Source organism: Populus trichocarpa, chromosome 1 (genome assembly GCF_000002775.5).
Source record: "Populus trichocarpa isolate Nisqually-1 chromosome 1, P.trichocarpa_v4.1, whole genome shotgun sequence".
NCBI classification, from domain to species: Eukaryota; Viridiplantae; Streptophyta; class Magnoliopsida; order Malpighiales; family Salicaceae; genus Populus; species Populus trichocarpa.
In genome coordinates, this window is record NC_037285.2 from 19,310,846 (window position 1) to 19,382,934 (window position 72,089).

Consider the following 72,089-nt stretch of genomic DNA (forward strand, 5'->3'; position numbering starts at 1 on the left):
ATATTTAGTATAATTAATTACAATTAATGTATATAATTCCTTATATGATCCTAACATAGCATAATATATAATTTTATTTAATTAAAAAATACTTGGCTAATCCCTAATTAATTAAAATTATATAGATCACTAGACACTATGTTAAGGCATAATTTTATATAACTTAAAATAACATGCTCTCTTTTTATTCAAAAAAGAAGCGTCAAATAAAACAAAATAAAGGTATAAAAATAAACCACGCAAAAAATCAAAGTGACAACCACGTGAATCAAAATTACATAGCTCGAAGAAAAATAAAATGGATAGCTCAAACATTGAATGATTAGAAATTAGTTTTTCTAATAATTTATAATCATAAGTAACATCAAAACAACTCATAAAACAAAACCCGACACAAATGGTTTTGAATTTATTCTAATAGTGTGTTTGTATTTGAGGCAGCGTTTGTGTTTTCTCTAAACACAATGTATTTGGTGTTTGGTCACAGGTATCAAAAGTGTATACAAATGGTAGGCCTCACCACTTGCCCGAGGTTCCACCTCGGTTATCGAAAAGCTATTTTTTCCTGCTTTTGCATGTTGGACCACATGTTGAACTTTCTGGATCTACAAAAAAACATTCAAAAATTACCAAAGCATCCTCTTCTCTTTCTCCTCTCATTCATTTCTCATTCAATTCACCCTAAGAATGACCATTGCAACGTCTCTTTCTTCTCATTCATTTGTCATTGATTTCTCCATAACTACAGAAAAAGAAGAACAAGAACAACCCTCATTACTACAATCAACAACCCCAAAACAAAAATCTAAATCCTGCTTCATTCAGACACCAAAGCTACAATTTCCAATTGGTTAGTTGGATTAATTGACTGGTCTGCTCGTATAGTTCAATTAAGTTAATTTTCATTCCTTGCTTGCAAACCTAGATCTGTTTATTTATTTTTATAAATTACTGGTTTTCTGCCCTTGTCTGAAATTATTTTTTTAAAATCTCTGTCTTATGCCTGCATGTAACTTGAGTTATTGATGTTTTGACTAATAGGATGTTAAAATTAATTGAGGCCAAAGGAATAGTACTCGTTGCACTATCAACGAATAAGAGTTTTCAAGCCACCAAAAACCATGTCTTGTAGTCTTCTGCTGATGAATGCTAACAAATAAAACAAACGTAAATTAAACTAATAATTTGCTCTGCTAATTATAAAACCCCCTGATAATTGATGAAACATAACTAATTATAATTAGTATGGATGATACTCAATATGTAGGATTTTGAGACTTTATATTATTGGGTTAACTTGAAATTTATATTATTTTAAAATGACATTCAATTAGATAATGGTGGACATTAGTGTGCATTTCCATGAATGACAGTTTAATTATCTTTGTTCTGGGTTTGTTAATGAGAAAACACGTTCTAGGTTTGAGTTGTCTGTGTGTAGTTTTTTAGATGTTGTTGAGAATCAGTACCCTTTTATACAATTTATGTAGGATACAATACAATCGTCCATATTGTTTGTTGTTTCCTCCGTGAAGAAATATTAGAGTAATCATAGAGTACTTATTCGACAAATATAATTGCATGTTATTTTTGTAATGGAATTTCATTAAATTGTTGTCTACAATTATGTTATTTGATAATTGCTATAAAAGTCGTGGACCTTTTACTTTTTAGTTTCTTATTTCATCCCTTGTCAGCATTCAATCTTTTGTTTATATAGTTAATTGTTTCTTTCATTTTTATTGCATTGTCAACCATTAAGTAATGGATGGGTCTGACAGACATGATAAAGCTTTTTGAACCAAGACAATGTTGCACACGTTTTGTGACATTGCATTAAAGCTATTGAGAGAGGCAAGGGACCTAACACCTATTTTGATAAAGCTGGTTGGAAATGTTTCATTTAGTCATTCAAAAATAATAATATTTAAAATAAAAATAATTATATTTAGAAACCCAAGACCCAAAAACCTTAGGTTTTGATGAAGAACCCAATAAAATTGGGTCCTAACGCAAGACCCGTTAAGTTTGGGTCATAATACTGGACCCAAGACAATCAAGTCCTGACATAGGACCCAAGAGATTGGGCCTGGCACACGACCCATTGCCCTTGGGTCCGCACACAGGACCCATTCGACTTGGGTCGTGAGGCAGGATCCAAAAGCACGCAGGACCCATTACCATTGGGTCCTAACGCAGGACCCATTACCATTGGGTCCTGGCGGAGGATCCAGGTGAATTGGGTCTTGACGCAGGACCCATTTAGAGAGTAAAAATATAAATTATTGTTCTTATTATCATTATTATCATTAATAAATTTGAAATAAAATATTATTACCACAAAAAAAACCATATAGTTGATTTAAAGGATAAAATTAAAAATTATTATTATTATTATTATTATTATTATTATTATTATTATTATTATTATTATTTGTGCTCTATATATTATTGTTTTTATTATAATTGAAGGTATTAATATTAAAAATAGTATAATTTGTGTTATAAATATTAATATTTCTATTATAGTTCAAAGTATTATTAATTGTGATATAAATATTATTATTTTTATTATCATTGAAGGTATTAATATTAAAAACAATATTATTTGTGATATAAATATTATTCTTTAACTTGTCTGTCCAAATTTTTATATTTTTTAATCTTTAAAAAACAATTATGGTTTTTCTTCGATAGTAATAATAGTTTTTTTAAAATTTATTAATGATAATGATAATAATAATAATAATAATAATAATAATAATAATAATAGTAATAGTAATAGTAATAGTAATAGTAATTTTTAAATTTATCTTTCAAATCAAATATATGGTTGTTTTTCAATATTAATAATAATTTGTTTCAAATTTATTAATAATATTAATTATAATTAAAATAAAAATATTTATAAGACAAATAAAAATATTTTTATTATAATATTATTAATTATAATAAAAATAATAATATTTATAAGACAAATGATAATATTTTTATTATAATATTATTACTTATAATAATAATATTTATAACACAAATAAAACTATTTTTCATATTAATACTTTTAATTATAATAAAATAATAATATTTAAAATATAAATAATTATATTTAGAAACCCAAGACCCAAGAACCTTGAGTCCCGATGAAGGACCCAGTAGAATGGGGTCCTAACGCAAGACTCGTTAAGCTTGGCTCCTGATACTGGAATCAACACAATCGGATCCTGACGCAGGACCCATTAGCATTGGATCCTAATGCAGGACCCATTATCATTGGGTCCTGGCGAAGGACCCAAGCGAATTGGGTCCTGACACAGGATCCATTACAATTGGGTCCTCCACAAGACCTATTTGAGGGGTAAAAATATAAATTATTGTTCTTATTGTTATTATTATCATTAATAAAGTTGAAATAAAATATTATTACCACCAAAGAAAAACAATATAGTTAATTTGAAGGATAAAATAAAAATTATTATTATTTTTATCATTATTATTATTATTATTATTATTTGTGCTATAAATAATATTATTTTTATTATCATTGAAGGTACTAATATTAAAAAAAATATTATTTGTGGTATAAATATTATTATTTAACTTGTCTGCCCAAATTTTTATATTTTTTAATCTTTAAAAAACAGTTATGGTTTTTCTTCGATAATAATAATAGTTTTTTCATAAAATTTATTAATGATGATGATGATGATGATGATGATAAGAGTAATAGTAATAATAATAATAGTGAATTTTACCTTTCATATCAAATTTATGGTTGTTTTTTAATATCAATAATAATGTTTTTCAAATTTATTAATTATTTTATTAATAATATTAATTATAATTAAAATAATAATATTTATAAGACAAATAATAATATTTTTATTATAATATTATTAATTATAATAAAAATAATAATATTTATAACACAAATGATAACATTTTTAATATTAATACTTTCAATAATAATAATAATAATAATAATAATAATAATAATAATAGTAATAATTTTTAATTTTACCTTTCAAATCAAATTTATGGTTGTTTTTTAATATCAATAATAATGTTTTTTAAATTTATTAATTATTTTATTAATAATATTAATTATAATTAAAATAATAATATTTATAAGACAAATAATAATATTTTGATTATAATATTATTAATTACAATAAAAATAATGATATTTATAACACAAATGATAATATTTTTAATATTAATAATTTCAATTATAATAAAAATAATAATATTTATAACACAAATAATACTATTTTTCATATTAATACTTTCAATTATAATAAAGATAATAATATTTATAATACAAATAATACTATTTTTAGAATAAAAATAAAAATATTTAAAATACAAATTATTATATTTAGAAACATAAGACTCAAGAACCTTGGGTCTTGATGAAGGACGCAATAGAATTGAGTCCTGACGAAGACCCATTAAGCTTGGGTCCTGACGTCGAACCTAAGACAATCGGGTCTTGGCGCAAGACCCATTCCACTTAGGTCCTGATGCAGGACGCATTACCCTTGGGTCCTACGCAGGACCCCCGCGAATTAGGTCCTGAGACAGGACCTATTAGACTTGGGTCTTGAGGCAGGATCCAAGAGCATTGGGTCCTGACGCAGGACCCATTACTATTGAGTCCTAGCGCAGGACCCAAGCGATTTAGGTCATGATGTAGGGTCCATTACCATTGGATCTTGATGCAGGACCCATTTGAAGGGTAAAAGTATAAATTAGTGTTCTTATTATCATTATTGTCATTAATAAATTTGAAATAAAATATTATTACCACCAAAGAAAAACCATATAGTTGATTTGAAGGATAAAATTAAAAATTATTATTATTATTATTATTAGTATTAGTATTAGTATTTGTGCTATAAATATTATTATTTTTATTATAAATGAAGGTATGAATATTAAAAATAGTATTATTTGTGTTATAAATATTAATATTTTTATTATAATTCAAAGTATTAATATCAAAAATATTATTATTTGTGGTACAAAGATTATTATTTTTATTATCATTGAAAGTATGAATATTAAAAATAGTATTATTTGTGGTATAAATATTATTATTTGCAGTACAAATATTTTTATTTTTATTATAATTGAAAGTATTAATATTAAAAATAATATTATTTGTGTTCTAAATATTTTTATTTTTATTATAATTGAAAGTATTAATATTAAAAATATTATTATTTGTGTTCTAAATATTATTATTTTTATTATAATTTAAAGTATTAATATAAAAAATACTATTATTTATAGTATAAATATTATTATTTTTATTATAATTGAACTAATAATATTTAGAACACAAATTATAATATGTTCGATATTAATACTTTCAACTATAATAAAAATAATTATATTTATAAGGGAAATAATTATATTTAGAAACCTAAGACCCAATAGCCTTGGTCTTGACAAAGGACCCAAGAAAATTAGATCCTAATATAGGACCCAAGATCACTGGGTTCTGTTGCAAGACCCAAGAGTACTGGGTTCAAACGCAGGACCCAAGAGTCTTGGGTCTTGACGGGGACCCAAGAAAACTAGGTTTTGACGCCGGACCCATGAGCCTTGAGTCTTGCTAGAGTCTGCAGCCATGCGCGCTGGTTTGACCCAGCGCCCAGGCAAGGCAACTCTAGTGCCAAGTGTCCCCACGTGGCATGGGGTCTGGCTTAGCGTCTAGGGCTTGCCAACCCCAGCGCCAGGTGTCCGCATCTCAGGGACTGTAGCCCTACCAAAAGTGGAACTGACCATTTTCTCCTCAACCATTTCTTCAATGCCAAATGCATCACAGTGAAAAGACAATCTCACTGCTTCCATGTTGTCCTTGCAACTCTATGTGGCAAGGACAGCTCTGCCATTACACTGCTCTAATTCACAGTGATTTGTGTTTAGGTAAATAATAACATAAACACTGAGCCCTTTTAGTATATTGTATAATATATGTGTAAAGTATACGCAATGTGTTTAATCATTGCCAATCTTGCAATGTATTTCACATCAACTTTATCCACAACTGCATTAGTGACATCATTGTTAGGATTTCATAGTTTTTGTGTTAAATAGAATGTTGTAATTTTTATCTTTTAACATGTATAACATGTAGTAGAATTTGATATATATATATATATATATATATGGTAAGTGTTATGATTATGAAATTTGTAAAAAGGTAAAATGTATGATTATTAATGATTAATGATGTATTAAATGTGATGAAACTGAAAAGAGTAATTATTACCGAGCACTAATTTGCCTCTGTTTACATTGCCTATAACTAAAAAACCATGATAAAATTATAAAGAAGCCTTTAAGCGTTTGTTTTAATTTTGTTTTTTTTTCTTTTAAGGGTATTATAGTCATTTTACTATGGTAGCAAAAATATAAAATGACCAAAACACCCCTAAATCCTAGCTTTAAATATTTTATTTTTAAAAGTAATTAAGTTTTTTCACTATATTCAAAAAGATGTCAAGATTAAAATTAAATTTTTTTGGATGTTTTTGGATCATTTTAATATGCTAATATAAAAAAATATTATTTTAATATATTTTCAAATAAAAACCACTTTGAAAAAACTATTTACCACTATCTCAAGCAACCCTTGAAATCAAAAAAATGAATTTTTTTTTATTTTTTAAATCATTTTTATATATTAATATTAAAAATAAGTTTTAATAAATAAATAACAAATATTTTAATATAATTTTAAATAAAAAAATATTTTAAAAAACATTCACTTCCATATTAAAGCAATACTCTAAAAGGCGTGAGAAAACTATTGTAGCTTTCCCACGCCTTTCACTTTCCCATCTTTAATATATTATATTATATAACTATTATTATATTATATTATAATATATAGTAAAAATTAAATGAAACGCTAAATTACTTTTTTTTATTGTTTTTTATTTTTTTAATGATTTTTTTTGTTTGATCTCGGGTTTGATGAGTTAGTCTGGTTTGACGAGTTAACCCGAATTTTTTTTTTCTTTTTAATTAATTTTTTTCATTTAGTTTAGTTTGTTAATGTTAAATTTCTTTATATTTAATTATCAGACTTTCATGACACGTATCCCGGACTTGACGGGTTAACTTGGTTTGACGGGTTAACCCAGTTAATTTTGGGTAAACCCGTCAATTGTTTTTTTCTATTTAGTTATCAAACTTTCATGACGCGAATCTCAGGTTTGACGGGTTAACTTGGTTTGAAGGGTTAACCCAGTTAATTCAGATTGTTTTCTTTGTCTTTATTAGTTTTTTTCTTCCTATTAGTTTTTTTTCCTTTGTTTTTTTCTTTTTAATTAATCTATTTAATTATCACACTTTTATGACACGACCTTATAGTCAAACTCACATCCCATTCTAGGGTCCGGTGTTGTAGTCAACCTCACTTAAACTTAAGTCATGTAAGTTTAATGTTATTATTAATATTATAAATATTATTTTTGGGTCAAGCGTTTCAGCTAGACCCAAGGCTTTTGGGTATATTTTTGCAGAAAGACCTAACACTCTTAGATCTTAGCATTTTTTGATATTTTTTATACAAGAAAAATAAAATAACCTGTGGCGTATGCCTTTGTTTTTTTTTTCTTTTTTTTTTCCAAGCCTTTTACTTTGAATAGCACGGTGCAATCCACAGTGAAAAAGCTTATGCCTTTAGTTTATTTTTTTTGTCTATAGTTTCTTAATAATAAATTTTTTCTGTTTAATTATCAGGCTTTCATGACACGGATCCCAGGTTTGATGGTTTAACCCAATTGATTCAGATTTTTTTTTCTTTTTTTTATTAGTTTTTTCCTTCCTGTAGGTATTTTTCTCTTTGCTTTTTTCTTTTTAATTAATCTTTTTTTAAAAAAATTTAGTTCATTAATATTAAATCTTTTTTCTATTTAGTTATCACACTTTCATGACACGAATCCCAGGTTTGACGGGTTAACCTGATTTGGCGAGTTAACCCAATTGATTCAGATTTTTTTTTTCTCATTAGTTTTTTTTTCTTTCTATTGGTTTTTTTTCTTTGTTTTTTTTTAATTAATCTATTTAATTATCACACTTTTATGACACGACCTTGCAGCCAGACCTACATCCAATGCTATTGGGTCTGGTATTGCAGCCAAACCCACTTAAACTTGGGTCATGTAAGTTTAATGTTATTATTAATATTATTAATATTACTCTTAGATCAGACATTACAGTCAAACTTAAGACTCTTAGGTATAACTTTGCAAAAAAATCTAAAACTTTTAAATCTTAATTTTTTTAATATTTTTTATGTAAAATAAATTAACTCGCATCGCGCGGCATGTAACTAATTATTAGTTATAACCGGTGGAGATGAAACATCAATTTTGAAAGATCAATCATAAAACGAAGTACATACTATCCCATTAAGGAGCCCCTCCATAAGTAGTGGCTCTTTCGGTCCCCCCCTGCCCTTAGAGTCACCTGAATCTCCACCTCTCCCGATCTGCAAATATGGTACGTTCACGATCTATTGTGGTTTTAGCTATTCACTTCCAATTTGTACTGTCGTTTTATACCATCCTCGTCGAATTTGTTCCAATCTGCTTTGATTTCTTACTATTATCATTTTAATTACATATCTCATTATATGAATCGTTAGCCTTGAATCACACAATTGAATCAAATGCGTGACTACGGAATCAGTTACTCTCTGTTTGGTTGCTAGGAACCGGAGGCTTTAAATGTTAGCTTTGATTTGTTAGTAACCAAACGGAGTGTCAAGGTTATGAATTTTGCTGAGATCTGGTGTAGTTTCGTGTGGAATTTGATTTTAGATATTTTTTTATTTAAATTATTTGTGAAATGTGTGTTTTCGAGGTCTGTTTGGTTGCTGAGAATGTGAAGGAAAATCTGGAATCTGGAAATACAGGCGCGCGCTCGTGATGATGAATGATGCCTTCTTTTTTTTTTTGGATAGGATTCCTGCCCCGTGGTGAAAAACATTCTTCTGCTAGACTCTGAAGGGAAGCGAGTTGCGGTCAAATACTATTCAGATGACTGGCCGACCAATAATGCAAAGTTAGCTTTTGAAAAATTGCTTTTTGCAAAGACTATGAAATCAAATGCCCGCACAGAAGGTTTGACAATGCTGCATAAATTTGTTAAGCTATTTGAACCTTTTTAAGAGTAAAGTTGTGCATCTTTGAGGAATTATTCAGTTTGATTGCTAACTGAATATGAATTACCTCTTTAATGGCATGCATTCACAATAATTAAGTAGTATTCATTCACTTCAAAATTTTATTTAAGAAGCGAACCATAAAGCTTGTTTATCAAGTCAATGAAAAAGATATTTTTGCATTGTGCAAGAAAAGCAAATACAAGTTTGCATATATACTTCCCTTCTTCTTTTTTTGCAAGCACGGTACAATGTTCATAAATTTATAGGTATTGTCTTTCAGTATTTGTGCTTGCTATGTCATTCCTTACTCTTTAGAAACAAGATCTTGCGGAATTTGGTGCAACTCAAAATCCTCTTCTGTTGAATCCAAAATTAGTTGCCTTCTGTACATCGCTCCAAATGCATGAGCAAATGCATATTTTTTTCACACCATAAAAATCATTATCTTTTTCTCCAAAGTTATTTTCTATAATCATTTGCAGATGAAGGATCTTAATTAATTGGGCAGAATTTTCTGAATTTGGAAAACTTGTTCAAGTCTTAATTGGGAGTGCTGCTTTGAATGAGATAAAATTTCTTTATCTTGCTTGTTCTCAGTCAGCAACGCTCTTGCTTTTTTGTTGATAATCCTACTTGATAGTTCATACTTTTACAACTTACTTTTAAGTTAGTTAATGGAGGTTCTTGACATTTGAAAAAATTGCCAGATTATGTTTTAGGAGGACTGCTAGGGTTCTTAAATGTTTGCATTGTCATCTAATCTTCACAGTCCTGGCTTCTGGCATGTTGTCTTGAAATGTGTTCCCTTGAAACTAAAAGTAGCAAGGTTAATTATGAGACTTTAAATTCTGCTCAATCAAGTGTGGAAGTTATGAGATACCATGTGACTTGTGTTCCTGATATGTTGTTGTATGCAGCGGAGATTACAATGTTTGACAGTAACATTGTCATCTACAAATGTGTCCAGGACCTCCATTTTTATGTGACTGGAGGTGAGGATGAAAATGAACTCATTTTAGCTGCTGTTCTTCAGGGTTTCTTTGATTCAGTCTCTCTTCTCTTGAGGTATTTCTGGTCAAACTTCTAACTGTTTCTTAATTTGATTTAATGATTGTGTGATTCTGTTTCTGTATGATTTACTTTTCCATGTCATTGTTTTAGGAGCAATGTCGACAAAAGGGAGGCACTTGAAAACTTAGATCTCATTTTCTTATGCCTTGATGAGATTGTTGAAAGAGGGTACGCAACTAATATTTTTTGCCCCCAATTTTTTATGTTTACTTTGATAGTGGTAGAATAATTATGTGTTTTTATTTTTTTCAGGAATTGGAATTATCCAATTCATGATATAGGAAAATTTAATCAACTAAAAAGACTGTTAGTTGAAATGCAGTTTTTTACATGTAGCCTTGACGGATAAACTCCTGCAAATTGAAAGTTTCATATGCTACAGAACACTAGATGAGTCAACTGGAAGTTATAGTCCTTCTGTACTCATGCTGTCTTCTAGGGTATCTGAATTGTTACTGGCAGTTTGTAGCGTAGGTGAGTTAGTAGTTTTTGCATATCTGTTTTGGTGTGCCTGTTTATGGCAGCTGTAGGGGAATGGTTCTGTTACCTTTTTTTGACCTTTGCAGGACAGTATGTATTCAAATATATGATGATTATTACAGAATGAGAAAATAATCGAGGAACTGGAAACATCTTTCCTATCCAAACAATCCCATTCTCTGTTTCTCATCCAAACCTGCTGAGAGACATTTGGTTAAATCATACAAACATGAATTGATTATGATTTCCTAACCCTTCACTTTCCCTCTCCATGAGGACTGTTGTTCAGTACAACATAAGAATCTTGGTCTTGTGCGACAAAGAGGTTGCTAGTTCAAGCCCTAAGAACAACCACTTCATGCAACTTTATGGAAGGGTGGGAATCTCTAAATATCCCTTCCTAGGACCCACTTGATTATTTACAATGTGGTTGGGAGATGAGAAAGTGAGGGGGAAAATGAGCAGAATGAAAATTTGAGGTGAGTGAACTTTTCCATTGTTTGGAAAGGAAAGAGAAAGTGGAGAGAATGGGAAGCAGGATGAAAATTTCCCATATTGGCCCACTATTTTCGCTCGGTGCACAAGTGGGGAAAATGGAGAGAATCTGCTGGAAATTTCTAGGTTTTCTAGTTTTAGTTTTACCAATTTTTCCCTAATCCTTTACATTAATGTGTGAGGGCTTATACTTTTATTATTAGAATCACTTCCTCCATTTTATATTGTTAAGATCATTTTCTTCTCGTTTTCAACCCATCTAAACAAGGAAGAAAATTATACTCATTTTTTTTTTCCATTCTCTTTCGATTCCATTTCACTCCTTTTCTTTCCCTTTTCATTTTTTCCTCTCGAAGTAAGAGTGTTATCTTTTCCTTGAATAGTGTTTTTTCCTGGCAGATCATCCTTGCAAAGTATGATGTAACTAGTAGCTTTTTTATCTACAGAAAACAAATTGACCCGTAGCTTCAATTCACCATCTTTTGTTTGTAATTATGGATGTATATTTTGACAGAAAGGAAGCCAACGTAGTTCAATTTTTGAAGAGAAGTATATTCTTTTTCACCATAAGGGGAAAAATAAAAGTAAAAGTAAAAGTAAATTGGAAAATAAACCAAATGAATGGAAACTTGAATGACTGTTGAAATTTTAGCCAGTGGTGGTGGCATGTCAGAATTAGTATTTTCTTTGTAAACAAGTTCTATAATCTATCCTCATGTGGGGCTTGGATGATCAAATCTTAGCATCCTAACTTGATTGTTAAAGTCTGTCCTCCTAGTTGAACGTGATTTTTTCCCCATTTCATTAGCTGTCATTTCACTGGTGAAAGTAATTTAATTTCGTTTTACTTGCACCAACTCAAGATTATGAAAAACAAGTTTCTGATCCTGCTTCTGACATTTGATAGTCTGATCAAATATAGAACTGGTGCAATCTTTATGTCACCATGTTGACACATTAAACTATATGCTGTATATTACAGCAACAAAAGATGGAAGGAGTGCAAGTCCCTTCCATGCTTCCTTCTCTATGGAGGATCTCTATTCCTGCAATCTGCATATTTTTTGCTCGTGATGCTGTCTGGTTAATATGATGGTCAAGCTCATATACATGTATTTCCTGCATTTGTTCTTGCTTGGCAGCATGATCCTCGAAACAGATGCCAATGTTATTGCTGGAAAGGTGGCTGTAAATAGCATGGATCCTAGTGCACCTCTATCCGAGCAGGTTTGATTCCCTCCCTGCCTATAATGTTCTTCGTTGTATTTGAATATTTAAATGTTACTATGGAATCGAAGTATTGAATTACTAATAAAATTATCAATCTTTAAAAACTGCTAGAGAGAACCCTTGCTTTAACATTCTCTAGGTCTTAATATATTTGTACAGCCCATACTTTTCTCCTTTAGTTTCCTAACGTTACCCCATAAATTCCCTTTCTAATATTGCAGACAATAGGTCAAGCATTGGCCACAGCTCGTGAACACTTGACGAGAACCCTTTTTCAGTAGGTTTTTCATGCACACTCAGAGGTGCCTTGGCTTTATTCTCTTGGTTAAGTATTTTTCCATTTATTGGCCTTTAAGCAGTTTGTTCCATGTATTTTTGTCTGAGTTTATTGAACAACGAGGATTGTTTTAGGCTTGTAATGGAGCAACTCCTATCCAGCCAATAATGTCTCTTTAGCTTTCATTGTGATCCTTGGTGTTTATGGGCCGTGGCATGACTGTGACCTAATTAATACAGTTGATGCTTGCAGCTATATCTATGCACAACTTATTAGATTTGGGTCTCTTAGGCATAATGTAAACATGCAGTGTCTTGTACTTCATTTGAAAAAATTACACCGTATGTGCACTGGGAACAAATGCGTGAAATTGGTATTTTTCGTAATTGGATTGTGTTTTTATCTCTATGATAAAAAAAGAAAAAAGAAAAAAAGAAAAGATAGGTGTTGCTGAAATCATTATGCCATGGATTCATGATTGAAGTTTGAGTGAGCCGCCCTCAAGTTGTAACTTAAGAAAGTGAAACTGTCTTCTCTAAAAAGACCTTGCCTGTTGGTCCTTTGTTTTTCTCGGGCCACCAGTTATAGGTGCGTGGCTGGGGGTGATACCATGAGACTGTTCCTTTGCTGGTATTTTTGTGAATGGTGACCTTGATAGTTTTTGTGATTATGGTTTAAAAAAAGTAAGTTTAAAAAAGTGTGGTTAGGTGTGATTAGTTAGATTTAGATACGTGTTTGGTAAAAATTATGGTTGAAGTTTATGTGGTAAAAAATATGTAAATGTTTGGTAGTTGTGTTTGGAAGTGTGATTGTGGTTGTTTTTCAAAGTGTTTTTTACTTGTAAATGCATCAAAATTATTTTTTTTATTTTTTAAAAATTATTTTTTATATCAGCGCATCAAAATGATCTGAAACACAAAAAATATTAATTTGAAGTAAAGAAAAAAATATAAAAATTTTAATTTTTTTCAAAAGCGCTTTTGAAACGCAAAAATAAACAAGGTTTTACGAAACTCAGTTAAAAAAGCATGTAAAAGCTGCTTTACAAAAATTTCGTTTCAAATTCAATTTTTTAGTGGGTCCTGTAGTACAAAACATAATTTGGTTTGTTACCAAACACCTTGCTGCGTTTGTTGCACCGCAAACACAAAAGCAGCTGTAAAACAAACATAGCCCTTGTTTATTGTTTGTGGTGGTGGTCTGGCAAGTGGGTCTAGGGTGGTGGTTAGTTGGAGCTTCCTTGTCGAAACTCCTACTTGGGAGAGGCGCTTTGATTATGTGGATTTAGTTCCCCTCCCGTTGTCTCCTTTACATGTGCATGGTAGCTTGGCTGGGGTGATGGAGGTTTTCCAGGCAGTTGGGAGGTGGTAGGAAGGGATTGTGATCAATCGGTGGTGGTAAAGTTACCTCACCCTCCCTCCGCCAGTGGGTGGATTTGGTTTAATGGCCTTGCCCCTCGCTAGGGACTCGGAGGGGGGAGTATCTAACTGAAAGAGGCAACTGGTGGTCAAATCTAGAGAGGAGTTTTGGCTGCAATTTGGTGGTGTATGAATGTTCCGGGCGCTTTTGGGGCTGGGTCCCAAGTACTTGGGTTGCTAAGTTTGTAAATTTGTTTGCTTTGTGCGTAAAAGGATATATATAGCTATGTTGTAATTTTATTCGACTTGGTTCCTCGCTTAACCTCCTCCTCTAACACAACCAGTAACATAATGAATTATTTGTAATTATTCCTTCTTTATTTTATCTTATTTAGTTGAGGTCCTTTTATCATAAGAAAAAAGACAAAATAGTTTGTTAGATAAGTTGTGTATAAATGATATTGAACATCATTATTCATTTTAAGAAGAAAACCAATAGGTTCCTAATCCTTCGTGCAAAAGCTCTCTTTTCATCATTTTATTTTCCTTTAATTTGTCACACGGTATCAGAGCTTTATCCATGAAGGATTCATTGGAAGATCAATCTTCCCCAAACATACCACATAACTCAAACACCAACCATGCACCATAAGAAAAAAGACAAAATAGTTTGTTAGATAAGTTGTGTATAAATGATATTTAACATCATTATTCATTTTAAGAAGAAAACCAATAGGTTCCCTAATCCTTCGTGCAAAAGCTCTCTCTTCATCATTTTATTTTCCTTCAATTTGTCACACGGTATCAGAGCTTTATCCATGAAGGATTCATTGGAAGATCAATCTTCCCCAAACATACCACATAACTCAAACACCAACCATGCACCAAACGCTAATCAATATTTAAACCTTAACAATCCTAGCAACCCCTTTCGGTTAGATACTGGCGACAACCCAGGCATAATTTTGGTTACAAACTTACTCACTGGCGATAAATACGCAACCTGGTCTTGTGTAATGTGAAGAGCTCTTCGTGCCAAGAACAAACTGGCATTCATCACAAGGACTATCAACCAACCAACTAACCAAGAAGATCATCTCTTTGATTTATTTGAACGATGTAATGACATGGTGGTTTTATGGCTCTAGAACTCTATTAGCAACTCTATCAGATCTAGCATAGCATTTTTCGACAGTGCTCGAGATATTTGGCTTGACTTGCGGGACAGATTCTCTCATCAAAACGGTCCACGCATTTACCAACTAAAGAAAAATTTAGCTAATCTCTCACAAGAGCATGATCCTGTGAGTGTTTACTATGGCAAGCTCAAAACGCTTTGGGATGAAACATTGATCTATGATCCCATTCCATCTTGTAGTTGCGGTATCATGAAAATCATAGTTGTTAAACCCGGCCCGGGGGTTGACCCGACCAAAGGGTTGGGTCCCGGGTTTTATGGGTTGACCCGAGTACAGTTTTATGGGTCAACCCGGGTACTCGGGTCAACCCATAAAACCCGGGTTATTTAGAGGTTAGGTTAGGTTAAAGATAAAAAATGGAAAAGGGAGGCAATAATGAAGGGGTGAAGTGTGCAGAGAAAGGGCTCTTAATCTCATCATCATCTCCTCACAAAGTTCATCTACCCTCTCTGGCTTCATCACACAAACCCTCTCTCTTTTACATCTTTCCCCTGCAAATTCCTATGGTTTTTACATGCTTGAAAACATTAGCTAGAGAGAGAGAGAGAGAGAGAGAGAGAAAGAGAGAGATGTTACAGACTTAATGATGGTAATAAAGTTTGCTTGTTCGATCGGGGAAAGAGTACCAAACAATCCATACCGGGGAATACTTGAAGAAGGAAAAGCTTCCTTAGCGAAGCGAGAAGAAAAGTCTCGAGAATATGGCTCCTAAACTTTTGATTCCCACTTTAGCTGACAGCTATGCGGTGTGGAACAGCCAATTCCCTGCACAGTAAAGACTATCCTTTCTCTAATTTTTCGATGCACCACATCTACCTCTTCTCTCTCTCTCTCTCTCTCTCTCTCTCTGTCTCTCTCCCCTGAAACTATGAGTTTGGTCTCATTTAACCTTCAATTTCCTTTAAGTTACAGTCATCAATCGTTAGGGCTAGAAGGAAGAAATGAGCACCCAACGCCAACCCTCAAGATCTCCAAACCCAGATCAACTTGCAATCATCTTAAGCAGACCCAACTCCAAAACGTCGGGTCTCGTCCGGGTTCACCCGGGTCATTGCACTGGCCGGTTTTTTGACAAACCCGGACCGGTCTAGCCACCGGGTCGGCCGGTTCCCAGGTCGACCCGCCAGGCCGGTCCGGGTTTAATAACTATGATTAAAACCATATCTGAACGTTATCAGCGTGACTGTGTGTTCCAATTTTTGATGGGTTTGAACGACTCTTATTCTCCCATACAGGATCAAATCATGTTGTTTGGCCCAATCCCCATCATTACTCGAGTTTTCTCTATCATTCAACAAGAATGCCAACATCAGCTTACCTCTAACTCCACATAACATAATGTTATGGCCTTTGCCATTAGAAAACCTTCCTCATTCCCTGCCAAGTTTCCATCACACTCTAGATTCAACCTTGCTACATTTGTCCCTTAGCAAAATTTCACCGACTACCCTTTTCCTATAGCAAGCAACATGCCTCACAACCTTTTGAAATTGTGCATTGTGATCTCTGAGGACCATGTTCCATACCTTCCTATGATGGTTTCAAATATTTTCTGACTTTAGTCGATTGTTTCACTCGCAGTACATGGCTTTACCTCCTCCCTACTACAGCTGACACGAAGCGTAATATAGAATCCTTTGCCAATTTAGTTGAAAACCAATTTAATTGCAAGATTAAAATTCTGCGAAGTGATAAAAAGGGGGAATTACACATGAAAGATTTCTTTCATACCTAAGGAATCATTCACCAAACTAGCTGTGTTGAAACACCCCGATAAAATGGGATTGTAGAACGCAAACACCAACACCTACTTAATGTTGCCCGAGCTTTAAGATTTCAGGCCAATCTTCCCCTTCAATATTAGAGTGATTGTGTCTTAACTGCCACATACCTCATTAATCGAACCCCTAGCCCCTTGCTTAAAAACAAAACACCCATTGAACTCTTATTCAATAAATCACCCATTTATACACATTTGAGGGTGTTTGGTTCTCTTTGTTTTGCTTCCACTCTCTCCCGCCAAAGAAAGAACTTGGACTCCTATGGTTGCATATCTATTTTTATTGGATACCCTTTTGGCATAAAATGCTACAAATTGCTTGATCTCCAATCCAATACCATTTTTATATCTAGAGATGTCACCTTTCATGAATCAACTTTTCCATTTCACTCCTTACCTCACCTCTCCACTAATCCATCTAACAACACAACCTGTGTTTTCACTAAACCATTACCTGACACTCTTGATTTTCCTATCATCTCTTCTCCATTCACACTCGATGATTTATCTCCTTCCAACATACCTCACATCACTTCACCAGTCGTAAATGACTCTGTCATCTCCACAACAGACCCCTCATTTGATTCTTCATCTTATACTCCTGATATCCTACCCTGTCCCTCTCCTGATTAAGCTCCTCGCAGAACCACCAGGGTTAGAAGAGCACCACAATATCTACACGACTTCCATTGCAACCAGTCCTCACTTGATGCGCCTTCTCAATCATTGTCCAAGTTTGAGACTTCAAACACCGGTAATCTCTACTCATTGGCAAACTTTTTTACTTATAAAAAATGTTCCCCATCATTTACTGCTTTTTCTAGCCCTATCTCCATTCATACTAACCCCATCACATACAACCAAGCCGTGAAGCATCCTGGCTGGTGCAAAGCCATGAGTGAAGAATTGCTTGCCTTGGAACAAAACAACACCTAGATTGTCACTGACTTACCTCCTGGCAAATCAGCCATTAACTGCAAATACGTTTACAAGACTAAATTTCATGTTTATGGTACTATTGAGAGATTGAAAGCCAGACTTGTTGCCAAGGGTTTTACGCAGAAGGCATGTATTGATTATACAGAGACTTTTTCTCCTGTCGCAAAGCTTGTTACTGTCAGGGTCTTACTCTCTATTGTAGCAATCAAAGGATGGTGTCTCTTACAATTTGATGTCAATAACGCATTTCTTAATGGTGACTTGAATGAAGAAATATACATGCGCAAGCCGTCTAGCTATTATGTAGGAGGCCCCAATCAAGTCTACAAGCTTCTCAAAAGTTTATATGGACTCAAGCAAGCCTCATGCCAATGGTATTCCAAATTCTCTTTTTCTCTCATTGCTTTTGGTTTTACATAATCCAAAGTTGATTATAGCCTATTTACTAAGGTGGATAACAGTTCTTTTACTACCTTACTAGTTTATGTTGACGATATAATTGTTGCTGGAAATTGTTCATCTTCCATCGAATCCCTTAAATCCTTCCTACACAACCAATTTAAAATCAAAGATTTTGGCTGCTTACGCTGCTCTATTGGCCTAGAAGTTGCTAGTCCTCAAACGGTATTCATTTATGTCACAGAAAATATGCTTTAGACATTATAGCCGATTCAGGTACCTTGGCTAGCAAACCCCTTAAGCTGCCTCTTGAGCAGAATTTTAAGCTCAACAAGACTTCTGGAGATCCTTTACTAGACCCCAGGTCATATCGTCGTCTTATTGGACGCCTTTTGTATCTCACAATCACTAGGCCGGATATTTGTTATCCTATCCAGATCCTCAGTCAATCTATGGATACATCTACTAGCATACATTTGTCCACAGCTTATCGTGTTCTTCGTTACTGTCATAACCCATTTTTGGGTTATTCCCCAATTCACATTTTTTCTCTCTTAAAAAAAAATCAAAAAATATTATCAAAAAATATAAAAGTGAAAAAAGGATGCCAAAACGCTCAGAAAATGGTCAAAAATTGGTTGAGGAGGTTTAAAAAATATAAAAATTAAAATTTGACAATATTTTATTGATTGATGAGAGCCCTGTTGACAAAGAAAATTCAATTTGAGGAAGAAAAGTCCAAAATCAGATATTTATGGACTCAATTAAATTTTATTAAAGGTTTAATTGACTTTTTGGAGGGTTTGATTGCAAGAAAAATTGATTTTGGAGTTAATTTGGGCTTTAATTGAAAGAAATTAAAGTTTTGGTGTCAAATTATAATTTTTTTAGAGTTAATTTGGTCAAATCAGGGGCTTGATTGCATAAATATTGAAGTTTGATGGCCAATTAGGGACTTAATTGAAGAAATCTGAAACCAAGGACCAAACTAGAAAAGGCGCGTAAATAGAGGGGCTGTAATTAAAACCAAATCAGGGGTCAAATTGAAGAAATTAGAAGTTTATTGCTCAATTGAGGGTCAAATTGCATAAATCAGAGACCAAGGACCAAGTTGGAAAAGGCGGCCACCTTTAGGGTCGGCAATTGATTTTTGGCAGGGATGCAATTGCATTGATTTTTAAATCAAAATTGCAATTTAGGACTTGATTGAACAAATCACAAATTCAGGATTGATTTGTATTTTGACATAAGTTTGGCACAGTTTTCATTTAAATGAAACGGCACCGTTTCATACATTGTTCATTAAAAAAAAGAGAGAGAGAAGCCCGAAACGGTGCCGTTTTGACGACACTGTGGGTCTTCTTCTTCCCCTTGACGCACGAGGCAAGGGAAGAATAAGATTTTTCCTCCCCTGCTTTTCTCCTCTCCCTCTCTCTCCTAAACCTCAAAAAGACCGACACAACCTCCCCACTTGCTTACCATGTGGTGGAAGAAGGAAGGGGACGTACCCCTTGGGCCGTTCGGGGCGGCTGCACAGTGGCCGCCCCGGCCACGTACCCCTTGGACAGGGGTAGTAGGGGGTCTTCCCCCCCCTCTGTTTTACCTATAAATACAGAGGGGGGGAAGTTGAGAAAGGGGACCGAAAAAGGAGAAAAAAAAAAAGGGAACGAAGGACGAGAGAGACGAGAGAACACGAGAGAGGAGAGAACAGAGAGAGGAAAAAGGAGAAAAAAGGAAAGAAAATGAAAGAAAAAAACAGAGGAGGGAAAGGAAGAAGAAGGAGAAGCCCCTCCGGCCACCGCAATCCTTCCACCGCGACAACAACACCGCCGTCGTCGGCAGCATCGCCTCGACGCCACCCTAGGTAACCTCTTGCTGCCCCGTTTTGTTTCCTCTTGCTCAGCCCCTACCTGCATTTGCATGCAGAACATGAATAATTCACATTCTACAGCAAATTGTGAGGGAGCTGGTTATTGTGTTTGTACACAGTAACCAGCCCATTTGGTTTTGGGCCGGGTCCGGTTTAAAAAAAATAAAAAAATAATTAATATATATATATATTTTAAATTTTGTGATTGCCCCGCATGTATTGTTTTAAGCTGTTTTATTTAATCTCAGTCTGTTTTTTTGTCATTTAAAAAAAATACGAATCTAGTATTAAAATACCCGGTTTTCGTCAAAACTTCCAAAAATTTAAAAAAAATAAAAAAAAATAAAAAATTGTTTTTGTGCATACGGTCAAGTGTCTCAAAGCTAAAAAATTGTATTGTGTTTTTCATACACTAGAAAAAAATGTTTTAGCATGCATTTTGTTTTTAATAACCAGTTTATTAAAGTCAAGAGAACATTGGCCAAAATTTCAAAAACAACAAAAATTTTATTTTGTTTGTCTTTTAGTATCCAGGGTATGACATTACACGTAATACGTATTCCGGATATTAAATTTTTTTTTCATACGCTAGAACAGTTAGGTTCTACCATATTAAGATAAGAAGCTCCTTATTGAGGAGGGCTTTTCTTGAATTTTAGACAGACAGGACCAACGACTAGAAAACGCGACCAAACCTTAGATTTTTTATCAGACAAATAAAACAATGCATCTTACCTTAGATAGGGCGTAGTTGGGGTGCTAATACCTTCCTTTTACGCAACCAGTCTCCGTACCCAATCTCTAAGACCAGTTAGGGTTCTTAGTGACCAGAATACTAGGTGGCGACTCCCAGTCCATATTTTACTGATAAGAGACAAGAATTCCTTGTCTCTCCACATTTGCCAGGTAGACCATTACATTTTCCCTGAGAGTAGTGGACGATCGTCGTGACGCCGCACACGTGCGACAGAATTGGCAACTCCACTAGGGATCTTGTGGACTAAGCATGTTTTCGTCTGATAATTGTGTTGTTTGGTTTGTGCATTTTCTGTTAATATGCTCCTTTTATTTATTTTCTTACACGCTTTAATTTATGTACATAGGTGTACAAGCATTGTATAGAACTGCCTTATGCATCATATGCTTTAAATTTTTGAAAAGCACACATAAGCTTCTAAGTTAAGTGGGGAATTAGCGATCTGTCCTATGACTATTGGTCAGGGTTCAGATGCGTGAAACACCCAACTCATATCTGAGTGTCTGCTTGGTAACGGTAGGTATACGTGCCTTAACCCTTTCTCGCAACGCCCCTATACTGTCTTTAGGAAGATTGTCACTGGGCAGATATAAGACCCTTTTAAGACCAGGTAGAAAACCTACCCATGTTCACATAATGAATAGAACTTGTCCTTAGATTGTATGTGCTATCTTTATTTACTTAAGGACAAACCCTTCTTGAAGCATCTTGAACTCAAGACTTGTGGGTGACACAAGGATCGTCACTCAAAAAATTTTCATTGTAAAGTGTGGGCAAGAATCAAGATTCTTGGTTCATCATGCAAAGAGTTACGATCATATGTCACCCTTCGAAGGGCAAGTTCATCATATAGATCACATGTTCATACATTTAACATACATGCATCAGATTGAAATATAGGTCCCCAAAAAGTCTACAACACCCAACTTCGAGCAAGAAACATGGAAGATGAAGAGCGTGCTCACCATGATGCCTATTTTCAAGAAGAGTTGGAGTCTTTGAAAACAAGTGTGGCTCACCTCACTAGCTTACTCGAGCAAACACTGAGAAATACCTCCGGTGAAGGTCCTTCTAACCGACAGGTCACCTTTAATCAGGCTCCTACTATATAGTTCAGCCTGAAGAAAGAATGAGCGAACATGGTCAAGAGCCTCAGCAAAATCCAACATTTGTGCAGTCAGCGACACCTGCACCAGCCCTGACAGTCATAGAGGCATCTGTTAACGAGTCCCACAAGGCTAAGTCATCCGATAGCATTGATCAAGATAAGTTTGACGCGCTCGAAGCCAGACTCAAAGTCATTGAAGGGGTAGACTTATATGACCCGGTACGGGCAACAGAGATGTTTCTGGTCCCAAATGTGGTTGTCCCAAAGAAATTTCGTGTTCCTGAGTTCATCAAATACAGTGGAACACAATGCCCCATGACTCATCTCAAGTCCTACTGCAATAAAATGACAGAGGTAGTACATGATGAAAAACTACTGATGCACTTTTTTCAGGACAGCTGAAGTGGGGCAACTTTGAGCTGGTACATGAGATTAGACAATACAAAGATCTGGAGATGGAAGGACCTGGTGGATGCTTTTGTCAAGCAGTACAAGTACAACATGGACATCGCTCTCGACAGAACCAGCTTGTCCAATCTAGAGAAAAAGGACAAAGAAAGCATAAGGGAATACGCTCAAAGATGGCGAGAATCGGCTGCTCAAGTACATCCTCAACTTCTGGACAAAGAGATGGTCTCTTTATTTGCCAACACACTCAAAGCACCATATTACGAACATGTGATGGGTAGTTCAGCCCAACAATTCATTGACGATGTGGTAGTGTGTGAATGCATAGAGCAAGGTGTCAAGAGTGGTAGAATTTATGCACCCACCTTGAAAAGAGGGTTCAAAAGAAAAGAGGTCCACCATGTTGAAGATGGCTACAGGGGTAGGAAAAACTCATCCCAAAACTACCATACTCCATCCCAGATTACCAACATCAAAAAACTAGAGCCCCATAACTTTCAAGCCAAAAGCCAAATTGGAAATTACTAAAGGGTTCAAGAACAATCACCTCCATTACCGCTACCCCTGAATGAGATGTACCAGAAGCTATTAAGCATCGGTCATATAGCTCCAGAACCTCTAGCACCTGTGCAGCCACCTTATCCTAATTGGTACAAGCCAGAGCTCAATTGTGAATATCATGCTGGTATTGTTGGTCATAGCATCCATACCTGCAATGCTTTCAAGAGAAAGCTTCTGCAATTAATCAAGGCCGGGTGGATAGAATTTGAAGACACTCCTAATGTGAACACGAATCCTCTACCGAATCATGCTGGAAGCAATGGATTAGAAAAACATTAGGATGGAATGTTTGTGGAACTGGAAAGCATCAATGGTCCAGCATGGGTGCAGAAATGATAGCATAAATTTTGAAGAACTCAAATTTTGACCGTGGTGTTGTTCTACATTGTCTTTGAGTCCTCTGTACAGAACTTTTGAAAGGTGGCTAGCATAAAACAAGATTCGCCAATGAAACCTGCCCTATTATTGCCTTTTGTTTAATGCTTTTGATCATGTCTATTTCAGTCTTGTTGGTAAGCTCATAATGCCACAAGACGTTTCTCTGTTAAATAAGATCATGTACTTTCTTGTATTCATATCACACTCCTTTTGTTGTTATTACATGTAAATAACATTTTGAGCACAACTTTTGCTCACAAAACTACAACACGAAGAATCCTTCGTTGTTTTCCTTTATTCCAAAACCATACATAATCTCATATGTTTTCAAGGACATTTTTTGGGACCTCAAAAGTGAGTACAAAAACAAAAATTATGTTGATGTTTGTCCAAAACAAACGAATTCTGGAAATTCAAGTGATTTCTTAGACAGGTAAACATATACCTAGAAACTTGAAAGAAAAAAGACAACAAAAACAAAGGAAAAAAAACCCCATGAGGTGACTCAAAAGCTTAATTTTATTTGAATGAATAATCACTTTGCATACTGGCATGAAAGCAAGGCTTATCGCTCCTAAATGCATGCATTTGAGATGAGAAAAGATCATCTTTGATAAATCTTTCACAAGGCTGAAATATATCCTTTGCGGTCCCCTTTCGAGCCTGGTAACGTTTTTTGAAAATAACCTTCGCTAGGATCACACCCCACACTGAGGGGCAAGTGCGAGAGACATAGAAAAAACCTCAAATGTGCCCAAACAACACTGGGGGGCATAAAAGAAAATTCTCAATGATCAAAGCTGCCCACGCAAAGCTGGGGCATGATAAAGAAAATCCAAAGGATCCAAAAGATTTGAGCTTCTCATAAAAATAACTGAGCTGATTATGCTCAACCAAACAAAAATGAAGAAAACAAAGAGAAAGAGCCCAAACCCGACACTCGGGGGCATGACAGACCATTTTCGAAAGACATTCCAAAGACAAAAGGTCAGGAAACAAGCACAAGTGATCCTAATCTTGAAATCCCTTAAACACCTTTTGAGCCTGCAAAGTATCCTTTTCTTCATAACCAATAGCCAAAGCCTATATTATGTACCTGATCAAGCCCTTTCTAATCAAAGGCAAGCAATCTAGATCGGTAGGCAGTGCTTTCACATGCGGGTCAAATCATTATTCATGCAAATAAAATAAATGCTTTGAACCGATTCAGTTTTTAATAACCCTCAAATTGAAATTTAAACCCTTTTTGACAAACCAAATATCACTTTAAGAAACCTGTCCATAGGAATCGTTTGAATTCTTTAGAACAAGTTTGCTTTGAACTAATATCAAAATGATTTTTGTGTTCGGAATAGCTTTGAAATTTCAAAAATTCTGCATGAAAACAACTCTATGTCAAACCTTCATTCACATATCCTCACCCCCAAAGTAAACCCAATTGAACACTTGGGGGGCATGATCAAGCTGGGGGGCAATCAAAAACACACAGTAGGGTTGGCTCCATGATTCCCTTTCTAAAAATATCAGGCAGAGTTGACAACCCTTGAGATAAAGGAATGAGTAGCAAAACCCATCCAAAGGTCCAGCTCACATAATGTGACTTGAGTAAGCAAGAATGAAAAAGTCATCGAAGTTTACTACCAACACGCCAACTTTTGAGAAAAGAAAGACACCATGAAGAAATGGGGGCCTATATTTCTCAAGTACGTATACATGCATATCAATCATAATGCATTGTTTTCAACATTTCAGCAAATTGGTAATCCATCATCAAACTTTTAGGTAGTTCGTTTTCTAACCCTACCTCTTTCTTTTTTTAGTGTGCCTTTGAACCCTCACCATTTGGGTAGTGCGTTTGGTAACCCTACCTCCTTTCGAGTGCGCCTTTGAGCCCTCATCATCCTTTTTTTTTATTTTTGGTAGGTCACCCATTACAATTCGACCACTTCTTCATGTTTTTTATCTGGGTAGGTCACCCATTATAATGAGACCATTCCTCCACCTGGGTAGGTCAACCATTACAACACGACCACTCTTCCTTTTTTTTCCATTTTGGGTAGGTCACCCATTACAATTCGACCATTCTTCATGTTTTTTTATCTGGGTAGATCACCCATTACAATGAGACCATTCCTCCACGTGGGTAGGTCACCCATTACAACTCGACCCCTCTTCCTTTTTCCTATTTTTGGGTAGGTCACCCATTATGATTCGACCACTTCTTCATGTTTTTTTTATCTAGGTAGGTCACCCATTACAATGAGATCATTTCTCCACCTGGGTAGGTCACCCATTATAATTCGACCACTTCTTCATGTTTTTTATCTGGGTCAGTCACCCATTACAATAAGACCATTCCTCCACCTGGGTAGGTCACCCATTACAACACGACCACTCTTCCTTTTTTCCATTTTGGATAGGTCACCCATTACAATTCAACCATTCTCCATGTTTTTTTATCTGAGAAGGTCACCCATTACAATGAGACCATTCCTCCACTTGGATAGATCACCCATTACAACTCGACCCCTCTTTCTTTTTCCCATTTTTGGGTAGGTCACCCATTACAATTCGACCACTTCTTCATGTTTTTTAATCTAGGTAGGTCACCCATTACAATAAGACCATTCCTCCACCTGGGTAGGTCACCCATTACAACACGACCACTCTTCCTTTTTTTCCATTTGGGTAGGTCACCCATTACAACTCGACCATTCTCCATGTTTTTTTATCTGGGTAGGTCACCTATTACAATGAGACTATTCCTTCACCTGGGTAGGTCACCCATTACAACACGACCACCCTTCCTTTTTCCATTTGGGTAGGTCACCCATTACAATTCGACCACTTCTTCATGTTTTTTATCTGGGTAGGTGTAACATCCCCCCTATACCGGGATAAAAGCAACAATCTCATATCAACCGAAAACAGAGTAATTAGAATTTTTTATATATATATATATTCATGGTCTTCGTATTAACATCTGAAATTTCGACAAGGTCCCCCCTTATACCGGAAGGTTCTAAGTTATCGACATGTAACCTGTTTACACTTCTAGTAACTCGTGTCTCATAACTCAATCCCGACCCAATCAACCCAGTTTTCAATTCTACAAATATTATCACACCGACCAACCACAATATTTATGATACACATTATATAACAAAATATTATTGTGGATGGATAAAAATATAAACACATAGACATTAAATATGGTTATATGAACAACAGAGCTAAGTTCATTCATTCAAGTTTAGACATTAATTATACAAATTCAATTATACAAACATTTTCATGTTTACAAAATATAAGGGTATAGTCCCTAGAACCTAGATTACAATAATGGAAACATAAGCTAGGATCTACTCCTGTCGTGCATGCGATGATCCTGAAACAAAATGCATATTATTTTGAATATCACAATAAATATAACAACATGAATATCTAACAATTTAAAAAGGGTAACATGCATTCATATTTTGTTCACTTCTCCCTTTTGGTTTTTCATTAGAATATCTTCCTTATTCAACTATTAATAATCGTTCCGTCTTCCATCATCAACCTCCATTTCTGACTTTATAAGATCAACCATGATTATTTTTGCGTAACACATTACCGATACAAATTTCGCTGGTATCATCATCATCACCCCGTAGTAGTCGATGCAAGGTGATCCCCTTACCCGGGATCCTAACATACATTAAATGTATGCTAGCCATTACACGGTGATCCCCTCGCCCAGAATCCTAACATACTCTAAATGTATGGTAGACAATACATGCTCGATCCCCTTACCCGGGATCCCAACATACACTAAATGTATGCTAGTCAATACATGCTCGATCCCCTTACCCGGGATCCCAACATACACTAAATATATGCTAGTCAATACATGCTCGATCCCCTTACCCGAGATTCTAACATACACTAAATATATGTTAGTTTATGCCTCAAATCACACTTTTCATATTTCTTTTGTCAACGATGATTTCACCACTCGACAATTCACACAACAACCTTTCACCTTGATTACACATACATTCAGTAATTCACATTTCACATCGGTAATATATATTAAATCATGGAATTTAACTTAGAAAGTATAGGTGTGACACGACCAAAAGATTGATGTCTTCTCCTAAATGCAGGAGTGTCGAAGTAATAAATAACCCGGCAAGACCGGGGTCGAACCATAGGGAGGTTAATTGTATAAATTATAAACAACAATAGTACAACAACAACAACAACAATAATAATAATAATAATAATAATAATAATAATAATAATAATAATAATAATAATAACAGTAGTAATAATAATACTATTAATAATGATAATAATAAAGATGAAGAAGAAGAAGAAACAGAAGTTGATGAGAACTTTGAGATGGAAGATTAACGTAAGGATTAAACAATGATAACAACAAATGTCAAGGTTAGAGGATCCACTAATGGTATTTCAAACAAGTATAGTATAAACTCTTATTATTCAATTGGAAACCACACACAAAGGAGGTTCCAATCAGATTATAAATTGTTAACATGATTACATTAGTTATCTTATTCGAATAATGGTAATACTTGTAAATGTTGTCACGCATTCATGGTAATAACCTTACCATTGCAAAGAGTGATGACTGATTTGGCTTGATCCATGTGTTGGCTTCCAGAACTACTTGCATTCACATTGTATTGCCCCTTGGGATTTTGTTGTGGTTGAGATGGAAACTTACCTTTCTCTTGTAAACTGAGAGCAGATGTGAATTTTGCAAGAGTATCTTTGAAATCTGTCATACTTTGAGCAAGTTGAGTGTTGATTGCCTCTTGCTTTTCCATAAATGCATGCAATGTTTCCTCAAGATTTCTTCTAGGAGGTGGAGCATAAGGAGGTGCATATCTATGAGAACTTTGGAAATTATGGTGTGCTTGAAACGGTGGCTGTGAAGTTTGTGCATTATTGTTATCACTCTTCCAATTGAAATTTGGGTGATTTCTCCAACCAGGGTTGTATGTTTGCGAGTATGGGTTATGATTGGGCCTTTGGAAACTGTTTAAAGCATGGGCTTATTCATGGACACATTCCTTAAAAGAGGGCAAAGTTGGACAGTCATTGGTTGAATGTTCATTGGTTTCACAGATTTGACACACAATGTCTTGAACAGATTTTAGTTGACCGCTCTTTTTTAATTCTAGTGCCTCGACTTTTTTAGCTAAAGATGCAAACTTGGCTTGGAGTTCATGATCTTCCCTAAGGTTGTACATACCTCCACTAGATGTATGAGGTTGGGTTTTACTTGGTGCCTCATAAGTTCCTGTAGTGTCCTAATTTTACGCATTTTCAGCTAGCAAGTCTAGGTACTCCATTGCTTCATTAGGGTCTTTATCCTCAAAAGTTTCATTGCACATCAATTCAACCATTTGCCTATCTCTAGGAGTTAACCCTTCATAAAAATGTGAAACCAATCTCCATGTTTCAAAGCCATGATGAGGGCAAGTATTAAGCAAGTCTTGATACCTATCCCAATATTGGTAAAATGTTTCTCCTGGTTTTTGAGTGAAAGTGATGATTTGTCTTTTGAAAGAGTTTATTATGTGGGATGGAAAAAACTTCTTTAAAAATTGTTGTTGCATTTCATCCCAAGCACGAATAGATCCTGGTCTCAAATTTTGTAGCCATGTTTTAGCTTTATCTTTTAATGAAAAAGGAAAAAGCTTTAACCTAATGGTGTTCATGCTACAATTTGAGTCATTATAGGTGTTACAGACCTCCTCAAATTCCCTTAAATGCAAGTATGGATTTTCTAAATCTAAGCCATGAAAAGAAGGTAAAAGTTGAATAATGTCTGGCTTAAAATTAAAATGAGATGCATCAGGGGGGAAAACTATGCATGAGGGTGCACTTGTTCTTGTGGGATTCATGTGGTCTCTAAGTGTTCTGACCCGAATATTCTCATTATTCTCATTATGAAGCGATTGGTTATCTTCTTCGGCCATATTTTCTGAAAATGATGAGGATACCCTACAAAGTCTATCATTTAATGTACGTGACCAGACTCTCATGCACGTGTAAAAAGAAGAAGAAAACAAAACAAAAGGAAACAAAACAAAAAAAATAAACAAAGTTAGATACAAGAAAAGTGAAAAGAGAAAATAAAATAAATACTATAATTTGTACAAGAATTTACCTCCCCGGCAACGGCACCAAAAACTTGACACGACTAAAAGATTGATGTCTTCTCCCAAGTGCAGGAGTGTCGAAGTAATAAATAACCCGGCAAGACCGGGGTCGAACCACAAGGAGGTTAATTGTATAAATTATAAACAACAATAATACAACAACAATAGTAACAATAATAATAATAATAATAATAATAATAATAATAATAATAACAGTAGTAATAATGAAGAAGAAGAAGAAGAAGAAAAGGAAGTTGATGAGAACTTTGAGATGGAAGATTAACGTAAGGATTAAACAATGATAACAACAAATGTCAAGGTTAGAGGATCCACTAATGGTATTTCAAACAAGTATAGTATAAACTCTTATTATTCAATTGGAAACCACACACAAAGGAGGTTCCAATTAGATTATAAATTGTTAACATGATTACACACAAAGAAGATTTACTTGTAAATGTTGTCACGCATTCATGATTATAACTCATGTTAACAACAAATCAAGTTCCTTTCATAGCTCAGGTGTCGGTTATACCATACAGTATGGGCTATGAAAGTGCCAAGTATTTGTTGTACCAAGTGTTATACAACATAAATCTAGATTAACCATTTAACAAGCAAAGTATTAAAAGTGAACAAGATAACAAATATAAAGAATGTTAGTATCCAACATTAAGGTCCATGTTAAGTTTATATTATACTTATTCTTACACCATTAGTGTACCCTTTTCACCTTGATATAATTAACTTAGCTACACATAATGAAAGAAAGAAACATAAATAAACAAGATAAGAACATAAATGAGAAAGAAGTTAACTAAGTAAAGAAAAGGAAATGAAAGGCATAAACAAGAGATTAATATAAACAAAACTTAAGTATTACAAAAGAGAGAGCAAGAGCATGATCTTGATCTGAACACCAAGATGCCTAAATACATGGCAAATGCCTCCTTTTATAGGTCAAAATTCGGAACTATTGATTTGTTGACTAATTGATGAATGGGTGGCCACATCTTGACTTGGTGACAATTCTTATCTTCGTGTCTGCCTAAAACGTCATTGATAACGTCATAATTTGAACAGACTTAAATCATGAAAGTTCTAGGGAATTGTCTCATCTTTCCAGGGTAAAATTTTGAGATCATTTGGACTTCTAGAACTCGAGATATGGGCTGAACACTAAACAGTGTCTGGGCTGCAGGACAGATTCGGACTTCTTCGTTGTTGCTACAATTTGGACTTGAAAACGGCCTTGTTAAATCTTGGACTCCCATGAAAGTTGTAGGCCTATGTCTTACCTTTCCATCCATATAAAGTAGACCTAAATCCGAGATCTACAGCTCCAGATATGACCCGATTACCAAACAATGTTCCAGTTTCGACTGCACCAACATCTCTTTTCTAAGTTTGGCCATCTCTTTGTCCTTTCAATTTCAGTACTTCAACTCATCAATCAATTCTTTCATTTATGTGATAGGCCTGCATTTAAGATGAATATTTACCATAAATTAAAGGTATCTTATATTATTAGATATGTTATTATAAAACATGTTTTAGTTAAGGAGTTATTGATACTTCAAGTGCAAAATGATGATATAAAACATTGATAAAAATGCACTTTTAAGTACTAATCAAGGTGCGATTCACCTAACTGCAATAGAAGCTTTATCCGTGCTCTCCTGCTGTTGTTGTTGCACCACACCTGTGGTCCCTCCTGCAAATCACAGGTTTATCTCATAAATTTTCCTCACCTAGGATATGTTTTATAGTAACCATATCAACAATCAATAAGTCTTTCTTTTAGTCATTTCTTAATATTTTATGTTTTTCTCATTTCACCCATTAATATTGTCGTTATTTGTCCAACCATAGTTATCATTCCTTTCTTTATATTTGGATTGTTACTGTCCAACTGTTATTGTCTTGTTTTTTGAACCGTTACTGTCTTGTTTTGAACTGTTACTGTCTTGTTTTTGAACCATTACTGTCTTGTTTTGAACTGTTACCTTGTTTTTGAACCGTTACTATCTTGTTTTGAACTGTTAATGTCTAGACATTTGAACTGTTACTGTCTTGTTTTTGAACTATTACTGTCCTGTTTTTGAACCATTACTGTCTTGTTTTGAACTATTACTGTCTAGACATTTGAACTGTTATTGTCCAACTATTACTGTCTAGACATTTGAACTGTTACTATCTTGTTTTTGAACCGTTACTGTCTTGTTTTGAACTGTTACTGTCTAGACATTTGAACTGTTACTGTCCAACTTCTCCTCGGATGTTTAACTGTATCTAAAGTTATAGAACTTCGTTTCAAGCGAGATTAGTCTCGTTGGAAGCTAAGACATGAGGATATAAGTTCTCTGAAGGAAGGAGAACCCAGATCTGCCTCCAAGACAGTTAAAATTGTTTATCAACGAACCAGACCTATTACCCTACAGGGTCTGTTATGACCCAGTCTCGGTTGGTGACCTATAGCTGGAGTTCTATAACTCCAAATTGAGCAAGACCAATTTTCTTAGTTAGTCGACATCTAAAACTACAATTTTTATGAGGAACCTGATCCTAATTCCTTCATCCTCCTACCCAAAATCCATCTGAAAGTGAACAGACAAAACTGTCCAGATTCGTCAACCTTAATACACACAACACCTATAGTTATTTAATTTAGCGGCTCATATATTTTCCCTAAATTCAAGTCTAAGAACCCTAACTATAATTCAACATCCAGGCATCAATTTATAATCGACTTTGAAACAACTCATAAACCATGTTTAGAACACCTTACCCGGTACGAATCAAGGTTTCGATCTTCAACTCCCTCATTTTCTTTCTAATGACAGCTGGCCCTCCCCTCTTCTCTTCTTGTTCAAATTTTCTTGTTAATCCCTTGCCCACCAGTGTTTATTCTACGAATAACCCTTAATCTTGGATGGGTTCTAGGAATTTTTTGTGTTTCTCTCTTGATTTGTAAAAAAATGGATACAAAAACTCCCTATTTTCTTTCTTTATGATAGTTGCAGATCTTTATTTATTTATTTATTATTATTATTTTCATTTAGGCCCTATTTTCTTTAAGTGTATTTGTTTTGCCCCCACTTCTTTTTAGTTTAGTTCATACTCTTTAATTTAATCCAGCCTTGATTTTTCCCGGGATTTACAGTAGGTCACCCATTACAATGAGACCATTCCTCTACCAGGGTAGGTCACCTATTACAACACGACCACTCTTTCTTTTTTCCATCTGGATAGGTCACCCATTACAATTCGACCACTTCTTCATGTTTTTTATCTGGGTAGGTCACCCATTACAACACGACCACTCTTCTTTTTTTCCATTTTAGGTAGGTCACCCATTACAATTCGACCATTCTCCATGTTTTTTTATCTGGGTAGTTCACCCATTACAATGAGACCATTCCTCCACCTGGGTAGGTCACCCATTACAACTCGACCCCTTTTTCTTTTTCCTATTTTTGGGTAGGTCACCCATTACAATTCGACCACTTCTTCATGTTTTTTTATATAGGTAGGTCACCCATTACAACTCGACCATTCTCCATGTTTTTTTATCTGGGCAGGTCACCCATTACAATGAAACTATTCCTTCACCTGGGTAGGTCACCCATTACAACACGACCACTCTTCCTTTTTCCATTTGGGTAGGTCTTTTCCATTTAGGTAGGTCACCCATTACAATTCGACCACTTCTTCTTGTTTTTTTTCTGGGTTGGTCACCCATTACAATAAGACCATTCCTCCACCTAGGTAGGTCACCCATTACAACATAACCACTCTTTTTTTTTCCCTTTTGGGTAGGTCACTCATTACAATTCGACCATTCTCCATGTTTTTTTTATCTGGGTAGGTCACCCATTACAATGAGACCATTCCTCCACCTGGGTAGGTCAGCCATTACAACACGACCACTGTTCCTTTTTTCCATCTGGGTAGGTCACTCATTACAATTCGACCACTTCTTCATGTTTTTTATCTGGGTAGGTCACCCATTACAATAAGACCATTCCTCTACCTGGGTAGGTTACCCATTACAACACGACCACTCTTTCTTTTTTCTATTTTGGGTAGGTCACCCATTACAATTCGACAATTCTCCATGTTTTTTTATCTGAGTAGGTCACCCATTACAATGAGACCATTCCTCCACCTGGGTAGGTCACCCATTACAACAAGACCACTCTTTCTTTTTTTCATTTAGGTAGGTCACCCATTACAACTCGACCATTCTCCATGTTTTTTTATCTGGGTAGGTCACCCATTACAATGAGACCATTCCTTCACCTGGGTAGGTCACCAATTACAATGAGACCCACTCTTTGTTTTTCTACTTAGGCAGGTCGCCCATGGAAATAGACCAGGGTAAGCGTGAGTGCGTGGGCTGGTCGCCCCTGAAAATAGACCAGGGTAACTTTGAGGATGTGTGGGCAGGTCGCACATGAAAATAGACCAAGGTAAGAGTGAGTGTGTGGGCTGGTCGCCCCTGAAAATAGACCAGGGTAACTTTGAGGATGTGTGGGCAAGTCGCACATGAAAATAGACCAGGGTAAGTGTGAGTGTGTGGGCAGGTCGCCCGTGAAAACAGACTAATTTTCTTCAAAAGGGGCAGGTTGCCCAAAATAATGTAATCGTTTTCCTTTTTCTTCTTTACAAAGCTTACTATCTAAAATCTCTTGCAAGATTTTGGTCGTAAGCATTGTAAAGAGAAGGGGGGCAACTATCATAACCTATTTTTGGGTTATTCCCCAATTCAGATTTTCTCTCTTCAAAAAAAAATTCAAAAAAATCAAAAAATATTATCAAAAAATATAACAATGAAAAAAGGATGCCAAAACGCTCAGAAAATGGTCAAAAATTGGTTGAGGAGGTTAAAAAAACACAAAAATTAAAATTTGACAGTATTTTATTGACTGATAAGAGCCCTGTTGACAAAGAAAATTCAATTTGAGAAAGAAAAGTACAAAATCAGATATTTATGGACTCAATTAAATTGTATTGAAGGTTTAATTGACTTTATGGAGGGTTTGATTGCAAGAAAAATTAATTTTGGAGTTAATTTGGGCTTTAATTGAAAGAAATTAAAGTTTTGGGGTCAAATTATATTTTTTTTTAGAGTTAATTTGGTCAAATCAGGGGCTTAATTGCATAAATATTGAAGTTTGATGGCCAATTAGGGACTTAATTGAAGATATCCAAAACTAAGGACTCAACTAGAAAAGGCGCGTAAATAGAAGGGCTGTAATTAAAACCAAATCAGGGGTCAAATTGAAGAAATTAGAAGTTTATTGCTCAATTGAGGGTCAAATTGCATAAATCAGAGACTAAGGACCAAGTTGGAAAAGGCGGCCACTTTCAGGGTCGGCGATCTAGAAAAGGCGCGTAAATAGAAGGGCTGTAATTAAAACCAAATCAGGGGTCAAATTGAAGAAATTAGAAGTTTATTGCTCAATTGAGGGTCAAATTGCATAAATCAGAGACTAAGGACCAAGTTGGAAAAGGCGGCCACCTTCAGGGTCGGCGATTGATTTTTGGCAGGGATGCAATTGCATTGATTTTTAAATCAAAATTGCAATTAGGACTTGATTGAACAAATCACAAATTCAGGACTAATTTGTATTTAGACATAAGTTTGGCGCCGTTTTCATTTAAATAAAACGGCATGTTTTGTCTAAAACGGCGTCGTTTCATACACTGTTCATTAAAAAAAAAAGCCCGAAACGGTGCCGTTTTGACGGCACTATGGGTCTTCTTCTTCCCCTGGACGCGCGAGGCAAGGGAAGAAGAAGATTTTTCCTCCCCTGCTTTTCTCCTCTCCCTCCCTCTCCTAAACCTCAAAAAGACACCGACACAACCTCCCCACTTGCTTACCACGTGGTGGAAGAAGGAAGGGGACGTACCCCTTGGGCGGTTCGGGGCGGCCGCACAGAGGCCGCGTCGGCCATGTACCCCTTGGACAGGGGTAGTAGGGTGTCTTCCCCCCCTCTGTTTTACCTATAAATACAAAGGGGGGGAAGCTGAGAAAGGGGACTGAAAAAGGAGAAATAAAAAAAGGGGGGGAACGAAGGACGAGAGAGACAAGAGAACACAAGAGTGGAAAAAGGAAAGAAAACGAAATAAAAAACAGAGGAGGGAGAGGAGGGAGAAGGAGAAGCCTCGCCGGCCACCGCAGTCCCTCCATCACGACAACAACACCGCCGCCGCTGGCAACACCGCCTCGACGCCACCCCAGGTAACCTTCTACTGCCCCGTTTTGTTTCCTCTTGCTCAGCCCTTGCCTGCATTTGCATGCAGAACGTGAATAATTCACGTTCTGCAGCAAATGGTGAGGGGGTTGGTTACTGTCTTTGAACACAGTAACCAGCCCATTTGGTGTGGGCCGGGTCTGGCCTAGCCCACTGATCTGGGCCGGGTCCGGCCCCGTTTAAAAAAAATTAATAATTAATATATGTATATATTTAAAATTTTGCGATTTCCCCGCATGTATTGTTTTACGTTGTTTTGTTTAATCTCAGTTTGTTTTTTTTTTGTCATTTCAAAAAAAAATACGAATCTGGTATTAAAATACCCGGTTTTCGTTAAAACTTCCCAAAATTAAAAAAAAATTGTTTTTTTGTATACGGTTAAGTGTCTCAAAGCTAAAAAATCATATTATGTTTTTCATACACCCGAAAAAAATATTTTAGCATGCATTTTGGCTTTAATAACCAGTTTAAAAGTCAAGAGAACATTGGCCAAAATTTCAATAACAAAAAAATTTTATTTTGTTTGTCTTTTAGTATCCAGGGTATGACATTACACGTAATACATATTCCAGATATTAAATTGTTTTTTTTACGTTAAAACAGTTAGGTTCTACCCCATTAAGATAAGAAGCTCCTTATTGAGGAGGGCTTTTCTTGAATTTTAGATAGACAAGACCAACGACTAGAAAATGCGAACAAACCTTAGATTTTTTATCAGACAAATAAAATAATGCAGCTTACTTAGGTAGGGCGTAGTTGGGGTGCTAATACCTTCCCTTTACGCAACCAGTCTCCGTTCCCGATCTCTGAGACCAGTTAGGGTTCCTAGTGACCAGAATACTAGGTGGCGACTCCCAGTCCATATTTTACTGATAAGAGACAAGAATTCCTTGTCTCTCCACATTTGCCAGGTAAACCATTATATTTTCCCTGAGAGTGGTGGACGATCGCCGCAACGCCCCACACGTGCGACAGTTACATTAAATCTGCACCTGGACAAGGTATTTTATTATCTTCTTCCTCACATATTCAACTCAAAGCCTTCTGTGACTCTGATTGGGCTTCCTACCCTGACACAAGAAGATCAGTCACAGGTTATTGCATATTCCTTAGAGACTCTTTTATTTCTTGGAAGTCCAAGAAACAATATGTTGTCTCTCGCTCCTCAGCTGAGGCAGAATATCGTTCTATGACCTCCACCTGCTTAGAACTCACTTGGCTTCGATATCTCCTTCAGGATCTTTGTATTTCTCATCCTCAAGCTGCTCAACTTTATTGTGATAACCAAGCTGCTCTTCACATAGCTGCAAACCCAATTTTTCACAAATGCACAAAACATATTGAATTGGATTGTCATCTTATTCGTGACAAGATACAGGAAGGTCTCATCACCACTTCTCATGTTGCTTCTCAATGTCAACTAGCATACATCTTTACCAAAGCTCTTCCTTCTTCTATTTTTCAGCAGCATTTGTCCAACATGGGAATAGTTAATCTCTATTCTCCATCTTATGGGGGGATATTAGACACCACATCAGCAGCATGCCATTTAGCATGCACCAAGCACCAACCTGTAACAGAACTGCAACAGAATAGCTAGCACCACACCAGCAGAACAACAGCAACACAACATGCTGCAACAAAATGAATTATTTGTAATTATTCCTTCTCTATTTTTCCTTATTTAGTTGAGGGCCTTTTTTCATAAGAAAAGAGACAAAATAGTTTGTTAGATAAGTTGTGTATAAATGATATTGAACACCATTATTCATTTTAAGAAGAAAACCAAGAGGTTCCCTGATCCTTCATGCAAAACTCTCTCTCTTCATCATTTTATTTTCCTCCAATTTGTTACAAGGATTGTGGGAATAATTTAGGATTTGAAGATTTTGGGTTAGAATTCTAGAATTTGAGAGCTGTAATTAGGATATTGATTGTTGTAATTGCTGGATCTTGGGATATCAAAATATGGAATTGAAATCTTCTATTAGAAGATTTGACTGCATTGATTAGTCTAAAACGAAATTATGAAAATAGTTAATTGATCCCTTCAATATTTAATCTTTTTCGTTACAGTCTTGGCTTTTGAATTTTTCTCAATTAAGATGTCTCTAATCTTTAATTGCTTTCAATAGAAACCCTAAATTGAATTAATTGATCTTTTTAATTTCAATTTAACCCTTGGTTACACAAGATTATGCAAATCTTAAATAAATCCTTAATTGAGTTCTTATTTTGACTATTTATTTCAAAATCTTCCTTAAAATTTGAATTCCTTTTAATCTTAGCTAGAATAAATCAAATTGACCCCATTTCTTAATTTTGTTTTCAACTTAACCCTCAATTGTATCTCAAAAATTTTCAAACTTCATTTTTTCCTATAATGCTCAATTATTGGCCCAATTTCAATCCCTAACTATTTTTATTTTTAATTTTGTTTTATATTTTGTATTTTTTTTTATGATTTTCAGTTTTTACACAAAAAATAAATAAAAATGAAGCAAAATAACAAAATAATTAAAATTAACTAGAATTATTGAGAAGATATATTTTTTTTAGATTTTGTAATTTTTCAAAATATATACAAAAATAGGGGGTCAGAATTGAGTTTTGACTATCATAACTCAAGTTTTAACCTCTTTTTTTATTATTTTTTAAAAAAATCCAAAAAGTAGAGAAAAAAACAATAAAAAATCCAAAAAATATATTCTTGACGTATTTGAGTCGTTTTTAGCATTTTCAGTGTCTTTTCAAAAGAATTAAAAATTATAAAATTTATTTTCAACGCGTGTTTTTAGCATTTAACACATCCATTTCAAAATCATTGATTTACTTTTATCATCAAATCAACATTGATGATGCCTGTTTTAAGAAAAAAAAATATTTGGACAGGGGGCTAAAAGTGCAAAAAAAAAAAACGAGGGACCAAAATGATTTTGGTTTGCTTGGTGACCAAGCAATTAGGAGGAAATAGACAAATTAGTTTTCCTATAAATAGTAAGGGAATCTCACACACACACACAAAGAGGGGGGATTTTGGAAGAGAATTAATTATAGCAAAAATCACCCAGCCTCAAAAAACATGGCCCACACATTTATGTCTCCCACTCATCAGCTCACACTCTCCAACTAGCATCCATTCATAAACAAAAATACAAAAAAAGAACCCCTCATTTTCTTCTCCACCAGCCCTCTCTCATAGCAATTAAAAACCAAAGATCATCCTCACTAGCTTTCATCACCTTCTCTGTTGCCATCATCCCTCTGAAACCAATAAAAGAACCAAACTCAGCTGCTTTTATCTTCTTTCGTAGCACCAATCAACAATCTCCCATAACCAACTGACCCATCACTAACCACCATCAATGCCATCTCTCTCCCTATGCCTTTTCATCCATGTTGATAAGCAACCTCTCTATTTACCAACAACTCACGACCACCAGATTTTTTCAAAAAAAGACTAGTCACACCCTTCAGCAGCTAACCCTTTCTAAATCAACCTCAACTCTCAAACCAACAACAGATCAGCCTCAATAATCCATCTGAAGACCAACACCAAAACATAGCTCATGATCTCCACACCACGACCTACTCTACCAGAACCCAAAATGATACGAACCTCGTGATCACGTGGTCACGCAACCCACAATTAAGATTAAGATCTGATCCTAGAAAACCGAAATAGGTCTGATAGGAGTGTGATACAATGAAAACCTGCTCCAAGGCAACAACAATATTGGAATGAAGTAGAATGATGCCACAAAGTCAGTTAATCTTCGATAAGTCAGATTCAATTCGTTCAAGAACTGAAGAATGCAAAAATCACTCTCACACATTAAAACTAAAAAATTCAGAAGTAATTTTCATCAATTGCTGCTGAAATTTAAGTTACATATGTTTAAATAGTTCTAAAAACATTAACCCTAATGGATCTAGCTTTATGGGCTGAACTAACCCAAAAACCCTAAACAAAAAAGCCCATAACCTGATCTAAACAAGCCTTGGATCCTAGCTAAAAACAAAGTATTAATTAAGCCCAAACAAGCCTTGGGTTGTAGCTAACAAAAATAAAGATAAAGCCCATAAGTCCTAGTCTTTATCTACCTAATGATCCTAGAAACCAATGTGTCATTAAATACCGCCAGCCATTCTTTTCTTGTGTAACTAAGATGAATACGGAATCCTTATAAGAAAAGAATTATGAAACATTAATGAATCCTTGCCACTTAGAAACTATGTTGAACCTATTAAAGACCCTTGTAAACCTAGAAAATTCCCAAAACAAGCTACCACATCCTTGTAGGAAAAGGATACTTGCCAAATAGAAAGCCCACAAGTCAAAAGGAAGTAAATAACAAAATTCGTACAGCCTAATCTGATCTATATCGCAAGTCCTTCCCGAACTCTAATTCACCTAAACGTTTACCCCAATATAGAAAAATACCTTTGGAATCTTCTGGTAAAGTTTTAGCTCGATCCAACGGTTGAATTTGAAGTTATGCTCAATAGCGTAAAATTGAATAGTAGAAAATTTTACGACAAAATCTAAATATGACCTTCCTTGGATCGTATCACAAAATCTCCACGGTCATTGGTCCTCTCTCAATCCAAATATAAAGAAAAACAAAAAAAAACCCAACAACTCTTTACCCTTCCTATCTGAGACCCAAAACCAACAACAAACTAACCTCTTCTTTCCATCTTCTTCCTCAAATCCAGCACCTTCCAACTCTTCCCCCTAAAAAGACAAGAAAAACCTAGACATTTGTTTTTACCAATCAGCTGTTAGCCAAAAAAAATATAAAAAAATCCAACATTGCTCTCTAAGTCACTGGCTACCACACACCAAAAACCTATTTTCCCTCATTTCACGACCAGCCTCAACAATAGTAGGCAACACCATCTCTCAAACCCTCAACACCAGCAGTAACAGTGAGTTCTCCCTCACAACAACAACTCTCTCTCTATTTCTCTCATCCAAAACAACCTCCTCCACTAGCTTCAACCACTAGCTCCTTAACATCATATTAACTCTTGTTAATAGCATATCTAACAACGCCAGCTTTAGCAGTACGCCATCATGAGCACCACCGCGAATGGCTTCTCATCTTTTATCCAAGCTACCCACTGCTCTATCTCTCTAGCAACCAGCAGTTCTTTATCTTCTCCATTCCATCCACAATAACAACTGAGAAATCGACGTCATCTCTTTGACCTCCTCCTACGATGGCATACACTCTAATTGCATCATAGTCTTGGTCTTAACAGATCTAAGAAAGAAAAGAAAAGGACCTGAAACTTTTTATGATTTGTTTCTTTGGTTTTAGTTTGCCTTTTGTTACATGGTCGGTGTAGATAGAAAGAGAAAGGTGTTGATTTAATATGCTATGTAGCCAATTAGTTGGTTACACGTGGTATTATTATATTCATGTAAATACATATTTATTATTAATAAAGCTTAATTTATCTTAATATTCATATAATATTAGATTAATGAATCTAGAGTAAAAATAAAGTCCATGAGATAAAAAAAAGTTTTGTAAAGAAAAGTATAAAGTTGTTATAATTATGAGATTTCTATTACATTAAAGCATTGTTCTTAAAATGTTCTTAGTCGATGCTCTTTTAAATACTAGACATTCATTAAAGTCATAAAGACTGATACATGCTATGTTTTTTTCTTTATAAAAAGAAATAATTATTCTCATAAGCTAAGGTATAAGGGATACGTAGAACTAATATATAGGTGCATGTTATAATACACATACATTGAACTGACCCGCATGAGAATTCCATATAAAGAAATCACCTATGTTTTTGGAAAGGCTCATGTGATGATTATGTAAGTGATCCTTAGACTTAAGATCACTAAGTCATCTTATATAGAGAATATTATATTTTGATCTTGTTACATGTTATCTTAATTGAAGTAACAAAAGGGTAGACATTGGATATAGCATGAACTATATGAAGGTACTTGAGTAATCAGGAGAAGATTCATTACCCTAGGTGAATTAGGAAAAATATTTCATCTGTTCTCAAATAATATTGACTGAGAAATCCTTGATCAATGTGGAATGAGATTTGAAAAGAGTTTCAAATCTTATTCAAACGATCAATGAGTATTATATAGAGAACAAATATGATTTAACATGGCAGATATACTCTATGTTTTAATGTTAAATCGGAACATTTTTTATGAAAGGATATTAATTACACTAAGAAACTGATCACTAAAAGGTTAAGTCAAACCACTAATGACTTTTTTAATATTTTGGGGGTCATGATATGTTGCTAGACAATGCACTTAATCTTCAAATATAAATTAATCAATTATTTAATTGATAATAAATTAAATTGTTTAATTTATTTAATTCTATTTAATTATAATTATAATTTATATTTAGACCAACATATTAGAAACTTAATAGGTCACATACATTAAGAACCATTAGTTAGAAATTAAAATGGGATGATTTGATTAAGTATGTCTTGATTAAAATATATTTTAGAAATTAAGGACTAGAATATAATTAATACATGAATTATATTTCTAGAACTAGAAAAATCAAATAAGGACTTGATTGAGTTAATTTCTAAAATTATCCTGAATTAATATGTGTATATTATAAAGGGGGTAAATTGATATTTTGCTAATTTATATGGTTTTTCAAATTACCCTATAAATAATAAGTTATGCCTCTTATTTTTATGAGTTGTTGTATGTTAAACAGAAAACTATGTATACACAAAATTAGAGTTAGCACTCGAAGCATAACAATTCATCTCTCCTAAATAGGGATTTAGGAGATTTCTCATGAGTGGTTCATGTGGATTACCGTTGGAGACCGGACAATTGAATATCTTGTGGATTGTGACAACTCAGCCTTTAAAGAATTATTCAAAGCTGAAAAAAATCAGATCTTCAAGTAATAAATCCCTAAACATCTTAGAAACTCCCGAATAATTTTGTTTCATAGTTTCTACTACGTGTATAATATTCAGGAAACCCAATAAAAGAAAAGGCACTTCAAATCCCATGGTTGGTTTTCTTCCGATGACAAAGGCGCGTGAACTCACGCACTGCCAATGGTAGTGACATGTGGATACACGCACCATCATTGTTCCAGTGGTTCTCCAACCTTTAATCCAGTAGTTCTTGGACACTCTAAACACCTTGGAAGGTCGATTCATAACCTCAAATTATTTTTTTGATAAATTAATAAAATATCGTGCACTTTAGTCGACAAAATACTTATTATTATGTATAATTCTTGGACTATTTGGACAATGTTAATTTGGTTTGATGTGTGTTTTGACTTTGAAATGACTTAAATATTTATGTTGAATTATAAGTTTATTTTTTTAGGTTGTGATTGCTTTTTTGACATTATTTGAATTTGTGTTGATTTATTAGAATTGACAAGAAATTTGAACAAAGTTCGTGAAATGAATAAGATTCGTGTGGATTTTTGGTGTTGATCAAGTTCGAGTTAATGAACAAAAATTCATTTTGAATTGATATCATGTTTAAAATAGCTAGATAAAAACATGTTATATATGTTATGCTAAACATGGTCTTAATCCAATTTCAATAAATTTTCAAATTTTTTGGAAGATCATTTTGCAATTAATTTTGAATTCCCCACATTTTCCCCCCTTATATTTAATATTTGAAATTGTGACCTATACACGAGATATTTTTTGGTATTAAATAAATTGGTTTCTTTCCACAAAAACAACAAAAATCTTTCTTTCAAAATATATAAATTTATTTCAAATTGCATATGGTCAAGTTTCTCACAAATGAAAAGAAAAATCATATTTGCATAAATAAAAAGAAAATACGAAGTATGATTTAGCATCCTTAAATAAAAAAAATACAAGAAAAATAGTTTTGTTGATATCTTTGCATGAATTTTTTAATTTAATAATCAGTTTATGAAATTTATAAGAACTTGGTCTAGATTTTAAAAATACTAAAAAAAAAGTTATTTTGTTTTTTTTTTTAAATATCAAGGATTAAGAACTTATACGTAAAACTTATTCCTGATATTGAAAGGAAAAAATGAAAAAAATCTATTTTGACTCTAGACTGGCTAAGCTTGACCCTAAAGCTATGGTCCACTCTACTAGGGTGGACTGGTTTTAACCATTAGACAAACCAACAGTCAGAAAACACAACAATATTTTAGTTTATATCAGACAGATAAACAATGTCGTTTACCTTAGATAATGTGTATTAGGTATGATACGTAATCCCTATACATAATCAATCTCCTTATCCAGACTCTAAGACCAGTTAAGGTTCATAGTTACCAAAATATTAGGTGGTAACTTTCTTTTTTTATTGATAAAAAATAAGAATTTCTTATTATTTCCACTCATCACCACAAAGATCATGATTCAAGAGGATGTTCACCACAACGCGCTTCACACGTTATACAATATTAACAACAACAACAACAACAATAATAATAATAATAATAATAATAGATTGTACACAACCCAAATCTTCTATCTATTATTCAATGATTAATTCAACGAGAATGACTATGAAAATATCATAAATGTGAGGGGGGGCTGAACAGGGTGTTTGTTTTTGAGGTGGAGGTGGAGTTTTGTGTGTGGGACCCATCAAAAAAGCTAAGAAAAGCAATAAAAAATAGTTTTTATGGTTGAGTTTTGTGCATAAATGGATTGTACCTAACCTCAAACTCAACCACAAAAGGCTATAAAACAAACACACAGTTCAATCTTGAATCTTCTTCAATAATCTGATAGAATCAGGTCAAATTCAAATTTCAGTTGCCACGTGCTATCAAAGTTTAAATTCTCGAAAGGGTTGAATATTGAGAACCATGACTAGTAGTATTCTTCATTCGACTTCTTCAGCTCCTTTTGCAACCATCAATTTAGTTCCATTTGGAAATACCGCCCTAGTGTTTCTACAATTCGGCAAATAAGTCTGTTTTGAAAAAGTTATGTTCAGATTTTATCCTATATTTCCAGAATTTGGTTAATCCAACATACTCAAACTAAATTGCTTTGAATTGCAATATGACAACCAATTATAATTTCGATTTAACTAAATTAAAACTATTCTAGAAGATAAAGTCTCAAGAATCTCAGATTAAAAAGATCCAAAAATAACTAGTCATACACTGGTGAAGATTTATTTGCTCATTTCATTTAAATAAGGACAAAAGGAAGATACTACTGGCAGAGACTGATCATCCTCCCACCTAAATTGTATGGAATGGGCAAATGGCATTTGGTGTCAGTAAAGCTTGCTTGATGATCCTAGAGACAAAAGAATCAGTAACCCAAAAGGAATAAAACATTCAAGTTTCAAGCATTATAAAGAATCAATTGAAAAATTGCATTGAAAGTTTCAACAGCTCCTTCCCACCAAGATCTACGTAAAACTACATTCACCTTGAACCTAGTGGCAAATACTGAAAATCCTTTACGTTTTGCTGTAGAAGAGCTACAATCGCATTTTCTTATGACTTCAACCCAACACAACTTGGACATAATGGCATCTTCTATTTTAGAAGATACGCTGTAAAGGGTGGAAAAAGGAATGGAATTTTCTTTTTAGGGGGGGGGGGATGAGATCTGGCTGGCCCCATAGAGAACATGTTGCTTCCTCGTGGATTCTTCAATAGCCGTTTCAGGTCAACGATATAACATAGCAAGTGCTGCAGGTTGAAGGCATTTGAAATGCAAATATTGTTGTAGCCTCCACCTAACTCGGTGGGAAAGGAAAAGAAATCTTCTCCAACAGCATTACATTTCTTCCGTGGATCTCTTTACGCATAGTACATGTATAAGCTGTTTGCGGCAGCGCAGGCAATGGAATTTTCAGTTGGATGCCATGCTAGGTGAAGCAACTTCGTGGTGAAATCAAAAGAATTTCCATTTGCATCAACTCCTGGGCCTTCTGCTCCTGTTAGTGAGTGATCTCCAGATTAATATAATAAAAACAAGTTGTTAGGATAACAAAAGAACATGGAAGAGGGGTGCAAGGTAGGAAGGAAGAAGAGGAAAAGTGAAGGTACTGACCCCGTCTTACAACACGTGTTATGCTGCTTAGGGATCTTGAAGGCCTTGAAGGGGTCTGGACTTGTCTCCTAATATTGTAATTCAAGATTTATAAGATATCCCATATTAACTATCATTGGTTTCAATCTCACTGTTCTATCAATCAGAAACTACCTCATTGGATTTTTGCTGGCTTCTAAAGTTGATGCCTCAGTACTTCCCGGGGCACAACCAAACACTCGGAACAGATTGCTTTGGACATGAAAAGAAATAACATATTATGGCACATGGAGAGATGATGTCAATAACAATAATACAGTCACCAGATGTATGGACATGTAAGAACCAGACCTGTAGGAGCCTGTTGCAACTCGCAATCCATCACCACTCGAACAACACTCAAATTTATCAAAGATGGAATCGTTTTCATATAAATCACACAACTGGGTAAATTCAAAAAATATAATAATTAGAATGGACACGGCTTAACAAAGAAAATTTTCAGGTTAAGCTGTCTAAAGAAAGGAATCTCACCTTTGGTCTTAAATATTCATGAACCTGGAAGGTTGCAACTGGACCTGAATCCATATTGATATCCCACAGCTACAATAAAGAAAATAGACAACTGAGAATAAAAAAAAAATTCAAACTTAACATCAAGAGGACATGCATGAATAACTTCTTTAGGTATCATGAAAATAAAATCAACCACTCTAAAAACTAGGTTGTAGTTTTTTTAAACATTCGCACAAAGCCAAACCAGAAGTAATAGAAAAAAAATGACATACGTTTGATATTTTTGAGATATTTTTCAGTTTTTTTAAAAATCTTTCAAGAAAATAGAAAACTATACAGATTGTTTTTACCAGATAAATGTTTTTTTCTTGGAAAACTTGGTTTCTAATTTTAGCAAGTCTAGAAAGATGAGTTTTTCCCTTTTTTTACTCATTCCCATATTCCAATAGACAAATATACTAAACCAAACATTTTAAAGTTAGGGAAAAACAATTTCTCGGAACAGATGAATTGAAAAAAAAAGGAGAACAAATAAGAAAGTCCCTATAATGTACTCATGCCCTCCAAACATGTGAAATTAACAAGTCCAAGTAGAATAAAAATCTCTAACATTACAAAATAACACGGCATGCATCATCAATCCAAACTCTTTCCATCATCCAGAAATCTGCATCTTTATCAGCTAGTATAATGTATGCCTAACATTGTTCTTTGATCAAAATGGCTTCAAGGTAAACAAGGTTTCAGTGTTGACCAGCTTGCAAAAATGCTTAATTTATCATAAAATTTCATACAGTAGTACCCATTTTCCCTGAATCAACTATCTTTGCCACCATAGCATACACTGAAAAACATGATCAAGTAAGCAAAAAGAAAAAACAGTTTTAGAATGCTCCAACATGCAGTCTCCCAACATTTTTTTTTCCTTTATTGTTTTTCAGATTATAATGTGAGAAGTGCCATCCTCACAATTTTATGTACAGAATATCCTATTATGTACTTAATGTCAAATGTCTTAGAACCTTGTTACAGACATAACCTCCTCTGTCTAGCTTACAGCAACAGTTAATAGAAGAAACAAATTTGCAGGAAACAAACAATTTCTATCTCTAGACATTTAGCTTGATGAATATTGCATAGTTGGAATTATACTGTTTGGACATCCTATGGATTGCAGAGATGGATATTTCTTCTATGCATAAAACGCATAACAGAGCATGCTTAAGAGGCCAGTTTTATTCAATAACCCTTGACTCCTATGACTATTTGAATCCAAAAGACATACAACAAATTCAATGAAAAAAATATGAACCAAAACCTTTGCAATTATATCAACCCAAACCTTAAGAGTCATGTAATCACGACTAAGTATATGTCTTCCATCCCTTGCAAATTTAATATCAGAGATTGAGGCAATTATTTCTGTAAAAAATGATCTGGAGCCTGGTGCCTCTGGTTCCTCAAACCTGTGTAAGTAGATGATGTTACTGGAGGGCTGTTTATAGTATTGAAACAAGACTTCCACAAAAGCCAGTAAAAACACTTACAATTTGGCATGAGAGTCACACAAAGCTGATTGTCGCATATCAATGAGTCGGATTGAGCCTTTTGAACTGCTGTATGCTAACATATTGCAATGGCTGGGGTGGAATTCTGCTGATGTTATAACCTCTGCAGGTATAAGTGTACAGGTTGAGACATCAAGTAGAGTATCAGCAATACAGATACTTAGCAGTTGAAACCAGTGTTGTCAAGAGGCGCTGAGGCGCTCCAGACGAGGCGAGGTGAGGCCCCAACACTTTTATTAGCCTCAGGCGTTGGATTTCAATGAGGCGTCGCCTAGGCGAGCACCTTGTGAGTGGGTTGTGCGAGGCGCTAAGGCTAGCGCCTGCTTGAAGTTCTTCCTTTTCTGTTGGATTTTTCTTTTTTTATTATTTTACCACAAGAAACAACTTAGGGGTATTTTTGTAAACAAACAAAGAATAGGGTAAAAAAATCATTAAAGTGGAAGACAAACAGACAATGAAGGACACTTAGGCCCTATTTGTTTGCTGGAAAGTAATTTCTTTTTGGAAAGTGGTTTTCTTGGAAAGTGAATTCTTTTCCGATGTTTGGTAATGTCATGGAAAATAAGTTGGAAAACACTTTCCAATGTTTGGTTATGTTATGGAAAATACACTGAAAAATAACTTATTAATGTTTTATTTTTTTTCAAGTTTATTAAAATAATGAGGAACAAATCTTACAAATTAAAAAGTTGAATGAGAATGAAATTGAAAAAAATCTAATTTCATAAATTATCTCAAATAAAATAAATAATAATCAAAATAATGGAGATCAAATCTAACAAATAAAAAAATTGAAAGATGATGAAATTAAAATAATTATAATTATAATTTCATAAATTATTTCAAATAAAATAAGTAACAATCAAAAGAATGAGCATCAAATTTGATAGATAAAAAATTTCAATTAAAAAAATGATAAGAGAAAAGCAAATAACAATCATAAAAATAAGGACCAAAATTAATATAAAAATCAAATTAAATCAAATTTTAAGGGATGAAATTAAAAAAAAAAATCAAACAAAATATATATCAATTAAAAGTTTGAGGACCAAATTTGATATAATCAGCAAATAATATGATATTTCTAAATTTTTCACAACTTCTGAAAAGTGTTTTTCGCTCAAAATAAAAAGAAAACACTTTCCTGGAAATCAAGCCAAATTTTTCTTTGACTGGAAAGTGTTTTCCGTTGAACAACTTTCCTAATGGCAAACAAACACAGGAAAGTTTGGAAAGTGGTTTTCAAAAAACCACTTTCCGGGCAAACAAACGCACCCTTAGAAGAGAAACACCAACCACACTTTCTTTTTTCAACAGTGAGAGTCGAAGAACAACACATCTGTACAGTTAATACTTTATTTTTTTCTAAACAACTGCAATATAGTTTGAGAGATGAGGATTTCGATTATAATCATGAAATGAAGGATATGGAGGATTCAAGTGCAGGAGAGGAAAGCATGCATGGAGATGTTTTTGAAGATTAACGAATAATGATGATGACATTTAATTTTTCTTTTTAATCTATTTGGCTACTTACTACTTTAAATTATCTTTTTTTTTAAGGGTGAAAAATATGACTTTATATGACCATGTTATGGTATTTTATATTTTCCTTTGATTTTCTAATGATGTAATCTTAATTGGGAAGATATATATATATTTTAGATTTAAATAATATAATATAATATTATTTTTTTTAATTTATAGCATATCGCCTTGGTTCATTCAGGCGAGTGCCTAGGTATGCACCTAGCGCCTCGGGCATTTTACAAGCTCGGCACCTTTTGGTGTCTTTCGCCTTTGACAACACTGGTTGAAACAATCAATTACTCAACCATAGGGGGGAAAAGCTGACAGTATATATTGTCCAATAACTATTCATGAATTCATGAATTCAAACGGGGATGCCAAGTGAGTTCCAGAAAGTAAAACATAAAAACCAGAATTCTCAAAATTTGATCAAAAGTACGTGGATCACACAAATTTATATAATTAATACAATCAGCATCAGAGACCAAGAGGCTTACCAGTTAAATCCTCCATATTTGCAGGTTTGACATCACAAATATTGAAACTTTGGTTGCTGATTTCCAAATTCCAAAGATTTATTCGGAGGTCATCAGCTGATATAAAAGTTTCACCATCACTGGAATATATCACAGTGTAGGAAGATTAGTGAAATTTCAATAAAACCATACCAATATCAGACAAGCTAGGAAAAACCAAGAGAAATGCTCCAGTACAATCTCTCATTATGTGTTCCACATAGAGGCAATGAACAAAACTAGCAAGTCTAGAAACCCACAATATGCAACTTCTAGCACAACAGAGGCAACTAAAACACAAAGCACTAGCCAAAACCAAGCAATTCACATGCACAGTGCAATTTTGTTCTTCAAAAATGACAAATTTAACACATGAAAAAAGGTAAAATTAAGAAAGAAAAAAACTAAGGCAAGCCACCAGCATAAAGGCACTAAATCCTAACAGCATTTATAGCTCAAATGTCCTCTGATTTAATGTGTGAGATAATTAGCTCACCGCTTTGAGAATAAACACCAACTTTCCAAACCTGCAGAAGGGTTCCTAGAATCTTCAAAGATCATTTCATTTTGAGGCAACTGTAATGGGATAGAATTATGGTTTACACTTTTTTTTATGGGGGTATCAGGAGGCTTAAAATGATTTTTTTTGCTGTACTCAGCAAGATTGAGTGCACCCTTGGCATGTTTCTTTATTTTGTTTCTTCAACTTCAGAGGATATCTTATTCTCCTAATTGTTCCTCTGTACTATTCTCATTCTTATATTGTCTATCTTAAAAAATATGAGCCACAACACTGTTATTTTCATTGGTCAAAGCATTCCAAATAAAAAATAAAGTACACTAAACCAATTCTTGTCAGTCTCCATCTCCGTCCCCTATTTAGTCCATGGGACTCGTAACATTACAAGGAAAAGAGCACCTTACGGACCAAATGTGCTACAAGCACACAACAATAAAATAAACAAGACAACTGCTGCTGCTCTTTTATCACAACGTCACTTTTTCTTAAGAGAAAATCTGTGGATTCCAAGTAGTAATGATGGATTTCCATCGTCAATAAGGAAAGAGAAAATAATGTAAATGTGTAGACAAAGTATTGAAGTTTATCATAGTACAATAATGAACCCAAGAACCAAACAATTACAGAAACTTTAGAAGAGCAACACCTACTGAAACCAAATGCAAATAAAAGTTCCAAACAACCATAAAAGAAAAGGAATAACCTGTTGTTTGAAATTGAATTAATATGATAGTCATGCGCATGGGCATACACCCTTCGACATCTAGCCATCAAGCTTGTCTCGTTGCTAGTCACCTAAGGGTCACATAAGAGTTAGATCCACATAAGATGATACAAGCATTTCAGAAAAAAATTTCCTTTTAACACCACCACCCACACCAACATTCCCCCTAATCCTGCCTGAAACGGGAAAATAAAAGGACTTCTAGGATTAGATTCCTGTCTCGTATATTTTTAAAAAAAAAATATTAAAAGGCACTCATAGAAGGAACAGGGGGAACCAACTTCATCTAAATTTCATTCAGGAACCACATTGCATAAAACACTGCACCAATAACATAGAAAGCTTACATAATCAATTGAAAGCATTGTTCCTTGGACAAGGAGACCATTAAGAAAGCAATATTCATATGATGTATAATCATGGTCATATGTGAAAAGTGGAGATATGTGAAAATTCTTTCAGAGTGTTTAGTTGCTTTAGATTTCATTTGGTCTTCAGCTGTTATGTGATCTAATTGTTAGGATTTCCTTCAGTTTTTTGAGCATTGTGGATTTTGGTTATCATTGAATAACAGTCTGTTTCGAAAGATGCCAAGCTTTTTCATATGGTCTGTTCTACTGTGTATTCATCTTTCCATTTTAAAGTCTTAAGGCCTGTTATTTCTTTTCTCTCCTGTGATTTTTCATGAATGGCCCTTTCCTACATGGTACATTTGAAGTGAGAAAAACAAGGTTTGACTTCCATTTATACATTAGCAAATCAATTGACCAGGTTTTAAAGTAATGAAAAATTCTATATTAAAAGTTACATAGGGGAACCAATCCATTAAAAAAATTGCACTTCCTGCTCTTTTAGGTATTAGCATGTTTATTTTCGATTTTTTCAAAAAATATGAGAAAACTGGAGATAATTTTACTTATTTCAAAAACACAACCAATTCACAGAGGAAAAAAAAAAGACTTGTTTAACTAAAATTACCACAGGTAAACGCAATGATGGAAAACCCCCAGGTGAAATGCTCAAGTCATTGCTTGGTAAATTGTGTGACTTGTCTCCTCCATTTGCAAGATATTGTTTACCAATACTTGAATTACTTGAACTGGCAACGCCACCATTTCCTACAGCTTTTGAAGGGTCCACATTCATCTCAGAAATTTTCTTCACCTTCTTTTCTTGGACCTGTACAATTCTCATAAAAAAATATCAAATAAATAAGTGGACAAGAATGTAGCAACCATAGATCAAAAATCAATAAAAATATCACTTGAAGCAGTAAGGACAATGTGTTGATATATGAGATATCCCACAAATGTCTCTTTTGATACATCTAGCCATCATGATTAGAAGCCCACATTTGAGCACAGATTATGAAAATCCATCTGCATATATTCCTGGTGATGCCTGCTACCCATTCAACCTCTCTAAAGCAACACCCAGACTAATTACAGGGTCATGATTAGAAGCCCACATTTGAGCACAGATTATGAAAATCCATCTGCATATATTCCTGGTGATGCCTGCTACCCATTCAACCTCTCTAAAGCAACACCCAGACTAATTACAGGGTCAATAATATAGTTCTATATCATGCACTAAGTTGCAGTGTTTCTATAAAGCAGCAAATCAGTACCAACCTATATGCACTTGACACATCAAGGAGGCACCATAGCATGCCATGCACAGTTTGATATACATACTCCCATTTAAGCTATATCTAGACACTGTTGCATGCATGATTTATTGAATGGACAAATTCAAAGACAAACCAAAACTTAATTAAGAACTTTGATAAACATTGCCTCAAAGCAGATCAACTTAAAAAGTGATTATATGTATTCTCTCAATATGCCATGTGTACACAACAAGCATCCTGGCCACTGGCCAGGTAGCTCAATAACAAACTAGGTAGTTGAAAATGCTGTAATGAGCTCGCAAGCAGACATGATAAATGAAAAGTGCAAGGTCTTTCATCAAGCTTCAAGATAAGGTTCCTTTCCTACCTTCCAATACTTGATGGTTTTATCATTAGTAGATAGGAGAAAGAGAGCACCATTGGCTGTTTGGCACCATCTGATTTTGTTGATTTTCTCCTCTATTTCTAAGCTCTTGAGATAGTCAAACTGACCGCAAAAAAAATTGAACACACAAGAGTGAATGTTCGAAGCGTGGTCTGAAAAAATGCATCTGAAATCAAGCCAGGAATAAAAGACAGAAAATAATACCTCAGGTTCATGGCTCTGAAATTCTGTTTTATAACGAAACTCGGGGTGCCTACTAATTGGGTAACCCATCCTCTCCAGATCCCTTCTGGATCCGCCATGCTACACATTAGAGAACGAAATCATCATGATGCTGCCGCTAGCAGGACAATAAATCCACTAACAAGAAACAATTAGCAAAAGCATATCAATATTGGATTTTACAGGTGAAGCTATAAAAGGAAGAAAGAACACACATCCTTAGTGTCAGTCCTCTCAAAGAGAACCACGCGGCCTCCACGGTCACCAGTAGCAAGATGATCACCAGATCTATCAAATTCAATAGCTGAAATAATATCAACTGCGGAAAGAAACACAAAACAAGATTTGAGGAATTTTATCACATGTCCTGCCATACAGCTGTGAAGAATATTATGTAGCAAAAACGAAATATATGATCTTGTTGAAAAGAGGCATAACAAACAAATGAACAAACACATAAGCAAAGAACATATGCAGCATGAAAATAAGAATAAGAAAAACCAAAATCGTTATCATTGATGCCCAGATAAAGAAAGAAGCTACGGGCTCTCGATGAGCAGCAGATTGGAACAGGATCCAATAGGACACCAACACAACTCCTAGGATGGATAGCCCTTTGCACTTGCTGGAGGTACACAGTATGGTAAGCATTTGTTTGCATAAACAAAAGATAATATAAGAAATAATTTAACCTTTTCTCCCAATGTTGCAGAATCTTTTGCTAAAATTCATTTGTTCCGGCAACAGATAACCAAACTCAAGACTCCACCACATACAGTTGTACTTTACAACCAAACAAACAGCCATTCTATTTCCCTGAGCACCAAACAGAAAATTCACAAGGGCAATAACAATCAAATACTCAAAGTATAACAGTGATGGCACAATTCTGCAACTCCATCCTTCTTGAACCAAAAGGAGACATCAAAGGTAAGTTTCTCGAAAAAGTCTCGTCTGATGAAGTCATGCTAGAATCAACATCAATCTTTTCCAAATGAAATAAAGTAGCTTTGAAGACCACTCTGTGATGGAATCCTCCTAGAGAAATTATAGTGATTTCTTAGGTAGAAATACATACTTTCAGCAACAAATTGTCAGCGTAAGTCCATACTCCCTGAGCACTGAACAAGACTCTCTGTTCCTTGTTTAAATAAGGATATACAATCCTATCTTCTACATCAAGTCCTCAATAGAAGAAACTATCAAAAGGAAACATCCATTTCTCAAGGTCACTCTTTACCGAATTACCTCAAAGTCATAAACCTTGGCATCCCAACTGCTGGCAGTCAGCTTTGGCACTTGCTACTGGTCATTATGTTTATTCTTATAGCTCCATCATCTCATCTGCAATGTAATGAGTTTTAGACATGCAACCGTCATGGAAAACATTGCACTCTTCAAAGCTACAGTTCATGCAAAGATGCAAGTCAAGACTGTTCCAAATGTTATTTCCCAAAATCCTGCTTCAGTGGAAACATAACTGGATTGCTCCTTCATTTCATCTTAATTTAAATAACTTCTAATAATCCTTCTTCATGTTCAAAGATTTCATTCCACTTCAGCAATGAATGGGACACAGGATCCCCACAACCTGCCTCTTTTCATACCCTCTCGAGCTTTAAAAATTATATACATGTTCCTTTTTTCTGGAATTTCATCCATCTCGCCATCATCAGATTGTATCCAAATTCAATAACTCATTATATAGTGATATCTCTTGACAAACCACCAATGACATGTCTTCTATGGGGTTTCTTTCTAGTAAAACTCCTCCATATCTGAGAAACACTTTATTTTAATTTCCACAAGTTTGGAAACGATGCAGAAAAATCCATTCAGTTTAATCTCAAACCTATCCAAATCAAGCAACATCCAGGGACATTGACGCAAAAATAAAACTAAAAAAACTAAAGCTCTATTCAACTCTAAAGAAGTCTCTCCAGATCTCTACAAACGCTGTTCTTGAACTATGAATAAGAAGACAAAACAACAAAACATAAGTCTATCACTGAACCTGCCCTACTCACATGTATGCATATGTAAAATGTATCAACTATCAACCGAAGAAATTACTATCCACATAAACATAAAAATCAATACATTTCACTAAATCAGACATATCAACCATTGGTTATACAGTATCATTAAGATCCAAACTATAACCATTAAGTTCTCCACTCACTTCACCAAGCTCACTAGACTACTACTACTACTGCTCGATTAATTAACGTATAAAAAAATTGGAATCAGTAACTCTACTAGTTCAAATCACAACAAAAAATATTCATTGACCCACTACTCGATTAATTAAAGTATCTCACAAATGGGAATCAGTCACTCTAATTGTTCAAATGACAACAACAAAAAAACAACTCATTGACCCACAAACCAAAACACAATATCTGAATGACCCCCGATCCATTTCGGATCCAAAACCCAAAAACCAACCCTAATTAGCAAAACCCAAACCAAATATTATGTGGATCCAAATGAATAACATATTACCTTCTTGTACTTCTTCACCGGCTGTTCGTTCACCGAATACCTGAGAGAATTTCCACTCTAGAGGCTGTGGTGGACTTGCCGGAGCTTCAGCGACTTCATCGCCACCGTTCATTTTGTTTAGACGATCAGAAATCAAATAGACCAGATTAACTCTCAGACCCAGTCAAATCAACCATTCAGTCAGTGAGAATTAAAAAAAAAATCGCATCTTTCAACTCAATATTAGAAACCCACCAAAACCCATCCTCGACATTTTCATTTCTTAAATGAGAGATGTATTTTGTACTAATAATAATAGTTCAACCATTGAAAGAGAGCTCTCTCCCATTCGCCTCTCCTCTCTCTTTTTTTTTTTATGGTTGGGTGTGGCTTCTTCTTTTTTTACCTTTCTATTTCTCTGCCTAAATGAGAAAAATAAAATTTCACACTCTCTCTCTATATAAAAAATTATATATATATATACACACACACACACACCAAAATAAACAAGAAGAAAGAAAGAAAGAAAAAGGTTTGTCTTTGTTTGTAAAAGGAGAAAATGGGGATTTTAGTGGTGTTTATTTAAAAAAAATGAAAAAAAAGAAAAAAAAGTGGTGGTATAAATTGACCAGGGAGAATAGGAAGCATGACAACCAAATACTAGGCTTTGATATTTGTTCCTGGGACTCTTTTTATCTTTTAGCTCAATGAGACTTTCAGCAGATCATAGCATCAAACGGTTGTGATGAGAAATAGCACCGGAAAAACCTAACTTATGACCGAGGTTTGTTGGTTTTGCCAAAAACTGGTGTTGTCTTTTCTTCCTGCATTTGGTTTTGCTGTTTGACTATTGAATTACTTGTTTGTAGCCCACACATTGCATGGTTAATTGGTTATTATTATTATTATTTAAAATAATATTTCTTCGAGAAGAGACTGTTTATTTTTAAAATAAAATACAGGTTCACTTGAAAAATAAGTTAATATACTATGAACAAAAGAAAAGGAAGATTATATATGTGATTAATGTTATATTGTTATTCTTAAAAATTTGGAATAGAAGTTAATTCTAACCATGAATTAGAAAACAAAAATATGATGACTCCTAAAATAATTCACAATGTCATGATGTAAACAAATACAGTGATGATAGTATATTACGATGATAATATTATAACATGATATCGACAATATTCATAATAAAAACAAGATTAAAAGTAAAGATAATGATTAATAATAGTGGTGTAAAATGATGGTGGTTAAAATTTTTTAATGATATTTTAAATAATTTATTAATAAAAATGGTATAGACAAATGGGGTTTTTCCAAGCCTACACTCTTAGGCTTTTCTTAAGGCCATGCATGTTAGGCCACTCAGGCCTTACACTTGGTTTGGCCTTCTTTTTATATTGATTATTTGTTGAATTTTTTATTTAATTTTTTTTTTAATTTTGAAATTGTTCTTCAAATTTTTTATATCATATAATTAAATAATAAAAAATTTATTAAACCTAATGAAATCTATGACCTAGTTAATCGATTTAGCGAGTTAACCCAAGATTACTCAAATCAATTCAATATGTAGACGTCTCAATATTTTTTTAAACATCTCACTTTGGATTTTTTATTAAAAGCCAAAAAGACATTTTTTTTTTGTTATTTGGTTTTTTTTATCCTTTGATTTTTTTTCTTTTGACCCACTAAGTCAACTGGGTAATGTCAAAACAACTCTCACATTACTTAATTTAAATATAAGTTAGGCAACGAGTCGGGTTAAGAGTTATCAAATTTGACCCATTAAACTAGGTTTTAGACAATATTAAAAAGTTTCTTGTAACTTAGATATAATGTTTTTACATTAAAAAAAATTAATCTAACTCACAACATAACCCGCAAGATTTAACCTCATAAAAATCTATTGATGTAGACTAATATAATGAATAGTTAAAATACCTAGACAAATCATATTTTAAGGGAGCCACAGTTGAAAACATTGTTTGCACCAAACTTTAAGGGACCAAACTCTATCATCTTTATATATATATTGAATGGGCTTGGGCTTATGGCTTAAAAGGGTGTTTTTACTTTGAGCCTTCTCATTCTTAGTCTAATAGAATAAACAGAAAGATCAAGCTTAAGTGTTGTATATATATAAGGGTGTTTTTACTTTGAGCCTTCTCATTCTCAGTCTAATAGAATAAAGAGAAAGATCAAGCTTAAGTGTTGTTTATATATATATATATATATATATATATATATATATATATATATAATTAACATATGTTAAACCTTGTGAGAAAAATATTATAGCTAAAATATTTGATAATTATCTTATAAATTATTGTGATTTAGAGTAATGATTTTTTAAAAATTTTAAATTTGATCCTAAAATGTTTTCATTTCACAATTGAGTCTAAATTAGTACTTAATTGCATTTTATTTTTTTTAAAGATTGAATTGAAAATCAAAGGGCTTGAAAAACGTGGTTAAACTAGGTTGTGACTTTCAAATTTGTTTACAAAATACATTTGAGTCTCTCATCTTTTTTAGCTATTAGATGACCAGACCCTCTAATTTTAGAAAAATTAATTTCGGTATCAAACTATATTGTAGCTAAAATCTTTGATCATCCTCTCACAAATCACCGTGGATTGTAGCAGTGATTTTTTTCAAAATTTTCAATTTCATCCTAAAATGTTTAATTTGCACAATCGAGCCCCAATTAGCACCCAATTGCATTTAAAAAAAAAGATTAAATTGAAAATCAAAGGGCTGGAGTGAAAAGCATAGGTAAAATAAGTTGTGGCTTTCAAATTTATTTGAAAAATACATTTGAGACCCTCACCTTTTTTAGCTATTAGGTGACCAGTCCCTCTAATTTTAAAAAAATTAATTTTGGTATCAAACTTTATTTTCATCATTTTTAGTTCTTTTTTTATGGGAAGAGAAAGAGAGAGGGGATTGCCAGATTCTGGCCTAGAAAGAAAGTTGTTGCGACGATTCTGACCACCAAAATAGTAGATTTTTGTTCTCAATGGTTTCATATGATGAGTGGAGTTCAAATTGGGTATTTTTTTTTCCTTGAAAGTGTCTAAAAATAGATCTGAGCACGGGAAGATTTTGGGTTTCAGGTTAATTTTGGGTTCTAAAGTGATTTTTTGCGCTTTTGAATATTATAGATTGATTTAACAAGGTTTATAAGATGTTTTCTATGTGTTTTTGGTTGAAAATGAGTTTTCAAAAGAAAAAAAACAACCACTCTATTTTTCCAGCCACCACAATAACTAAAATATGGAGATTCTAGACGACGAGTTGTATGCTAAGGGAGCGTCGCGTCGTCAAACTAAATTTGGCAACCCCCCCAGGATGCACACGACCCTTTATTCATAGCACTTGACCTCTTTTTTTTTTTTTTTTAGGTTTTCATACATTTGCTTTTTTTATTTTAAACCTTTTTTTACATGTCTTTTTTAAAACAATTTTTTATGTTTGTATTTTACTTCTTTATGATTTTTTTTATTTATTCTTTTTTAAATAGTGATTATTTTTTAATTATATTGGATGTGTTTAATTTTTGAAGAGGTTAGTATGATTCATTTGTAATTGTTTTATATTTTTTATATATTAAATTTATTTTTAAAAATAAAAAATAATTATTTTGATAATATTTTTAATATGTGCAACCTTGTATAATGTCTTTTTTTTTATTTAATAAATTTTATATGCGTGTCGATTTCTATTATAAATTTATTTTAATAAACAAATTCATTAAACACAATTAGATAAATGACTCGTATTGCGATATTAAATACTCAGATCTATATTGTCTCTTGTTTTTTTTAATTTTGTTTTTATTTATCATTAATGACTATTTTTTTTAATTTCTTTACAGAAAGGTTCTTGATTTATTTAATTATATATATGAATAAGTTTTTTAATTTACATTTAGGGTTTTTAATGTAAAAAAACACATTGGAAAATTCTACAAGTTCATTTTTTTCTTATCATGTATTGATGTTTTCAACTTATCCTTATTTTTTAGATTTTTTATTTTTTACCTTGACCCTTCTATAAATTTGTTTTTAAATTTTACCCTTCAATCCAAGTTTATATTGTGTTTTTTTTTTTCATTTTGAACCTCATTTCTTTTCTTTTGTTAATGTTTTTATTCTTTTCAATTTAACTCTCAAATTGAAAATTTATTGTTTCCCTTTAATTTATTTTTTATTTTAATTTTAACCCTCATTCTTTTAATTATTGGTTTTTTTTTTAAGTTAAGCCATGTTTTTATTAGTCATCAAGATTGCATTTGGACCCATTAAATCAATCGATTTAATTCGGGTTAGCTCCCACGCAGTTTAATTGGAAACTTAAGTTAAACAAACAATGAGTCGAAAGTTTCAAGATTGATCCATTTGACCAGGTTTAATAACATTGTAAAAAAAAACTCTTAACATTTTTTTTTTACATTTTTAACAAATTGTTCCGACCTGCGACGGAGTGCGGGCCAATGGACTAGTAAGCCTAAATGTTGTTCTTTTTTATGTTTTGAGTATTTTAAGCGAAAATTTTAGCTTTGACTTTATTAACAAAAAGCTAAAATAAATCAGTGTTTCACTGTGAACACTAATATAAAACACTATGGAATGAAACAATATAATGACTATTTTGTTCTTCTTAACAAAAAAACAATGGTCTAGTTACTGAGGCTAATACAATCTTTTCGCAAGGTTTATTAGTCATTACTAGATTGAACAAGGACAACACGGTAAAATGATTAAATTACTCATAAAAGAAAAACTTATTTAACTGATTTCTAGGGGCTTTTTTAAATTTTTACTTTTTAAAGCATATTAAAATGACTAAATTACTTTTAAAAACAAAACGTTTTGAGTTAGCATTCAAGGAATTTTTTATATTTTTCATTCTGGTTTTTTAGTTATGATGAAGTTGACTAAGGAACAATTTGATTTATGAATAAATATAAAATACTCTTTAGAAACCAAAAGTGGGATATGCCATGTTTTTAAGAAGAGCGTGTGTGGCATCATCTAATGGCCTAACCACGACTTTCATAGTGGTGTTCAAATTGTCTCAGTGTGTGTGGCTAACAGACCTCCGGTTTGGCGCCGATGATGTTTTTTTGCACATGACCATCCAAATTTTCAAAGTAGTTATTCAATTTGTTCTTCCATCGAAGATGGTCTTCGTTCTTTTTATTACTATTTGTTTTATTTGAAATAATTTATAAAATTATATTTTTTTTCAATTTCATCCTCCTTTAATTTCTTATCTATTAGATTTAGCCCCTATTCTTTTTATTTCTATTTGTTTTATTTGAGATAATTTTTAAAATTAACTTTTTTATGATTTCATTTTCCTTCAATTTTTTTCCTATAATATTTTTTCCTCATTATTTTTACTTTGGAAAAGTTTTTAAATTGATTTTTTTTTCAATTTCATCCTTCAACATAAATTGACTAGGAATTAAGCTCGGACTTGGATTTCACGGGTTGTGAGTTTAGAAAATTAACTTAGATTTAGAAGATTTGCCTTGGTTTGCTTGTTTTTTAAGCTCGTGTTTCTTCAGTTTCATCCTTCAACATTTATTTAATTGGAGATTGGGCTCCATTACTTTTTTATTATCTTTCTATATGATTTTTCACTAATTTTGAAAATGACATGAGTTATCTCAAGTCTTTTTATTTATCATTCTTTGTTAATTTTAGCTTTTTTTAATGAAATTTTAATTTTGAATTAAATTAAATTGATTGATTAAATATAAGCATGAGATGTTCACATCATGGTATTTTGTTTGGTTTGCTTTCTAGGTTGTTGCCTTGACAGCACGCGCAACCTATTTTGGTGTCGTCATGGAGCCTTTTGTAATGTTGTTAGAACAATTTCAATGATCTCTTTATGGTGGTGATTCGATGTCCATGACAAAATGATATGAGTCTCCATAGGCTTTTTTTTCTTCCTCTCCCATGTATGATATTGGTAGCTCATTTTTTTATAGTTAATTATTAATGATTTTTTATTGTTTGCTTTATTTACTATTGATGCATTTTTTTAATCATACTATTAAATTAACCGAGTTTATGAAACACAATCAAGTTAATGACCTAGACCTCAAATTTTTCTTGCTTCTTTAAAAAAGTTGGCATTGCCTAAACATTTTTTTTTTTTACTTTAGGAAAAAATTGATTTGGCCCATGACATAGCATCACCTATCTAGTTCTAAATCTAAATCATATCCAAATTAAGTTTGGACTTCTTATTCAAAATAAATTCTTCTTTATAGGTTGATGACATGATATGCTTCTAAAATTATTAGACTCTTCACTTATTGCCTGATTCCTTTCCGTTTAAAGACTTTACAAAACTCATAGAAACACAAGTACTGTATGAACATATAATAAAAATCAAACAAATCTAAGAACCTCATATTATCTTGAAAATATATTTTAATATTGCAAATCATTTTTCTATTTTCCCTTATAGATAAGGCATTTCGTCTAATTAAATCCTTTTTAGTTCCTAATATAGATGATTAAAATAGGTCATGTAAATATTATAGATCAAAAGATTTTGAACATGGTACAACAATCGGGATTGATATCCTCTATATAAGGTTTGGATTGGATGGAGAGAAATAACTCAGTAAAATTAAAATCGATAAGCAAGGACATCATTTAAATTGGGCAAAAAAGTTTAGCTAAGTTTTTTTTTTCCTTTTTCTTTCCCATATTCTCTGCCATCAAATTAAAAGTCTAAAAAAGATAAACACTAATTAAAAATAACTGATTTTTAGTGTTTAATTCACAATAGCTAACTTTTTTTCTTTTATAAAAAAATTGATGTCCCGTATTATCATTAAAGTAAAAACAAACAAAATAACTCAGCAATAATGAGGGGTTATATTAGTAAGATTGTGAACTATGAAATGAAGTGCGAGTCTTTTATAAATATAAAAGGAATAATTATCAAAAACCTTTCAAGATTTGAACATGGTAATACTTTGTTTTCTCCTATTTAAAAAATTACACTTGAATACATAATCAAAGTCAACTTTGAAATTTAATAGGATTAAAATAACTTTGTCTTGAATTTTTCCCCTTTCCCTTTCCCTTTTTCTTTTGTTTTTTTTCTTTTCTTTTCTTCTCATTCCTTCTCTCTTTCAATCTTTATTATCCACCATAATCATCTCAAATTAGAGGTTGTGATCTCATTCATTAAACATTAATGAAGATTCCAAATCTTCATTCACTTAAATTACTCACAATCTCTTTCAAAATTCATAAAACCACTTTCCAACATTAGCCAACATTAATTTAAATACTTGGTTCAGCACATACTTTAACAAGACCAATGACTATTCTTGGGACTCTCTTATTACCAAGTCGGTTCATGATGTTGTTGCATACGTGTCTCTTTGTGCTTTCTTTTTAATGTGAAAGTTTGATATTAAATTGAACCGCCCAACTTTCCCGTGCACAATCAAATAATACTCTATTTTGTTTGATCTTATCTCTAGAAAACAAATATACCAACAAGCTTATGTTTGTATCATCAATGTTGATTAATATGTACTCAAAATTTGAGTAGTTAAGTGATGCAAGAATAATGTTTGATTAAATTTCTTAGAGAAATATTGTCATATGGACTTCTTTAATAACCAAGTGTGTTCAAAATAATGATGCCATGAAGCATTAATGGTTTTTAAGGAGTTTTTTTTATTGAAAATAGTTTGAATATTTTATTAATTCTATGAACTGGTTGTATTGTTGGTGGTTGGCATTTGTTGGATGCTTTAGAGTTGTTGGGTTGTTTTCTTAGTTGATGGCGTCTGGTAGAGGCATTAGTAGCGATAAAGTTGATGCAAACCTAGATAATAAGAACCCTAGAACTAATAATCAAGAATAAATTCTAACCCAAGAAAGCCAACAATAAAATTTGATGAAACCTGACCTAGTGATTACCTGCACCAAAGAAAACCCTAACCATGTTGATACTACTTTTATTGATTGTTTTTTAGATTATATATGGAGTTATATAACTCATAATCAATCAGTACCAGTTCTATTTGAAAAGTAACATCCATATCTACAATTTTTATGAAAAAACATACTCATATTATATCGTTTTCAAGTTCTAATTTCAACTAGAAGTTGGCTAATAAAACTTTCAGAATTTCAGCTGCATAAAAGATAATTTGACAAGCAAACTAGGTACTTTCATGCATCACAACATCATTCAAAACTATCTTCATACATGTTTTTTAACACAATCCAAGTGTTATTACTAATATAACATAACAACACTTTCTAAAATAACACAAATACCACATCGATCTAAAGCAACCATTTCATTCCTTCATATACTTAGTTTTTACCAATTTCTATTTCAAAAGGAACATAAGTTCCTTTCATAATTTTCATGAAATTAGTTTTATGACCATTCTTTAAACATATCACAATTTAATGAACGAGTATGAGATTCATTACATGAGAAATTGAAGAAAAACAATTTATGTTCTCTTTGATAGAGAGTTTGGTCTATGCTAAGGAAATAGGGATAAATTTTTTTTTCAAAACCAACACATCAATCATAAAAAAAACAAAAAGAAACATGGTAATTTTCTTTTTTACTATCAGTGTCCTGGTTTGGAATTGGTGCTCTGTGAATGGGCTGTTAGTTGGACACGTATTCTAGAATGAAACTGGTGCCCTGTGAATGAGCTGTTAGTTGGACTCGTATTCTGGAATGAAATTGGTGCCCTGGGAATGGGCGATCAATAGAATTAGTTATTATTATACAAGATTGGTGTGCTGACATGTGGGAAATTATAGAAATTGATGATAAATAAATTAAAAAGTAAATTGTTAGTGTAATGAAAATATACTTGATCATCTTAATTAATTTTCAGTCAATATAACATGCCCTAAGTTGTGTCCAAAGAAACAAACTACGCATAAAACCAAGTTCTATAGCTCTGGTTATACTCAAAATACTAAACAGTGTTTGGAATCCGTTATGTTGAGCCACCTAAGACTTGTAAATTGGTAACTTCTATTTGGAATTGTTGTTTTTATTACAAAATATTGAATTATAGAGGCAGTACATATATGTGTGCATGTGGTTAAGACTTGAAATTTAAATTAGTGCAACTATTGGTACAGGTGAGATTATGGGAAATAGACGAGAGTAAGGGACAACTAGCAGAGCACAGATTTCAGGTAGGTGTCTAATGTTTAGATCTCTAATTTAAAGTCTCATTTAATTTTTTAGCTTAGTTCCTAATAAGATGTAGTTCAAATTTTAGTACTTATATGTAGTGTTTGAATGATGGTTGAACCAGTTCTTGGTTTGGGACTGGCGCCCGGTGAATGGGCTGATGATTGGACCAGTGTCCTGGTTTGGAACTAGTGCCCTGATATTGGGCTGATGGTTGGACCAGTGTCCTGGTTTGGATCTGATGCCCTGTGAATGGGCTGATGGTTAGACTAGTGCCCTGGTTTGGAACTGGTGCCCTATGAATGAGCTGTTAGTTGAACCCATATTCTGGAATGGAACTGGTGCCCTATGAATGAGCTGATGGTTGGACCAGTGTCCTAGTTTGGAACTGGTGCCATGTGAATGTGCTGTTAGTTGGACCCGTATTTTGGAATGGAACTGGTGCTCTGGGAATGGGCGATTAATAAAATTAGTTATTATGGGACAAGATTGGTGCGCTAACAGGTGGGAAATTATAGAAGTTGATGATAAATGAATTAAAAAGTCCATGTGAATGGGCTGTTAGTTGGACCCGTATTCTGGAATGGAACTGGTGTCCTGGGAATAGGCGATCAATAAAATTAGTTATTATGGGACAAGATCAGTGCGCTGACAGGTGGGAAATTATAGAAATTGATGATAAATGAGACAGGTGGGAAATTATAGAAATTGATGATAAATGAATTAAAAAGTAAATTGTTAGTGTAATGAAAAATATATTAAATCATCTTAATTAATTTAATTATGTTTATGCAAATTACTATGCAGGTTCATCTCAGCAGCGTAACTTTTAGTTGATGCATGGATGTTCCCTCTGTATAGTCACTTAAGTTAATAGGAAAATAGAAGAATTTTCTTTTAGGTTGTATTTATCAATACTTCTAATTTGCATGTATAAAGTTATGTAGTGCTATTTTGTTAAAACTTTAAGTAGTAATTTGAAAATTTGAATTTTCATTACGCTAATGCATGAATGCAATTACGATGGTTAATTAATGGTTATCTCTTAATTTAAGGGGCAAAAAAAACTTCTTGGGATTCTTCTCATTTTTATAACTTGATAATTGTGTGAATTTTATCTTAAAAGTTTGGGGTGTTACAGTTTGAGACTTGGAATGATTGGAATGTGTATGAACAATGAATACAGGATGTGTACAAATGATTTATCGATAACTTGGGACCTCTCGTATAGGAGAGACATGGTAAGACTTGAAATTTAAATTAGTGTAACTATTGGTATAGATGAGATTGGTGACAAGATTGGTGCGCTGACATGTTTTATTGTATTTTACTCAATCAAGATGAGATTATTTTATCCGATGGTTTACATTATAACATAATCAAACAAAAATTTAATATTAATTTAAACTAATTAAATCCATCCTCGTATCTTTCTTAGGCCTAAGAGAATGATTTCTTTTCAATTTCTTGCAATTAATCATGTACCTAATCGTTTTTCATTCCTAGCAACACTCTTCAAATGAGTTTACAAATCAATAACATATAATTCCCTCAAACCCTAAGTTCCATAGTGCAAATTTAACATAACATGCATTAAAACATATTAAAAACTTCAATAAATCATTAAACAAGGTTTTTTTTTACCTCTTTCTAGCAACAAATCAATGAGTTTTATGCAAACAGCACTCAAATTTTTCCTTCATTTCCTTCTCTCTCTCTAGCTGAAACTTTCTCTCTATATTTCTCACAAATCCTAGCCATTTAATCCTTCATCTCTTTTCTTCCATGATCTCCCTATATCTACTCATTTTTGGTGGATTTTCAAGGAAATCTCAGCACAAAAATGAAGAAATTAGCTCTCGCTATACCTTCCATGACCGGCAACTTATTTAGAAGAAGAAGCCGTAAACTGACTTAATAATAACGAAAAAATCATTGTAAAAAGACCAAAAAAACCCTTGACTCTAGACTTATTGTTTTTTTCTTTTAAGGACATTTTAATTGTCTCAATGTGCTTTTTCATTTTTTTAATATTATTTTATATTTGGTCAAATACCAAATTGCATCTCCACTAACATTATAATAACAAAAAAAACTTATTGTGCAAATATAAAAATGCTCTTTAATGTTAGTTTTAAATTTTTTGTTTAAAAATTATTTTAGCTATTTTACTACATAATTAAGATGTTAAAAGATTTATTTGTCCTGTGAAATTTTTTTAATGTTCTTCACGGCTGGTGTTAAGTTTTTTTTTTTTTTTTGATGAAAAGACAAAATAGCTATTACTAACAGTGAATAATAAGATTAATTGGTGCATTTCCTTGTCTAGGCCTTGCTATGAACAACGCTGACAAATCACAAATCTTGCATTTGAAATTTTAGACCCATTTGGTTCCTCGTGAGCTCTTTCTTTCTTTCAATGTCAATTAATAAGTAAGTTATATTTTGTGTGTTACTACGTTCTTTCCATGTCAATTAATAAGTAAGTTATATTTATTTTTAGGGTTAAAATTTTATTATAAATCATTCTCCAACCAGAATTTTTTAAAATGAAACACTAATATGATTAAAATAAATTATGGGTGATAAAAAATAAATTTTTAAAAACTCATGATTGATAAGTTTTTTATGAAACTCAAAACTATCTATTCCACGTAGAAAAAATACAAGATTGTCTTGTAGTTTATATAGTAAGATGTTGAAGGGTCATATCTGGGCATGTACAATATAGTTTAGGTTTATCCCACATGTGCACGCTCAGCTCTGTTTAGACATAAATTTTGAGTTTATGTTTTATCACATATTTGGTTATTAATATGTAGAAAAACTTTTTTGTTTTCCATGGTTGATTTATTTATTATCACAAATCAAATTAGAAAACATATTTAAACTCAATGATTAATGTTTAATTATCATTGAAGAAATCTTCTAATAAAACATATCTAAACAATATAATCTTCTATTGATTTGCCTTTTATTTTTCAGAATTGATTTCTTTTGTTTTCTTAGCTTTCTAAGCTTTTTTGTTTTTAGTTATTTTAGATCATATACAAAATCCCCTTTTTAATTACTTATTGTTTACATTTCATATTAGTTAATTTCTTCATATTTGTATATTTAATGCATCTTAACTTAGTTTGCTTTAATCTAAACTTAAATAGCTTATTTTGATTGAGTAATTAAGTTCTAATACTTGTATTCATGTAAAACGATACCCTTACTTTATATACTACAAATCATTAATTTTAAGAGTTTAAATTCGCACAACTTCAATACTAGTCATATTTAGTTACTTGTTATATTGTTTAGTTTGTGATTGTTTTTCATTTTTTAATTTAGTTATTTTTTATTTGCATTCAAGAAGCTAAAATTGTTTATTTAGAAATAGGTCATGTCTTCTACTCAAGAAATGGTTACCACAAAAACTAATATTGCTTCAACAAGTACTACTTCGATAAAGAGGATTTCACCATCACTTTATATGATGCATGGTGAGAAACTTAAAAAGCTCAATGGATTGAACTTCAAGAGATGACAATAGAAAATGTTGTTCTATTTGACCACATTGAACTTGATAAAGTTCTTGTCGAAAGAAGCACCAAAGTTGTCTAATAATGAATCTGATGCTATCATTATAACAATTATGAACACGTAAAATCATAGCAATTTTGTGTGCAAGAATGACATCTTAAATCAATTGGACATATATATATAGTTTTCAATTATAAATGCAAAAGCACTGTGAAAAGCTTTAGATAAAAAGTAAAATGCTGAAGATGCTGGTATAAATAAATTCATAATTGATAAATTTATGAACTTCAAGATGGTCGCTTCAAGGACAATTATAAGCCAAGTTCAAAATTTTTAGCTCATCTTATATGATATTTATATTGAAGGAATGATTTTAAGTGAATCTTTCCAAGTGACTATAATTATTAAAAAACCATCACCATTATGGAAAGACTTCAAGAACTATCTTAAATATAAGCACAAGGAAATGAGAGTTGAAAACTCATTTTAAGATTAAGGATAGAAAAAGAGAATAAGTTATCCTAAAAAAGAGCCAATTAATTCAATATAGCCCCCAAAGCAAACATTATAGAACAATTGGTAAAGACTCACACAAAAAAAAAAAAAGCTTATTGAGAAAAAGCTTATTGTTAAGGGGTAGGGGATTGCTAATAAATTTAATGACAAATTCTTTATCTATAATAAGACCGGACACCAAGCCAAGGAACACAAAAATAAGGTCAGGAAACCTTAAGAAAATGATTGTTTATGCCAATGTCATCGAGATTGATCACCTCATAAATAAAGTTTTAAAATTGAATATATTTGCTGTTGTTTTCAAAGTAAACTTGATCAACAATTTCGAGTAGTATTGTGATGATATTAGTGCAACAAAACATTATATATTGAGAAAATGATGTTTTTCACTTATAAAAAATAATGATTAACACTTGTACATAGGGAGCTCATAAATCTACATGGTACTAGGCATTAGAAAAATCATATTGAATGTCATGACATTTTCACCCCCCAAAAACAAAAACAAAAGTTTTTCAATATTTCTGAAAATCCTCAAAATTTCCCAAAACAATTAACTCCTTAATCTCCTAAAGAAAATTTTTCATGAAATATATGTTTTTTTTAAAATAACAAACAAGGATTCAGTTAACAACTAGTCAAATTTATCATGGCTATAATTTGAGGTTTGATTGAAGAAAAGCAAAAAAAAAACTGAAATTACATTAAAAAAGGACTAGATTGTAAAAAGATCAAAACTTAAATGGCCATTTTGAATAAACTTCTTAAGGGTTTGATTGAAAAGAATTCTTAAAAATTAATGTAAATCAGCTAAGATTTGAGAAATCAAAATTTTAGGGACTAAGTTGAAAACTAATAAGAAAAAATGAGTTTTAATGAAACAATGAGTTTCATTGAAAAGAGAAAAAAGGTTTGATATGGAAAAGGCGTTGTTATGATTGAAATAGAACCCTAAGGATTGAATGACTTGACATTGACCAAATTCCTTAAAGTCTACTTCCCTAAAAAGGAAGATAACATGCGTGGAGATGGAATTTTGGCGACTTCTTTCCCCTCTACGAAGATAAAAAGCACACCCCCCCTGTAATTTTTTAGAGTTTGGTTATTTTTTAAAGTGTTTTTTATTCAGTAATGTATCAAAATAATATTTTTATTATTATTTTTCAAAAATCATATTTGATATCAGCACATTAAAATAATCTAAAAATACTAAAAAATATTAATTTAAAATAAAAAAAAATAAAAAATTTAAATTTAAATTTTATCAAAAATATTTTTAAAACACAAAAATAAACAGGATCGATGTGCAAAACTGGCCTAAAGACCTTTTGCAGAACTAGCCTTGCCAGCGAGTCTTTATATCGATGGCTAGGATGGATAATGAAGAATCAAGGGTCATGATGCAAACCCCAAGTACTATATCCCCAGGCCTCTATAAAAGGCACCAAGTCCCAGCTTGGAGGAAGAATGAAAGAAGAGAAAAGAGCAAGATCAGAAAACAGAATGAAAGCTAGAAGACGAGGGAATAAAAGTCAGTATATATTAGATAGAGAAAAAAGAGTAAGGAAGTAGTAAAGAGAGGATAGAAGAAAATTAAGAAAAGGAAAGATAAAACCCACAAATAAAAGATTCTAAAATAAGAACAAAATACAGTGAAGAAAAATGGTCAAGGAAGACTAAAAGAGGGGGCTTGAAGGAGGAGCAAGTGAGCAATCCTAAGGCCATTCAAACCTTTGGCCTCTAAGTAGACAATTCCTATCAAGCAACTATCTTTCTCAAAAGGGAGGAGGTTGGTGGCAGTCGAAAGCAAGAAACATCAAAGTTATCACTGTCGTTACAGGTAGGATTTTGTTTCGTTTGATTTTCTAGATTCATATCTTCTAGTTGTTTTCGTTCTTTTCTTGGTTATGCTATATGAATGTCTTTCCATATATCATGCTCATAATAAGGTACCGGATTTAGATTTAATGAGAACCTTATATGTGTTCATGTGGGAGAAGAGAGAGTGTTTTGTGCATGCATGGGGATATTTACATGTTGTTTCCTTTCACTGTGCCAACCTGTTGTTTTTGCTGCAGTTTTTAAGTTGAAAGCTTGCCAAACATGTGGCTTTCTCCCCTTCTTAGATATTTTCATGCACTGCATTTGTGGTTGTAAACTCTGTAATGAGGATGAAGAATTGGCTAGTAATCATCAACATCTCCTAGATCTTGAAAGAAGGTTGCAACAAGGTCGACTAATCAAGATCCAAAGGATTCAACATCTGAACACAGTGAGGAAGGATGATGCAAAATCACACCTTACCAACAAAATAGGTTTGGGAGTCGAAAAAGACCACTCATTTGCAAAACAATCAACAATGACAAATATTAGTCAAATTACTAATATGTGGTGTCAATAATCGATCATAATTGTGCCTAATCCAACATAATTATGCAACAATTGATTTGAGCATAAAATACAAATCAATATTCCTTTATTAATCCAAACAAGAAATATTGGGAGCATTGTTTATACTAAAAACAATTAAGTGTCTTTTGATTAACAACATTAGTTCACTTCATAAATCAATGAAAAAAGATGAATGAAATTGACCGTTAACCAATGAAGACAGTTAAGATCAACAATCGATGAATTCACATTAACAACAGGATTCTTTAATAGTTAGACTAATAGATATATCAGCATAACAAAAACACATACAATTGCCAAAAGAATATGCACAAGGATT

At 33.3% G+C, this 72,089-nt stretch overlaps 2 protein-coding genes across 3 annotated transcripts; one reads left to right on the forward strand and one right to left on the reverse strand.

The window, feature by feature from the left end:
• Positions 1-8,349: 8,349 nt before the first annotated feature.
• On the forward strand, positions 8,350-13,123 carry LOC18094824 (coatomer subunit zeta-2). Of its 2 annotated transcripts, XM_006369194.3 has the most exons (6): positions 8,350-8,517; positions 8,981-9,140; positions 10,102-10,249; positions 10,346-10,423; positions 12,373-12,457; positions 12,682-13,123. In XM_006369194.3, the coding sequence occupies exons 1-6, from the start codon at positions 8,515-8,517 to the stop codon at positions 12,739-12,741; spliced, it is 534 nt and encodes a 177-aa protein (XP_006369256.1). In that variant the 5' UTR covers positions 8,350-8,514; the 3' UTR covers positions 12,742-13,123. The 2 variants fall into 2 exon arrangements, with proteins under 2 accessions (XP_006369256.1, XP_024456638.1); XM_024600870.2 differs by lacking the exon at positions 10,346-10,423.
• Positions 13,124-45,279: 32,156 nt separating this feature from the next.
• Positions 45,280-56,527, reverse strand: LOC18094825 (serine/threonine protein phosphatase 2A 55 kDa regulatory subunit B beta isoform). The gene is made up of 14 exons (XM_006369195.3): positions 56,096-56,527; positions 53,806-53,909; positions 53,573-53,671; positions 53,351-53,470; positions 52,329-52,529; positions 51,330-51,421; positions 50,089-50,207; positions 48,041-48,164; positions 47,836-47,959; positions 46,512-46,580; positions 46,329-46,420; positions 46,152-46,229; positions 45,999-46,066; positions 45,280-45,882 (listed from the first exon to the last, which is right to left on the reverse strand). Exons 1-14 carry the CDS (start codon positions 56,205-56,207, stop codon positions 45,746-45,748), a joined length of 1,539 nt encoding a protein of 512 aa, XP_006369257.1. The 5' UTR covers positions 56,208-56,527; the 3' UTR covers positions 45,280-45,745.
• Positions 56,528-72,089: the final 15,562 nt, after the last annotated feature.

Bases quoted from the DNA above. Each gene is read 5' to 3' on its own strand.
- LOC18094824 (XM_006369194.3), top strand. The intron at 9,141-10,101 runs GTTTGACAATGC...TGTTGTATGCAG, and splicing joins ATCAAATGCCCGCACAGAAG to CGGAGATTACAATGTTTGAC. The intron at 10,424-12,372 runs GTACGCAACTAA...CTTGCTTGGCAG, and splicing joins GATGAGATTGTTGAAAGAGG to CATGATCCTCGAAACAGATG.
- LOC18094825 (XM_006369195.3), bottom strand. From the start codon at position 56,207: ATGAACGGTGGCGATGAAGTCGCTGAAGCTCCGGCAAGTCCACCACAG. The intron at 53,672-53,805 runs GTGTGTTCTTTC...TCTAATGTGTAG, and splicing joins AGAGGACTGACACTAAGGAT to CATGGCGGATCCAGAAGGGA. The intron at 50,208-51,329 runs GTTATTCCTTTT...GATATATTCCAG, and splicing joins AATTCAATTTCAAACAACAG to TGATGGTGAAACTTTTATAT.